The sequence below is a fragment of the Tachysurus vachellii genome, chromosome 12, assembly GCF_030014155.1.
Source record: "Tachysurus vachellii isolate PV-2020 chromosome 12, HZAU_Pvac_v1, whole genome shotgun sequence".
NCBI lineage: Eukaryota > Metazoa > Chordata > Actinopteri > Siluriformes > Bagridae > Tachysurus > Tachysurus vachellii.
In genome coordinates, this window is record NC_083471.1 from 13,011,398 (window position 1) to 13,073,971 (window position 62,574).

The 62,574-nt window shown below is 38.3% G+C and overlaps 3 protein-coding genes across 5 annotated transcripts in view; 1 reads left to right on the forward strand and 2 right to left on the reverse strand.

Moving 5' to 3' along the window:
• The window catches only part of ssh1a (slingshot protein phosphatase 1a), a 52,793-nt gene extending 51,778 nt beyond the window's left edge, over window positions 1-1,015 (reverse strand). Inside the window, exon 1 of one of the 2 annotated variants that reach the window (XM_060883247.1) lies at window positions 612-1,015. In XM_060883247.1, the coding sequence (XP_060739230.1) occupies window positions 612-683 (72 nt within the window). In that variant the 5' untranslated portion in view covers window positions 684-1,015. The remainder of the gene's footprint in view (window positions 1-611) is intronic. The other variant, XM_060883250.1, reaches the window with a different exon arrangement.
• An 18,306-nt stretch (window positions 1,016-19,321) lies between these two features.
• On the forward strand, window positions 19,322-34,906 carry LOC132855341 (D-amino-acid oxidase-like). Its single transcript, XM_060884221.1, has 11 exons — window positions 19,322-19,390; window positions 20,879-21,074; window positions 21,768-21,882; window positions 25,434-25,510; window positions 27,449-27,514; window positions 27,777-27,831; window positions 28,818-28,922; window positions 29,038-29,120; window positions 32,395-32,512; window positions 33,330-33,428; window positions 33,917-34,906. Exons 2-11 carry the CDS (start codon window positions 20,881-20,883, stop codon window positions 34,046-34,048), a joined length of 1,044 nt encoding a protein of 347 aa, XP_060740204.1. The 5' UTR covers window positions 19,322-19,390; window positions 20,879-20,880; the 3' UTR covers window positions 34,049-34,906.
• Window positions 34,907-35,055: 149 nt separating this feature from the next.
• On the reverse strand, window positions 35,056-60,653 carry svopa (SV2 related protein a). 2 transcript variants are annotated; one of them, XM_060884217.1, is made up of 16 exons: window positions 60,527-60,653; window positions 50,060-50,220; window positions 48,652-48,737; window positions 46,938-47,036; window positions 45,788-45,859; window positions 44,803-44,927; window positions 42,076-42,139; window positions 40,662-40,787; window positions 40,430-40,558; window positions 40,064-40,137; window positions 39,818-39,894; window positions 39,587-39,691; window positions 39,190-39,301; window positions 38,430-38,511; window positions 37,448-37,537; window positions 35,056-37,139 (listed from the first exon to the last, which is right to left on the reverse strand). In XM_060884217.1, the coding sequence occupies exons 1-16, from the start codon at window positions 60,559-60,561 to the stop codon at window positions 36,918-36,920; spliced, it is 1,659 nt and encodes a 552-aa protein (XP_060740200.1). In that variant the 5' UTR covers window positions 60,562-60,653; the 3' UTR covers window positions 35,056-36,917. The 2 variants fall into 2 exon arrangements, with proteins under 2 accessions (XP_060740200.1, XP_060740201.1); XM_060884218.1 differs by lacking the exons at window positions 50,060-50,220; window positions 60,527-60,653 and adding an exon at window positions 49,209-49,239.
• Between the last annotated feature and the right edge of the window lie 1,921 nt (window positions 60,654-62,574).

Below are 62,574 nucleotides of genomic sequence, written 5' to 3' on the forward strand. Positions count from 1 at the left end.
CAAAATCACGGTTTGCAGTACATTAGGAACATGTGGGTGATTATACGATATTAAATTTTTATTTTTATACATTTTAACGTGCATAAAATAGCATTTTTGTTCCATCATTACCCCTGGCTACTTGAGATGTGAGTGACCGTATAGGACTGACAGGTAAGGGCGCTGTGCTAGTTACCAGCTAGCTCATTCACCATAACATATAATAACGGATTAACACTCAGAAATAAGCATTCTCAGGGTTGTTTTTTTTTATGTTGAAACGTTAAAGGTGGCAGTCAACAAACTGATCCAGGTCATTAATTCAGTGTCATTTTCATTAGAGGAGATTTACGGGTATAACTACGCGTTGTCAATATGTAGACGCTAGCTGACTAGCGATTTGTTAACCAGGAAGAACGAGCTGGAATATAAACACAAGCAGAATGTTATGAGATTGTTGTTAACCCTGTTGCTTTTATAACAAATGTAATGAGCACATGTTGTTAGCGGCAGCCCGGTAAAACGAAACACACACACACATACACACGCGCGCGCGAGCGCGCGTAAGGGCCTCCTACACATCCCCGTGTCCCGTTAAACCCTGCCTTTCCTTTTCCTGTTTCCCGGCTTACCGTCTCGGCATTCGCGGTGCCCGCGCTGGCCGTGCTCGGGGTCGGAGATCGTTGCAGAGTTACCAAAGCCATGCTGTAAAGCCTGTAACAATCCCAAAACGAGTCCAAATCTGTGCAGAAATGTGGCTCAGGTCTTTATCAGTGGGCTAAAATGGCTCCAAGCAGGTCTTGGCATCTCCGGCGGCTGAGATTTGATCACTGCGGCGCTTTACATGAAGCCTCATCTGATTTTGGTCCGAAAGGCAAGCGGTTTAAACCTCCAGTATGGTGGCATTACATTTCTGAAATCTCTGCCTTAGATAATACAAAACGGTATTAAACTGAACTGAAGCTGAGACAGGCTGCTGAATCTGACTCCTACAGAGTGTTCATGATCTCTCTCTCTCTCTCTCTCTCTCTCTCTCTCTCTCGCACGCGCACACACACACACACACACACACACACACACACACACACACACTATACAGCATTAGGACATGTGAGAAAATGCAGACGTGATGGTGATGCTATTGGCTGTCAGAGGTTTACAGCATTAAGGTCACACACTATGCGTAGTAATTTTCCCCTCTAAATGTGCCTAACGCAGATTTGGTATTTGCATAAAATTATATATAATTTTATGCAAATACCAAATCTGCATTAGTTATTATATATTATTATAATATATTATATATATATATTTATATTATTATATATATATATATATATATATATATATATATATATATATATATATATATATATAAAATTATTTTTATTTTATAATTTTATTTATTTACTAATTGTTTTTTGTTTTTTTGCAATGACCGTATCAAGAACAGATGGTGTACAGTTTAAAAGTGGGACTTTTTTATATTCAGTCCTCTTTATTGCATGTGTACAAGGAAATCAAAGCCAGTCATTTCCGCAGTGCAATAGTGCAACACATAACCCCTTGACAGGTGCCACTGTAATATAATGTGAGATAATCAATGCTATTAATATCGCATGTCAATGGTTTGAATATTATGGCCTATCGGTGAATACAAATGATCCAGCAGGGTTAAGCTTACCTTATGTCTTTCACAGATGAAAAAACAAAAAAATAAGGTGTTTGCATCCATGTAGGAAGGATTTTTATAAAATCAAGTGCAATAGCACTAGCAATGGTCATACAATATATAGAATTCTACAAGTAATTGAGGTTGGGGCTGATTTCTTCCTAGACTTATCTAGGAAGTTTATCAGTGGAATTTAAAACCCCAAACCCTCCAGGATTTCATTTGGGCTGGTATTTTTTATTATTTCTTTAAGATGTCCATCCATTTATCCATCCATTTTCTGTACCTTTGATCTCATACACTGTTATGGGTAACCTGGAGCCTATCCCAGGGTCTCAGGCCACAAGACAGGGGTCACCCTGGATGGGGTGCAAACACATCACATGCAGACTCCACACAGGGCAGAGTTGGGAATTGATCCCTCTAATCTGGAAACAAACAATATTAGTGAAGAAATGGATCTCATTCACATCATATGGAAAATCTCACTTGGAAAAACACAGCATGTCATAATTACTGATGAGCAAGTGTAAATAAATATTCTGTTATTTATTCCTTTTCTTTTTGTTGCAGCATAATGGGAAGTTTTTATGTTTATCCCTATATGTGTAAGTCTCATCCAAGATGTATCTGCATTTCTGAGCCTTGTCAGTTTTGCTTGGGTAAATTTCATCCTAATTTTGCTGTGACGTTAACTAATTTGTCTACGGTAACAATGACTGTGCTCTCCATCATGCTACAGACTACAGTTTCTTATGAAAAGTTTAAATAAAAACTCAACTAATGTAACCTCTTGTGGCCAAGTTTTATGTGTTATATGAAGCAGATATCCATTAAATAAACAATACAGTATGTAAGTGCACTATATGCTTGACTTTTATTTTGTATCTTTTTGGGAATGCATTTCCGGGTCATGGTGCTTCATTGGGGTTCAAGTGTATAAATCTCACGCCATTTCCTGTTTTGTCAGTGTGTATGGGAAGAGGGGGGGGAAGTAAGTGGGAAAGCTTACTTTCTGTTGACCGTAAAACTTTATTGGCGTATTTTAATGTGGCTTTCATATAGACTCTAAGACTGTTAGATAGACTGTTTATAAACAGATAGACTGTTTTTAAACAGTCATATAGACTGTTTATGAGTTTGTGGTTTTCGTCAGTCTGTACAACATGTATGTCGTCCATTCAATAAATGTGAATAAGGAACAAGTGGAACGCGTCAGCAATGCTTCTTCCTGCTACTTCGCCTCTCAGCAGTTATAGGTTGCCGCTACATTCAAGTCAACAGAAATTGGCTTGGGAGTGTGGACGCAATTGGAAATGGCTTCCTCTGCTCATCTGTGTTTGAATTACGGAGACTCATCACTACAAATACTTATCGCATGATAACGGCAGTTAAGGTATGTCTGTGATTTCAATTATTGGGAGCTGTGTTTGCTGCTGGTGTGGAAGACGCTGCTGTGTGCTGTTACGTTGGATTGGAATTGGATTGCTTATGAGCTCATGACTGTGGTCTTACTACACAAATTCATTGGTTGTTGCTCTCTGTGCGCAAAGACAGCGCTGTATGGAATTGAGTTCACACCTTTTTTGTGTTGATGAACTCTAATATATGGAGCAAAACGCGGATATCGGCAAGCAAGACGCTGATGGCAGCGAGCCAGGTGGTGAGCCAGCTGATAGCGGCAAACGAGAGCATAAGCTCACGGCTAAGGCCTTCGCGGCAAAAATTGAATCGCTACAAAAGGATAGGAAAACTAAAGTGAATAAAGTGAATCGTATGATTGGATCCATGAAGGAATTGATGAAATGCGATGACAATGCATCTCAATTGAGCTCAATGTTGGAAAATATGCAACTGATTATGTCTGATGCAATTGTGTCACATAAATCTTCACTGTCTCTTGTACCTCCAGATGAAAAAATAAAAAAAAAATGAATGGTTTGATGACATTTGTACCCGTTAACATTATTGCTTATTTCCTGAAGTATATACTCAAGATGCTATGCCTGTAACTATAGCTAATATAGCCACACAGAATGATCTTCAGTCTTGGCCACATTTGTGTCACCTGAACTTACCTGGAATAGACTCTGATGTTGATAGGAGCCAATGTTCCACAGGCATTAGAACCATGGCAGATCATACAAAGTCAGAATAATGGTCCCTATGCAATAAAAACTATGTTTGGCTGGGCAGTTAATGGACCACTCAAAGGAACGGTCATAAATGATGTTGTGGATCGATCTTCTATAATGGTGAATAGGATTTCGGTACTAAAGTTGGAAGAACTGTGGAAGCAACAGTTTAAAGCGGATTTTCTGCTCATGAGACTGCTCATGATGAACAGATTGGATTATCGAGGGAAGATCAACAATTTATGGATTTTGTGTCCCATTCAGCAAAACTCTTTGATGGTCACTATCATATTGGACTGCCATTTAGAAACACTGATTTAATTATGCCAATGAATCGTAAAATTGTGGAGCAGCGTGCTGCACATCTGCAAAGAAGGTTCAATGTGAATCCGATCTTTCATGCAAAAACTTTATGGAAGATGTCATCAGTAAAGGTTATGCAGAAAGAGTACCCATGGTTGAGTTGGAAAGATGTGATGGACATCTCTGGTATATACCACATCATGGTGTATACCATCCTAAAAAACGCAAAATAAGGGTTGTGTTTGATTGTGGAGCTTCTTATCAAGGTACATCTTTGAATAGTAATCTCTTACATGGTCCTGATCTAACTAGTTCACTAGTTAGCGTACTTGAACGATTCAGACTAGAAACTGTTGCCCTGATGGCCGACATTGAGTCTATGTTTCATCAGGTGAAAGTTCACCCGGAAGATCGTGATCTTTTAAGATTTCTTTGGTGGCCTGAAGGTAACACAAACAACAATTTGGAGGAATACAGAATGATGGCACATTTATTTGGAGCTACATCTTCACCAAGCTGCTCAAACTTTGCATTAAGTAAATGTGCAACAGATCAAAAGGACCTATATGACGACAAGACAAAGGATGTTGTGTTTAATAACTTTTATGTGGATTCTTCAGCCTTGTCTCTGTAACCTCTGAATCTGATGCTGCGCACCTGTACAAGAACCTCACTGATGTGTGCCAAAGGAGGATTTCACTTAACTAAGTGGATGAGTAACAGTCGTGCTGTATTAAGTGCTATACCTGAAAGGGACAGAGAGAGCAAGGTAAAGGACCTGGATTTGAATCATGATGCATTACCACTAGAAAGAGCCCTGGGAGTGCAATGGTGTGCTGAGTCAGATGCCTTTCAATTTAAGGTGGTAGTCAGTGATCGACCTTTTACCAGAAGAGGAATTTTTTCCATCGTTAGTTCCATCTATGACCCTCTAGGATTCCTCTCGCCTGTGATTCTATTTGCAAAGATAATCCTACAAGATCTATGCAGAAAAGAAATTGGATGGGACGATGTTATTCCTTTGGAATATATTCAAAGTTGGAGAAAGTGGCTAGATGACCTGCATCATTTGGAAAGTTTCAAGGTCAAAAGATGTTTAAAGCCTGATGGTTTTGGTGAAGTAACATCTGCTCAAATGCATAATTTTTCAGACGCAAGTAAGCAATGATTCGGTGTGGTGTCTTACCTTCTGATTCACAACGCCAATAATTTGACACATTCAACTCTTCTAGCAAGCAAGGCAAGAGTTACGCCATTAAAATCCATTACGATTCCTCGCTTGGAACTTACAGCTGCCACACTTGCTAGTCGCATTAACAACATATGGATGGGAGAGCTTAAGATGCCCTTTCGGGAATCAGTTTTCTGGACAGACAGTACTTCAGTTCTTAAGTACTTACGGAATAAGACCACAAGATTTAAGTGCTTTGTGTCTAACAGAGTGTCAGAAATTCTGAAGAACTCTGACATGTCACAGTGGAAATATTTGAATTCATTGAGTAATCCAGCGGATTTAACATCTAGAGGAGTGAAGGTGGATTCATTCCTACAAAACAGTATATGGCTTTATGGTCCTAGATTTCTTGTCCAGCCGCGGGAAGAGTGGCCAGTAGATCCTACATATAAAGAGGTGATGATGTCTAATGATCCTGAAATTAAAGGAAGTGTTTTGGTAAACCAGATAGAAGTCAAGGAAGAATCTGTCTCCTTATCACACTTCTTTAATTACTTTTCTTCTTGGATGCGACTGAAAAAGGCCGTTGCATGGATTCTTCGCTTGAAGTCAATATTGTTGGATCGTGTCAGAGAGCGGAAACAGTCACAGGCCGTGGATTCATATCAGCAGATGACAACTGTTGATAAAGGAATACAGAAGTATACATCTATTGGACACAAGGACTTGCTTTCATTGGAAGAATTGGAAAAGTCAGAAATGGACATCATACGACTGTGTCAAAAGTGGAAATTTCCAGATGAATTAGCAAGTTTGCAAAATAGTGGAACAGTCACGAGAAATAGTTCTCTCTACAATCTTAATCCCATACTTCAGTCTGGTATTATAAGAGTTGGTGGTCGTCTTGGTAATGCAGAAATTCCTGAAGAAGCTAAACATCCAATTGTACTAAGGATATGCACATTTCTAGCCTGATTTTGCACCACATTCATGAACAAGTTGGACATAGTGGGTGAAACTACATGCTGGCTAGCCTTCGACAACAATATTGGATCACTGGAGCTGCTGTAGCCATAAGGGTTTTATCAAAATGTGTAGTTTGTAGGAGGTTCCATGGAACTGCAGGACATCAACAAATGGCAGATTTACCACCAGATAGAGTTTTACCAGATAAGCCACCCTTTACTCATGTTGGAGTAGATTGTTTTGGTCCCTTTGAGATAAAATGGGGAAGAGTCACCCTAAAACGCTATGGGGTTATCTTTACATGTCTTGCCATTAGAGCTGTTCACATTGAAATGACTGCATCATTAGATACAGATTCATTTATTCATGCATTAAGACGCTTCATTGCACGACGTGGACAAGTGGCTGAAATACGCTCAGATAATGGGACAAACTTTGTTGGAGCTGAACGTGAATTGAGAGAGGCAATACAAAGTTGGAACCAAAATCAGATCAACGACGTTCTTCTTCAAAAGAAGATAAAATGGACTTTCAATCCACCTACTGGTTCACACCATGGAGGAATCTGGAGAGACTTATTCGATCAATAAGGAAAATTCTGAATGCTATCGTTCAAGGTCAGCACTTGGATGAAGAAGGTCTTCTTACATTCTTTTGTGAAGTCGAGTCCATACTTAACAATCAACCTATAACAAGAGCTTCTTCTGATCCTAACGATTTAGAAGTTTTAACACCTAATCATCTTCTCCTGTTGAATACGAATTGGACATTACCTCCTGGAACATTCACTAAAGAGGACTTGTATACACATAGAAGATGGCATCAAGTTCAGTACATGTTAAATCTCTTTTGGAAGAGATGGATAACTGATTACCTACCTCTGCTACAGGAACGACAGAAGTGGATTGTAAAAATGCGCAACTTTCAGTTGGGAGATGTTGTGCTTCTAGTGGACAACAATGCACCAAGGAGCTCCTGGAATATGGGTAGAATTGTGGACACCATAAAGGACAAAAAGGGATTTGTACGACAAGTCAAAATCAAGACTATGTGTTCCCTTTTAACTAGACCAATTACAAAAATTTGTTGTCTTCTTGAAGCGGAGGAACATAAAGAATCTATGGACTAACTTCTTATAGTGACATTTGAGAGCTCTCAACGGAGATATGACATAATTCTTACATTATTGAATCCATTATTGTAGCTATATGGATAAAGTAAACAGACTCTTATTGACTAAAATACTTAATGAGAATTTATGTGCCATACTGCAGTGTAAATGTTTGTATTTATTTTTGATTATATTTGATGATTATTACAGATTTAGTGTGTAATAATCAGGGGCTGGAATGCAAGTGCACTATATGCTTGACTTTTATTTTGTATCTTTTTGGGAATGCATTTCCGGGTCATGGTGCTTCATTGGGGTTCAAGTGTATAAATCTCACTCCATTTCCTGTTTTGTCAGTGTGTATGGGAAGAGGGGGGAAGTAAGTGGGAACGCTTACTTTCTGTTGACCATCCATCCATTTTCTACCGCTTATCCGGGGCCGGGTCGTGGGGGCAGCAGTCTAAGCAGGGACGCCCAGACTTCCCTCTCCCCAGACACTTCCTCCAGCTCTTCCGGGGGAATACCAAGGCGTTCCCAGGCCAGCCGAGAGACATAGTCCCTCCAGCGTGTCCTATGTCTTCCCTGGGGCCTCCTCCCGGTTGGACATGCCTGGCACACCTCCCCAGGGAGGTGTCCAGGAGGCATCCGGAACAGATGCCCGAGCCACCTTAGCTGACTCCTCTCGATGTGGAGGAGCAGCGGCTCTACTCTGAGCTCCTTCCGAGTGACCGAGCTCCTCACCCTATCTCTAAGGGAGTGCCCAGCCACCCTGCGGAGGAAACTCATTTCGGCTGCCTGTATCTGGGATCTTGTCCTTTCGGTCATGACCCAAAGCTCATGACCATAGGTGAGGGTAGGAACGTAGACCGACTGGTAAATAGAGAGCTTCGCCTTGTGGCTCAGCTCTTTCTTCACCACAACAGACCGGTATATCGACCGCATCACTGCAGAAGATACACCGATCCGCCTGTCGATCACACATCCAGAGACTTGAGGTACTCAGGGCGGATCTCATCCACCCCCGGTGCCTTGCCACTGAGGAGCTTCTCAACTACCTCAGTGACCTCAGCTTGGGGGATCGACGAGTCCACAACTGAGCCCTCAGCCTCTGCTTCCTCAGTGGAAGACATGTCGGTGGGGTTGAGGAGAACCTCGAAGTCCGAGGATGTCCCCAGTTGAAGTCAGCAGATTCCTACTCCCACTGTAAACAGTGTGCGCAGGGCACTGCTTCCCCCTCCTGAGGCGCCGGACGGTTTGCCAGAATTTCTTCGAGGCCAACTGATAGTCCTTCTCCATGGCCTCACCGAACTCCTCCCAGACCCGAGTTTTTGCCTCCGCAACCACCCGGGCTGAAGCTCACTTGGCCCTCCGGTACCTATCAGATGCCTCCGGAGTCCCCCGAGCCAACCAAGCTCGATAGAACTCCTTCTTCAGCTTTCAGACCCGAAGGCACAGGGAAACGACCCTCTTGTTCACCGGGGTGAACTCCAACACATGGTTGCTGAGCTGGGGGGCTATGAGCAAGCCCACACCAGCCCGCCGCCTCTCACCATGGGCAACTCCAGAGTAGTAGAGAGTCCAGCCTCTCTCAAGGAGTTGGGTTCCAGACCCCAAGCTATGCGTGGAGGCAAGCCCAACTATCTCTAGTCGGTATCTCTCAACCTCCTGCACCAGCTCAGGCTCCTTCCCCCTCAGCGAGGTGACATTCCATGTCCCTAGAGCCAGATTCCGTGTCCGGGGATTGGGTCGCCGAGGCCCCCGCCTTCAACTGCCACCCAATCCACATTGGCTCCAGGGTGGGGCCCTGGTTGCGCCATACCAGGCGACGTCACGGACCTTGATATGCACTCTCTCATAAGGGGTATTTGAACCGCTCTTTGTCTGGCCCGTCACCCAGGACCTGTTTCCCTTGGGAGACCCTACCAGGGGCAGAAAGCCCCAGACAACATAGCTCCTAGGATCATTCAGGCACGCAAACCCCTCCACTTTCTGTTGACCGTAAAACTTTATTGGCGTATTTTAATGTGGCTTTCATATAGACTCTAACATAATCAGTCAACAATTGTGTCTTTAGTGTTTTGCATCATTGTATGCTTTTTTGTTTATGAGTTTGTGGTTTTTGTCAGTCTGTACAACATGTAGTATGTCCGTACATATATGGCCTGTACAACAGTCTGTATGTCTTCCATTCAATAAATGTGAATAAGGAACAAGTGGAACGCGTCAGCAATGCTTCTTCCTGCTACTTCGCCTCTCAGCGGTTATAGGTTGCCGCTACACAGTATATAGTTAAATAAAGGGATATACAGTATATAGTCAGTGCAAGGTTATCAATATCAATAAAGAAAATCTAACTTTCTAGTGTCGTTAAGTGTTGTAGTTCCACATGATGTGATGTTAGAGTGAATTTTCAATATGCAGCTTGCATAATAACTGAAAGCCACTTAAGTCCAGATTGTTAATCTCAGGTATAGCCTTAGGCGTAAAAAAACAGTTTAAGGTACCACACAGTACTTTATCTTATAGCTCGACAGTGTAAGTGGCCAACTGTGGCAAAACTGGAAGACATTTTAAATTAACTTTCAGTCTTCTAACATTTTACAGAATCTCCTTTAGGTAAAAGTGATGCACTTGGAATACAATGTATTACAATGTAATGCAATATAATGTAATGTTATATGTTATGTTGTGTACAGTATTTCACAAAAGTGAGTACACCCCTCACATTTCGGCAACTATTTTATGATATGATCTTAAGGGACCAAATTATAGAAATAAAAATTGGATATACTTTTAGAGTAGCCACTGTGCTGCATGTATAGCAGTATAGATTTAATGTCCTCTAAAAATAACTTAACATAGCTATTATTGTCTAAAACACTGGCAACAAAAGTGAGTACATGTGAGTACATGTGAACATGTCAAAACTGTGTCCAAAGTGTCAATATTTTGTGTGAGCAGCATTGTTGACAACCACTCTGTTAATCCTCCTTGGTATGGAATTCAACAGAGGTGCATCGGATGTTGCTGATATCCTCTTTCACTCCTCCATAATGACATCACAGAGCTGCTAGATGTTAGACACATAGTGCTTTTCCACCTTGAGGATGCCTCACAGGTCGACCAGTAGGTTTCAGGTGTGGAGACTATATTTGCCCACTCCATCACCTTCGCCTTCAGCTTCCAAAGCAAGAAACAGTCATCTTGGTGCTCCCCAATTCCAGCAGCGCTTATGCAGCCCCAGACCATGATGTTACCACCACCATGCTTGACTGTAGGCAAGGCCCAATTTTCTTGGTACTCCTCACCAGGGCATCGCCGCACATGCTGAACACCATCTGAGCCAAGATGACAGGACCTCGTTCTAGTAATTCATGCTCTTGGACATGTTGTCTTCAGAAAACTGTTTCCATGCAAGGAAGGACCCTTGCAAGGCCTGTTCTGTGTGGAACCCGTCTTGGAAACCTTTGTATGACCCTGGCCACTGTACTGTACTATAACTCAGTTTCAGGGTGTTACCTAGGCCATCTTTGTGGTGAGCAACAATTCTACTTCTCAAATCCTCAGTGTTTTTTGCCATGAGGCGCCATGTTCAACATGCAGTGTTGAAATTATGGAAGAATTGTACTCAAAGCACCAAATTTGAACTGCTTTAATACAAGATACACAAATTCGTATGGTCCTGTTAGGCAGAAAAAGACATGAACATGATGAATAGGACACATGGCTTTATATGGTTAAATAATGTACAGCTGTTATCACTTAGGGTGTACTCATTTTTTTGCCAGCTATTTTGACAATAATGGCTGTATGTTAAGTAACTTTCAGAGGACAGTAAATCGATACCACTTTACAAGTAGCACATTTGTAAGGCGTGGAGGTTTAACTGTTCATGGGTTGATTTCAATAAAGACAATAGACTTGAAATATTACCAGCTAATAACTTTTATTGAGCAGAGGATTAGAACTGGAAAAAAAAAACAACACCTCACTTCGTGCACGAACACACCCTCTCAAGCTCCTCCCCTTCACATTCCATAGTCTTCCTCGAGGACTCAACATCAAAATAAAAGTCCTTGATAGAAAATAACATAAAACAAAAAATGACAGAATACAATGAACGTTAAACAAGCAACCTCACATTAGTTACCCCATGTGAAAAGAAACGTCCACGTTTTCAACATACAGAAAATAACAATGTCATGAATAAACCAGACAAAGCAATGTGCAGATTGTTGGTGCAACACAACCACGATTTTCCATGAACAAAATGGTCTGTGTTCCACATGAGACATTTAAGGACCTCAAAAAAATTAAATAAAATAAAAGAATAAAGCAAAGATTTTTTATTTTTTTTTTTACTTCACAACATAGTCTTTGAACCTTGCAGGCAACCTGACAGGCCTGCGACCTAATGGGCTAGAGTCTAGAACAGCATGTGGAGCAAAGGTAAGACGGCCCACTTTTGAGCTTGCAGTGTCACCAGACTGTGGGACATTAAACTGTCCAGTGTTTTGAGTTAAGTTCAGTAGGGTCTGTCCCAAAAGCAAAGACCTGGCCGAACTCTGATTGGGGACTCCTCCTGTAAAAACGACAGAAGGCAAGTTGTCCTGGGCAGCAAGTGTATTAGAAGTAGAAGTACTAGAGGGTACTTCCTTTTCAACAGGCTGTGCAATGGGAGACAGTGCATCTGATACTGTTCACCCCAGCTGACATGTGGGAGCCAGGTAGGGTTTAAGACGGTTATGATGTACCACTTGTGGTGTCTTTTCAGGAAAACCCTTTGGCTGAATAGCATACAGTACAGAGTAACCACTGTCAGGCTGAACAGTTCGTGTTACAATGTAGGGTCCTTTCCAGTGTGGGGCCAGTTTACATCGGGAATGAGCAGGATCATTCAGCCAAACCATTCTCCCACATTGTACGTGGTGTATTTGGCTTTTTTATCATATTGTGCTTTTTGTTGCACATGAGCATGTTCCTGAGTCTCCTTACGGAACTGGAATGCAAAATGTAATTTCCTGTAGACAGATGTAGCATACTCTGCTGGGGTGCCCGCAGAGGCACTGGAAGATTCAGCAGGACTAGGAAAGAGTAAATGAACAGGCAGTCTGGCTTCACATCCATGAACAAGGAAGAAAGGGGTGTATCCAGTACTGCTGTGCACACTGGTATTGTAGGAGAAGTGGATTGACCTCAACATGGTATCCCATGGTTCTGTTTGCTGATACAGACTTTTACTCAACTGGTCTTTCAATCTTTCGATTAAACCATCTCCCTCAGGATGATAGGGAGAAGTCCTAGTTTTGGTGACACCCAACTTGGAACACAACTCCTTGATTAAATCTGCCTCAAACTGACGGCCTTGATCTGTATGAAGGCATTCAGGAACACCATGCTCTGTAACATACTGCTCAAAAATACAGTGTGCAACTGTTACAGCTCTTTGGTCCTTCATAGGGTACAAATTCACATACTTGGTGAAATAGTCTTGAAGAACAAGGACATATTTATGGCCTGATGGTGTCACAGGAAGCTCTGTAATGTCAGCTGACACCTTTTCGAAAGGACGATTGGCATGAAAAGTCTGTAAAGGAGCTACTTGATGTGGAACTGGCATAGATCTAGACTGGCAGGACACACACTGTTGGCAGTAGTTCTCTATGTCTCTCGCCATGTATGGCCAATAGAAATGCTCCCTGGCCCTTGCTAGTGTCTTTTTATGACCAAGGTGACCTACAGTGGAATGTCCATGTAAAAACTGTAACACCTGGGGGACAGCTTTGCTGGGAATGACTACATGAAGAGTGGGTGATTCTTTTGGTTTGTTACAGGCAAACCGGTAGATTTTCTCATCCTGCAAATGCAGTCTATCAAACTGTCGGCAATATACTTTGAGCTCTGCCGAACCTTTCTTTAGAACCCACGATGGAGGTCTCCTTCCATCCTTTAACCACTCAATCACTGTCCTCAGTGTGACATCATCTTTTTGACACTGTGCAATATCGACTGACAAAGACTGGGAAAGGTCTATGACAGCATGAGCAGTAAGAGGGGCTGTGATTAAAGAAGGTTCTGGCTTGCCTGCCATTGAGAGATCAGAAGTAGGCTGAGGAATGGCATTGCTTTGACTTGGGCGTCTAGACAGAGAGTCTGAATTTGTGTGCTTTGCGCCAGCCCTGTGTTTTATGACCCAATTGTACACATCAAGCTCCAATGCCGAATGGGCCCTGCGTCCTGTTGGATCTCGATCGATAGGCATTTTCTTTAAACCTAACAAGGGGCGATGATCTGTAACAATCACAAAGGGGCACCCTTGCAAGTAGTGTGAGAAATGTCTAACGGACCAAACAATAGCCCATTCTCTGTCAAAGGTGGACCAGTTGCACTCTGGTGCACTTAGCACATGACTGGCATTGGCTACTACCTTTTCAACACCCTGTTGTTGTTGTGCAAGAACGGAGCCAATAGGTGAGATGCATCCGTATATAGAATAAAAGACTTGCTGAAATCAGGGTAAGTGAGGATAGGAGGGGAAGATAGAGCATCCTGAAAATACTGAAAAGTGTCTTCACATTCTTCGCTCCAAATGAATTTGGCATGTTTCCTTGTCAGACTGTGTAAGGGAGCTGCTTTTTCTGCAAAATCTTTGATAAAACGGCGATAGTATGAACAGAGGCCTATAAAAGCTCTAACCTCTGTAGGTGTAGTTGCACGAGGCCAGTTCAACACTTTCTCAGTCACCTTGGGGTCTGGCTGAATGCCATCCTTTGAAACCACATGTCCTAGAAAGAGTACAGATCGCTTGAAAAACTGACATTTTTGAGGATGGAGTTTGAGACCAGCCTGCCGCAATCTACCAAGCACTTCAGAGAGATCGTGGATGTGATCTTGAAAGGTCTTACTGAAGACTATTATGTCATCAAGATATACCAAAGTCTTAGACCAATGGAGGCCACGAAGAACAAGCTCCATCAATCGCTGAAATGTCGGGGGGGCATTAGTAAGGCCCATTGGCGTGACCTTAAAATGATACAGGGAATCACCCGTAGTAAAGGCAGTTTTTTCCTTACTAGCATCATCCATTTGAATCTGCCAATAGCCACTTGACAAATCCAGCGTACTAAAGAGCGCGGCTCCAGATAGGGCATCCAAACTGTCATCCACACGTGGGAGTGGGTGTGCATCTTTGATTGTAATCGAGTGTAAACGTCTGTAATCTATACAAAATCTGTAAGATCCATCCTTCTTACGAACAAGTATCACTGGGGAGGCCCATGGACTATGGCTAGGCTCAATTAAGTCAGCATCAAGAAGTTTCTGTACTTGTTTGTGGATTTCCTCTCGTAGGACAGGAGATGTACGATATGCCCTCTGACGTGCAGGGGACGTAGAGGATGTGTGTATGCTTTGCTTAATCAAATCAGTTCGACCTAGATCAGTAGAGGAAATACTGAAGATATCACAGTTCTCTTGTAGGAGGGAGTGAACTACTTTCACCTCATTGGGAGTAAGAGTGTCTGTACCCATGTGAACATCAGGAATTTTGCACGAAGGGCTTGGCAGGCTAACCTGAGCTACAAGAGCGTCCACAGGCCTATAGAAATCAGAAGGCATGTTACGCACAGAGTAGAACTGACCTAAATGGGCCTGTTTGGGCAGCTCAATGTCTTGGTGTGTAGGATTAAGTAGATGTGAGCCCGTTTTCAACATTAGAGAAGCTACGAGCAACAGCTAAATCTTTGTCAAATGACACATTTCGTTCTAGGATACCTTGAAAACCATGGAGCTGACTACCTGTCTCAGATACACATGCTACCGAGGCAGGAACAACAATCTCTGTCAAGGGTGGGACTGAGACCTGTGAGAGCAAGAACACATTACAGCAAAAAGGCAATGCTTGGGAGGAACTGAGAAGAGAAATTTTTTCATTCTCGAACATGAAATCCCCAGAGGCTGTGTCAATTGAGGCACCATGTGTTTTGAAAAAGTCCCACCCAAGAAGGGCGTCCTGTCTAGAGTCTCTAACAACATACATGTCCATACTGAAAACGTGTGACCCAAGGCGTAATGTGACAGTTAATGAACCTAAAATGTTTAATTGATGTCCTGTAAGTGTGTGTGCCACCTGGAAACTTTTCAGTATGGGCCGATGTTTCAGTGCAGGGATGCGTTGACGCAAGGCCTCACTAATGAGTGACAAACCAGCACCCGGGTCAAGGAAAACACTGACTTCTTGGTCCTCGATGAGTCCTTTTATGTATGGGGTCCAAACTGTGGAGTCCTCAGGTGTGACTGTGTTGTCGCTATGGGCCACTGACATTTGAACTGAAGATTGGCCCCCACCTCCAGCTACCATTCGTTTCCCGAACGGTGATGTTCAGTGAAATGTACATGCCATGAATGGGGTCATTGTGGACTTGGAGAGCGATGTCTGTAATACTGCTCACCCCTCCATCGATCTCTGTTTCCCCCTGGGCTGCTGTCATCCTTCGAATTATGCCTATAGCTGGGTTGAGGTGTCACTGTGTCAACATATGCAGCATATCCACGCCGAGGGCTAAAGCGGGTATCTCTACTCTCATAGAATATGGGTCTGTCATAGCCGTGCTGCTGATGATAACTTGACCTGGGGCTCCCTTGTGGTCTGCGGTGGCTGATACTGGAACGTACAGGAGATCGTCCTCTGAAGTATGGCTCATCAGATGCAGTGAAATGCTGATAGCGAGACGATGGCATATGGTGACCATCTTTAGCTCTCTCAAGTGAAGGTGATCTCCGACGATGGACGAAGTGGTGTTCAGGTGATGAGACAGCACTGCTGTGATGAGACTGAGGCTGTGTCAGCATAGAAACTATGGACTGAAGTTTGTCTACTTTCAGATGGAGGTCACTGAGCTGCGCTGCAAGCATATTGGCAGACTCAGTTGTGAGGCTGTGTACCACGGCAGGCTGAGGTGCAGAGGATGTCGGCAGAGGAGAAGGCTCAGTGGCTGTGGAACGTGCCCTCTCACACGTACCAGCTACTTTAATTGCATCATCAATTGTAGCAACACCAAACTCGTACAGCTTAGTTTGCAATGCAGGTTCCAGTCCAGCTATAAAACGTCACAAAATTTCACCTTTAATGGCAGATTGTCCATAATCTGGAAAAGCTTGGTGAACAAGGTGGGTCAGTTCAGCAGCATACACTTCTAATGGCTCATTACTCAGACGTGGTCTGGCATTCAAGTACGTTTTAAAAGTTCTTAGTAACTGTTTTTGGTCAAAAACCGTAGCCATTTTGCCACATGTACGGTCATAATCAGATTTTATGTCATCTGACAAACTATCCCAATAACTGAATGCAGCACCTGCCAATCTTGAAGGAAGTACTTTGGCCAGCTGAGGTTTGTCCATACCTGAGGTCTCGCAGCATACTTGAAAATGACGAGCCCATTGAGAAAAGCTTTCACTGCCATCCCCAGTGAAGTCTGGAGGTAAAACAGCTCTGAAATGCACCTGTGGAGTTATTACATTGTCTTACGCCATGTTTGAAAAAAAGTGCTGCCAATGCAGCGTTGTACCAGTTCAGTCCAGTCTTTTGTTGATAAAGATTATTTTATAAGTCTCAGTGCTTTCTCGTTCTGTTTTTGGGCTATGTGCAGTTGCTGAAGTCCGCCACAGGAGGGATTAACGCGCACAGTTTCAGAAAATGTGAGCGCCGTCAAATCCTGGCAAAGAGCCAACTTCGAACCGCCGATTAGCAGGCATTTTACTCTCTTTCACCAAAATAAAACGAAATAAGCAAATAACTAAACATGGAAATAAAACTCACACGATGGTGAAAACAATAAAGCTGCCCTAAAGTTATAAATGTAGTCCGGCAGAATACAGTCCATGTAATTGAAATTACGCTGCACGGTAAGCAAAAAGCGTTTCAGTCAGAAATAACCCGTACAACAACCGATCCAGCATATATGAATAGGCAGCGATTAGCATATATTTTCGTCTCCGTCACTCTACCAATACAATAGCAACTTCTCCAAAGATACCGAAAACCACCACCGCTGCCACCAATTAATATGTAAGGCGTGGAGGTTTAACTGTTCATGGGTTGATTTCAATAAAGACGATGGACTTGAAATCTTACCAGCTAATAACTTTTATTGAGCAGAGGATTAGAACTGGAAAAAAAAAAAAAAACAACACCTCACTTCGCGCCCGAACACACCCTCTCAAGCTCCTCCCCTTCACAGTCCATCCTCTTCCTCGAGGACTCAACATCAAAATAAAAGTCCTTGATAGAAAATAACGTAAAACAAAAAACGATAGAATACAATGAACGTTAAACAAGCAACCTCACACATTGATTAAAATATATCCAAATTTCATTTCTATAGTATTGTCTCATGAGAAGATGGTTGCTGAAATGTGAGGGGTGTATTCACTTTTGTGAGATACCGTATAATGTTAGCAATGTAAACAATCAAAAAATGAGCTAAAGAAAAGAATAGTAATAAATATATAGAGTATAGAATGTGTGTAAATCTATTAATATATTAACATTTTGAGGTTAAATGCAGATGCTCATTGTGAATGAAAAAGTTTTAAAAATATATGGAGTGTGCAAGTAAGGTGCAAATAGAAATACATTTGATAGGTATAATATATAATCTATAATGCCTACCTTTCTGCTCACATTCCTTACCGATTTAGTATGAAATAATGGTATGGAAATAGGAGGCAAATCATTTAAAATTAAAAACACTACATTTGAGCTCGCAACCAAATTGACTGTAGAAAACCCTGTACATACTTTCAATTAACTGAATATAGAGGCGATATAATAAGGGTACTTGACTTTTATTGATATGGCTGTATGCATTTGTGCTGAAAGGTGAAATTCATTTTCATCTTCAGCTTATTAGCAAAAACTACACCAAAATCCGGTATTTGTAGCTATTCATGGTTCTCCTTCCCCTTGATAAAAGCCTCAGTTCTGGCTGAAAAAAGCAGCCCTAAAGCATGATGCTACCACCACCATGCTTCACTGTGGATACATCATACTTTTAATTTTTTGCTGGTCTCTTGGCTTTTATAAATTTTAACATCCTGCTTATGGTTCTCCATTTCCTCTAACTGCTGATGTTCAATGGTAAATCTAATATTTTGGAAAATGATTTTATACTGCTGTCATGATCTAATCCATACATGCTTTGTAATCTCTTTGCAGCCTTCAGCAGTCGGATTTAAACTTATTTGAGGTTAATCAGAATCTCCAAGCTAACTGCTGTATGTTAATTACTTTTTAACATGAGACTGAATGTTCTGGACACAGCTTTCTGAACACAGCTACATACCCAATTATAAAAAGGTGTGCTCACCAGGTTATTGTATAAGTATTGTATATGTTTTTTCCTAAATTGTTTCTGTTAATTTTATATCTTAATTTTTATATGTTGCAATTTCATATCAAGGGTAAAAACAGTTCAAATATGATTTATTTATTTATTTATTTATTTTTACTTTACAAACCTTTTAACAGGGGTGTGTAGGATCTGATGTATTTTCCACTTTGTACTGTTTTCTGGTGACAGTAGAGTACAGTAGAGTACTTATAACACTTATAACCTCTCTAAGAGCTACAAGATAGATCTACAGTCTTTGGCATAAAACAAATGAAGAACAAAAGGACAAAAAACAAATATTCAGTATAGTTTAGTTCAATATTTTCCTGTTCATATTAAATATTTGTCCCACTTAAACTTTTTAAGACAACAGGCTTATTAAAAATCTCTTCTGCTGCAATATCATATCAATCATAAGTTCATAAACTTAATATGTAAAATGGGAACATGTAATTTTAAAACAAAATAAATCTCCAGGCAGCCAGTTCTATCCATTCTCTGTATTGGAGAATGGGAATAAAGGCTATTGGATTGTAGTGAATTTGGTTTAGAGATTGGAGCTCTTGAACGCTGCACGGTGTTACTGTTTACGGTCTTGTGTAACACTGCTGCTGCTGCTTGTTAGTTTGCTGACTGAACTTAAAGCAAGACCAAGCTCGGGTAAGTCAAAATGTTAACACAAATGTTCAGTATTTGGATTTATGCTCTGCACATTTCGAGTAAAATAATATGCTGTCTTAAGAAACCATGTCATTTTACAATGTTGGTTTTGTTAAATAGTTTTAATATTCAGCAGAAAACAAGGTGTTTGCAAACTATCAAAGTCACCAGAACTAGCATGCAAATCAAGTTGACTTTTTTTAATATATATATATATATATATATATATATATATATATATATATATAATTTATTTATTTTTTTTATGATTTTTTTGCAACAGTATCATCAGCTGTAGCATATGGTGTTTTAAAAGTCAGGTTTCATATAATTTATGTATTTATTAATTTATTTATGTATATAAAGCAGGTTTTTTGGTGTTGTGAGTGAATTCACACAAAACACAATTGTAACAAGCTGTGACTTTTGTGATGTCTTTGTCAGATACAATTCTCTTGTAGAGATGGGATTAACTCAATATAGACTATGTATAGTAGTAGATCTTTTGTATTTGTGTGAGTTATAACAATACACAAGGCACGGTGAGTGTTACTGGGCAATATAATAAGTAATAAAAGCACAATAGTTCAAGGACCATTTAACATACAGTACAGCTGGAGTAATAAAACTAACCAGCCATGTGGAAATCATGCTGACTACTGGTAATCTCTATCCCCAATGTTAGGGGGAAAAAAAACTATTTTTTTGTTTCATGTTATTAACAGATGCATAGAATTTTGGAGAATTGATACTAAATCAATAACCATTGTTTTTATACAGCAATAAAGTGGGTATTGCCTGCCTTTTGCCAAGCTTAGTCAGTGAGACAGCTGGTATAGTCAGTGAGACAGCTGGTAAAGTCAGTGAGACAGCTGGTAAAGTCAGTGAGAGAGCTGGTATAGTCAGTGAGACAGCTGGTATAGTCACTGAGACAGCTGGTATAGTCAGTGAGGCAGCTGGTATAGTCAGTGAGAGAGCTGGTATAGTCAGTGAGAGAGCTGGTATAGTCAGTGAGACAGCTGGTATAGTCAGTGAGACAGCTGGTATAGTCACTGAGACAGCTGGTATAGTCAGTGAGGCAGCTGGTATAGTCAGTGAGACAGCTGGTAAAGTCAGTGAGACAGCTGGTATAGTCAGTGAGACAGCTGGTAAAGGCACTGAGATAGCTGGTATAGTCACTGAGATAGTTGGTAAAGGCACTGTGATAGCTGGTAAAGGCACTGTGATAGCTGGTAAAGGCACTGTGATAGCTGGTAAAGGCACTGAGATACTGTAGCTGGTATAGTCACTGAGATAGCTGGTATAGTCACTGAGACAGCTGGTAAAACCTTGATTTCCACTGCTGCTTTTGCTAGTTATCCCTTGCGGCCTTCTCACCATGCAGATCTCCTGTTCCGAATAGATGGCGAGATTTAGCTCCCTCAGCCAGGTCACTTTGCCTGCTGCATATTCCTCTAATATCTTTGGTGTAATATTGTCTCTTTACAGCCATGCGTGTAGCGGTAATCGGAGCTGGGGTCATTGGTCTTTCTACAGCTCAGAGCATTTATGAGCATTACCATGACAAAGTCAGTCCCTTGAATATAGATGTCTATGCAGATGTCTTTACTCCTTTGACCACCAGCGATGGAGCAGCAGGACTCTGGCAGCCATACCTCTATGATAAAGGCAATGTCCAAGAAACGTAAGGGCAGAGATAAGTGGATTTCATTCAAATTCCAATCCCAGGGGGCCAAACATACAACTACTGCTTAGTTATAAATCTAATTACCTTATTAGAAGCAAAAAAGCTCATTTATACATAATTTTTGTCTTGAACATGGGTACATCATAGAAGTGAAATTGAGAGTCAATTGAGAAGCCAATTGATGTGGCTTGGATTCACATTCTACATGGTTAAATAACCCAAAAAGTGTCTTTTACATTTGTAGGAATTGACATTTTTAATGCAATTACCAAATCATTTATTTATTTAATTTATTTTTAATCTGTGGTCTGTGTTCTTGGAACCATTTTACATCATTGCAAATTTTCTTTTAAATTTTAGTGCATCCATATTTAAAAAAAAACATTGCTACACTACTTCTGTGATTTTGGGTTATAGCTTATACTGAATATATTGTTTTGCTATTTCTCCCAATGTCAAGCAAATTACTGAATAATTTGGGTATACAGATGAAAATATTTCCAATAAGGAACCAGTAAGGAAAAGTTCTTGTAGTCAAAGCATACATACATTTAAGCATAATTCATGAAAAGCAATGACATACTTTGTGCTCATGTGGTATGTAAAAAAAGTCTGCATTGATTGAGACTGTTTGAGTAGTTATGAATGATGCAGCAGCTTCATGTCTCTTTCATTCCTTTTTTTTTTCAGAAAATGGAACAAAGAAACATTTGATTACCTTCTGAGTTTCCTTGGCTCTCCTGAATCTATTGAAATGGGCATATTCCTGCAGTCGGGATACAACCTTTGCACCCGACATGCCCCGGTAAATCTTTCTCTTTTTTTGTGAGATATACAGTAGTTCCATTATAAGAAAGATTATGTTAAATCACAGCATGGGGATTATAATGATACATGTTTTTTTCCTGGTGGATACACAGTATAGTATATACTTTTTTGTTTTTAACATACTCTGAAATGAAACAAATGTTATCATTTTAGCTGTAGAATGGTAGCTTTAATTTCATTAGGTACCAATATATGAGTGGACCAAAATGAATGTTACAAACTATGTTTACTGCCAAGATAAAATACGCTGTAATTGATACATTTATTTAGTGGCAATATGTAAATTTCTTGTAAAAGGTTTGAGCAGAAGGTTTTTCTTGATTTTTACTTTCTTTGCTAATCAAACCACAACACACAAATCATTTAATGAAACCAAATTGGAAGAGGCATGTTGTCATAGGAAAATAATCAACAAAGAGATGATGGGATCTTTACCACAACTAGTAGATCATTTTTCACAGCAATTGCGCCAGTATTTTAAATTCATTAATAAATTACCTGCTATAGATTTTATCTGTTCATAGTTACTTCTTTCTCTACGGAAGCGTATTGCATTCACTTGAGTAAAAAAAAAATCTACTCTGTTTTTCTGAATTAACAACTTAATTATCTCAAAATTATGAGAGAATTTTTCAGGAAAAAATTTTTTTTGCTCTTTCTTAATTAACGACTTAATTATCTCAAAATTATGAGAGAATTTTTCAGGAAAAAAATTTTTTTTGCTCTGTTTTCTGGATTAACGACTTAATTATCTCAAAATTATGAGAATTTTTCATGAATAAAAAGTTTTTTGCTCTGTTTTTCTGAATTAACGACTTAATGTGGATTGCATGGAAGTAAACATGTCCCGCCTTTCAAGTTTAATCCGGTTTTATTTTACTTTGGGTTTGAGACATTGGGAGATACTGCTGTCTTTAAGTAATATAAATGGTATTGTTATTAGTGCGTCAACTTTGCGCAGACACCTCAAGACTTTGCGCCTGTTCAGACGAAAAGAACATTCTGATCTGCTTGACATTGCTCTGTTTCTCTAGGATCAGTTGAACCGATATGGTATGCTTCACGGTAGCCGTATCACCATTCGTGAAAACCCGTTGATTGCACCATTGATGCAGATCCCATATGGTTTGAGTTTATCATATGAATCAACATGCCATAAAAAGTTCGGGCCTGGATTATGATACAAACGTCGCCGAAGACGATTCCGGCGCCTCAGTTGCACTCCATACAGTACAGGGGATACAGTATTTTCAACAATTCAAGAGCCTGATTGTCTCTTGTGTCACCACATAGCCAGCCTGAATGCATTTCAGATGCATCATCTTATATCCGTGAAGCATACCATATCGGTTCAACTTATTAAACTTGAAAAGCGGGACATGTTTACTTCCATGCAATCCACATTAAGTCGTTAATTCAGAAAAACAGAGCAAAAAACTTTTTATTCATGAAAAATTATCTCATAATTTTGAGATAATTAAGTCGTTATTTCAGAAAAACAGTAGATTTTTTTTTTACTCAGGTGAATGCGATATGCTTCCGTACTTCTCTTACTTTTAGACAATAAAACAAAAGAAGCACAGCTTGAAACAGGAAAGATGATCCTTTTGCACTTTATCCTTTGACTGTTGAAAAGAGTTGTTCATAAATGTTAAATGTCTCCTATTTCAACCATAAGCCAAATGTCAAAGAGTATTCAAAATATTTTATTTATGCATATATACAAAATATTCATTTTACATATACAGTACAGTATACTGTCCAAACCTTTTACTAGAAATGCTGTTTTACAGATGAGCAGTTAGTTTTCCCCCACAGTTTAAAGTTGGAAAACCTTTCTCTCATTTCTCAATAAGACTTTGTCCCAAACTGCATTAGGCCTACTTTTAAAATTAACGTTTAACTAGAGTTAACCTGACATTCCTGAGTTCCTGGTCCTGAGTTTACTAGCCAGTTTACAACATATGAACATTTTAAGGTCATATTGCTGTGGCAGGTGCCTGACCTCACTAATGCACTTGTAGTTGAACGAACACAAATCACCAGAGGCAAATTACAAAATCCTGTAGAAATCTTTAAGCATTCCCAAAAGACTGGAGAGTGATATAGCAGTAAAGGAGGGACCAGGCCTGTATTATTGTCCATGGCTTTGAAAAGGGATGTTCAAGGACAGATATGAATGCGATAGTTAGGGGTCCACAAACTTTTGGCTATATGGTGAACATCATATCAAACCTTATCATTACATTACTACAGTTTGTACAAATGCAAATATTGAGTTCAATTAAAAAAGTAAAAAGCAGAATAAGTCAATATTTTACAAACATCAAGTTAACAACTATATTTTAATTCAAATCACATACAGTTCCACTTTCATCCTTTGACCCATGCACTGAGGAAGAACATTTTTCTACAATTCAGTGCTTTGGCTGGTTAAATTTTTTTTCAATTCCATTCCAATTTCATTTTTTACAGTTTATAACAAAGCAGCTTTCCCAAAATCCAAATGTAGATTTAGTTCCAAAAAGAACAAATAAGAGGTGATGGTGGAAAAGAAAAAACTCCATGAGCCAATAAGATGATAAAGAAATCTTGAGATAAACAAGACTGTGAAATGGGACAATTCAACCTGTTCCACGTGACATAAGATAATGGGATTATACTGTACAGTTAATCATTACAGGATATGTACAGGTGTTGAACTGTAAAGACAAATGTGTTAAAAGGATATTAAGTATAAGCATATTGTAAATACGGATGAGCAGTCTGTTTTCCAATAGTTATTCAGTACAAATCTACAGTATCTAATTTTCCCCCAATGAAATAAACTTTTTTCCAGAGAGGCAGTTTTGAGGATATAGATGTGGGACTCCAGTTGCTTATAAAATTGTGGGTCACCCCTTTGTGTTTTCAGAGCACTAAATAGTGTTATTTAAATTCAGTCTGTTGTCTGCTGTTTTCCTATATACAAATGAGTATATACAGAAAACAATTCACATATAGCACCACTGACACTTCCTCACCTAAATTAGCCCCATAACACCAGCTAGCACTTTTTTGGTATCTGGAATTTCTTTGGCTAAATCATGCAACATGCCTAATTACTTTTTATTAGTGTAATGCAAATTTGTATTAAATGGGTTTGGCCATAACTATGAGTTTGCTTTACTTATTTCTTTTAAAATATTTATTTAAAATCCCATTAACACAGATATTATTTTGTTTCCCAGCCCTGATGCACACCACCAGTCCTTTTAAGAAAACTCCTTTCTGTTAGTTTAAAAAATATTACCTGGTTACATTCCTAATGTGTGTGTATATATACTATACAGATTAATGCACATTTTTATGAATACAGCTGTTAAACTATTAAAATTTAAGCTGATTCACTACTTAATTTTAATTGTACTGTAAAATTATATTACAGTTACTTAGATTCTACACTGTCCCACATTTCACTGGCCCTACATCTCAGAAGTGGGTTCTAATTTGAGGAAAATTATTATAATGTTGTCTCTTTCTCTGCAGGAGCCATCATTTAGAGACATTGTGTTGGGTTTTCGGGAACTCACCCATCGTGAGCTTGATATGTTTCCAGGATACAGGTACACACAGTTACAGTAAATCAACAGCAATAAACTAAAATTAGCAGTGTTTTAAAGCATTATGATAAAAGGCAAATATGTTTAAAATGTATTACTGGAATCTGGATAATCATTTAGATCACACCTTCCTCATGCTAAAGATTTATCTTTGTTTGTGACTGTTTCTGTAAATTGTGTTTTTCAATGAGTGTTACAGCTGAGATTTTGACTGTGGCTTGATTGTTAGTTCCAGGTGGGTTGGTTTGAGTATTTCTATAACTGTAACTGCTATTATTTCTGTAAAGGCAGTTTTTCAGACAGAATTGCCTTGTTGTTGCCTTGCTAAAAGAAAGGCTGCAACAAGACCGCATGTCACACCTTGAGTTGGATGGGCTACAACAGCAGACCACCTTAGGTTCCACTTGTCAACCAAGAACTGAATGTTGAAGCCACAATGGGAACAGACTCACCAAAACTGGACAGTTAAACGTGACAAACGTGACCTGGATTTAATGAATCTTGATTACTGCTCACACAGATGGTAAGGTCAGAATTTGGGACCAACAATATGAATCCATGGACCAAACTTGCTTTGAGTCAGCTGTCCAGGATGGTGAAGGTGCTGTACTGTTGTGGGAAGATTACTTGTGGAATGTGGCAGACTGGGAGATTCGCAGCACTTTCCAACATCTTGTGGAATTCATGCCATAAGGGAGGTCCTACCCTATATTTCTGAAGTGTTTCTAATAAAGGGCTCAGTGAGAGAATATTCAATTCAATTCAAGTTTATTTGCATAGCGTTTTTTACAATAGACATTGTCTCAAAGCAGCTTTACAGAACATAAACATAGAATAGAAGGTAAACATAAGAAGTATAAAGAATTAATATAATAAAAATGCAAGATATATATAGTTCACAGTATGTATGTATATACAGTATGTATGTATGTATATGTATTTATCCCCAATGAGCAAGTCTGAAGTGACTCAGGCAGCAGTGGCATGGAAAAACTCCCTTAAATTGGTAAGAAAGAAACCTTGAGAGGAACCAGACTCAAAGGGGTGACACTAGAGGGTGTGATTACAAATATACAGTCAAACAAATGCTGTATTGGTGTAAGGATCACATGGAGTTCAGATCTCCTCTTGAATACCCATCATAGATGTTGCATTCAAGTACATCCTGGGCCAAAAACATTCCTATTACCATTACACCACCTCAACCAGGCTCAACTCTTGACACAAGGCAAGTTGGGCCAGTGGGTTAATGCTGTTGGCACCAAATCTTGACTGTATAGATTCAGTCTGGCAATTGCTGACTTCTGACTTCTCTCATCAACAAGGCTTTTTCATCCACAGAACTCTTGCTCACTGGATGTTTTTATTTATTTTATTTAAGTCTGTTTTTGCATGAAGATAAAAATAATATATTGTAGCTATATATTTATATTATTTTAATTTTGTTATTAGGATTCTAAGCAATATAGATTTGAAACAACTTTCAACAACTGTGTTTAGGGAGTTTCATGATCTGCACAGGAAGAGGAAATAAGACATTAATGAAATGAGACTTGATCACTTTTGGGTTTTATATTTACAAAGATTTCCCATTCATCAAACTTTGTTCACCTTGACAGCTTAGAAAAGTAATAAAAATGTACAAATTTATAAAAAAGTATTTTTATTTTGCATGTACACATGATGCTTAAAATTGTACTCTGTAGAGCTGTTCAGGTTTCTAGATAATTACTTATGGTGGCAAACCTGTGGCTGTTATATTACTCTGTAAGTCAGTTACTGGATATTATTACCAGCTTTACTTGTTACTTTACTACTTTACTATAATTATACACATTAATATTTTTATTCACTCAGCTTTTGAGCATTAAATTTTAATGAATTTAGCTGCATCTGTTCCCCTTGGTAAAGCTTCAATGTTACTGTGTTTTCCCATTTAAGCTTGGGTTGGTTTAACACTTCTATAATGCTGGAAGGGAAGACGTATCTGCCCTGGCTCATGAACTGGTGAGAGTTCAGGCTTTATCTCAGTGCTATTCAAACTATATTTATCCTATTAAAGTTTATTTGTCCCCTTGGTAATGTTTTACCAGGCTGGCACCAATGTTCACTTTTTATTTACCTAGTAAAATATAAGCAACAAGTTAATAAATAAGAAATAAAATGTGATGAAGTGATCATTGTGACTGGATCTTAACAAAAAGGCAGAGACAAGAAAACAAGGATAAATGTTTTTAGACTTTAAGAGCAGTTATTGTCCTTTATTCAGGTTGACCAAAAGAGGAGTGAAGTTTTACCACAGAAAGATCCATTCATTCCAAGAGGTCAGGCAAAAAATTTTTTTATTAACATGTGTATGCCAGATGCTTAAAATAATTTAAATTGTTGCCATTTTATGTATTCAAGAACGAAAATTCATTTTCACATGAGGATGGTGCAGCACATAACAGTACACAAGTCTACAAGACCACATTAAGTGAATGTACACAACAGTGTGAGAGAAATGCACAACACAATAGCTACATAGCATGGGCTGTAAACTATAAATTATTGGTACGGTAATAGCAGTAGGTTTAGATAAAGAGTCTTATGTTGCTTTGTATAGTGTAGGCCTATAGGGGTATTTTGTCATACTGGGCTAAGTATTAGACTAGGGAGGGGAGGTTTGGTCTCGTTAGTCTCCATTGAGCCTTCTTGGCTTGGTGGAGGGTGTTCAGGTGAGGTCCTCTGTCATGTGTACACCAATACATTTGAATCTTTTGACTCCACACCTGTGCTGTTGTTGTACAGTGGTGAGTGGTCCACTCGAGTTCTCCTCATTTTTCATCAATTTAGTCTTATCAACATTAATAGATAGGTTGTTGTCTAGACACCATTCTGCACCTGGTTCAAGTCCTCTCTGTCCAGTATGTGACTTGCTGATGAGGCTCACAACTGCAGTGTAATTAGCCAGTATAATGATTGGTTTATAGTACAGTCATGAGTAATCTGTGCACACAGCCCTGGGGTGTACTGGTGTTCAGTTTGGTGGTGCTGGATGTGGAGTTGTTAATTTGTAGAGTGTAGGCTCAGACCCAGTAGGTGCAGATTTCTTATGAGTATTAACAGCTTTTTGTGTAAAGTACTATATTTAACATACTTGTCTAGCAAAAATAGTTTTTATCAAAAATTAATATTATGCTATTCATCAGTGCATTATTCAGGTGCCATTTGCCTGAAATGTAATTCGAAAAAATTATTACTATTTCAGGAAATTAAACAATTAATGGTTCTGGGCTCAGACATTATTAACATTTGTCATACCTTTTAGCTGGCAGAGAGTGGAGCAGACGTTATTATTAACTGCTCAGGTGTACGATCAGGTGACCTCCAACCTGATCCTGAGCTGACTCCAGGCCGAGGACAGATCATCAAGGTCAGAGGTTAAAGAATGAGTAGTTACTCATGACTATGAGTATCTACTGTATGTATGTAGGCCTGGGTACCATGATTTAATAAATGTGGGTCTATCTGCCTTTCTGCTTTATTAGGTGGATGCTCCTTGGATAAAACACTTTATTCTGACACACAATTTCACATCAGGAGTTTACAGTTCACCGTACATCATTCCAGGGTGAGTGTTCATGCTGGCTTAATAAGACTAAAGGACTAGAATTAGATCTTTTGCATAATAATTGCCATATTAAATACATTCATTTAATAACTTCACGTTTCCCATGATTGTTCACACATTTCTTTGCACGATCATGTGCTAGTGTTAGTTGTCTAAGTTGTTTCTGTCATAACAAAATTTCCTATAAATGTTCATTGGCAAAACAGCAAAAACAAATAAAATTGTTAGATGACAGTGTATTTTATGTATCAGTTAAATCTGAGCATATTTGCTCTTTGCAATTCTAATGCATCCTGAGTCAATATTTGCTAAATACATCTACTAATTAATGCTTTTAAAATTTGAGACTTGTCACTTTGCTAGAGTTCAATAAAAATACTCATGTAAACAAATTGTGTATTTTTATCTGATGCCTAACTAAAAACAATAGAAGAAATAGAAGAAAATGTGTATCTTATTCTTGCCCAGGACTCGTTATAACAGTGGGCAGTATTTAGGGTTCACTCACTCACTCATCTTCTACCGCTTATCCGAACTAACTCGGGTCACGGGGAGCCTGTGCCTATCTCAGGTGTCATAGGGCATCAAGGCAGGATACACCCTGGACGGAGTGCCAACCCATCGCAGGGCACACACACACACACTCTCATTCACTCACACAATCACACACTACGGACAATTTTCCAGAGATGCCAATCAACCTACCATGCATGTCTTTGGACCGGGGGAGGAAACCGGAGTACCCGGAGGAAACCCCCGAGGCACGGCGAGAACATGAAAACTCCACACACACAAGGCGGAGGCGGGAATCGAACCCCCAACCCTGGAGGTGTGAGGCGAACGTGCTAACCACTAAGCCACCGTGCCCCCAGTATTTAGAGTTGAGTTACTAAAACATTGAGGCATCTAAATAGTAAGTGTTGTTAAAAAGTTACATGAGAATTACAGACATGGAGTGGAGTTTAAGAAAAAAATGCTTCTGTTAATTACACACGACTGTGAAATTGAGCAACAAGATATAGGCTTCAGCAAAGTCCAATATTAAAATAAATGCCTCTTAGTGCTGTTGTAAAAGCTTGTGAATAATGAGTGGAAGCCATATTGTTAAATCAAATTTGTATTTCACTAGTACTAGTGTAAAAATTAGTTTTTACTCATTCATAAAAACCTGATAGTCTGATCTGACCCGGTAAAAGTTCTTTAAATTTTTTTGCTTTGGCAGTGACATCAAAATTATCTTTTTTCTAAATCTTTTGCAGTATCAGTATCCTTTAGAACCTTTGTTTGATATTTCAGCTGTCTGAAATTCACAGAAAACAATATGTTCTCAGAGCATGATTAAGAGATTTACATTTACATTTACAGCATTTGGCAGATGCCCTTATCCAGAGCGACATACATAAGTGCTTAAATCTCTAACATTGAATACATTAATGCTGGCTCACTAAGTTACATACTTAAGATACCATGAGTTTAAAACATTTGTTCAAAGTTACAATGAAAAAGTGTCAAAGGTGTGTTTTTTTTTTTTTGTTTTGTTTTTTTTTATTTTTTTTAATGCGAAAGATAAGGAAAGAAGTGCTAGTTGAAGTGTTTCCTGAATAAGTAGGTCTTCAACTGCCGCTTGAAAATATCCAGTGACTCAGCTGTCCGGACCTCTAGGGGAAGTTCATTCCACCACCTTGGTGCCAGTACAGAGAAGAGTCTTGTAGTATACTTGCCTCTTACCCTGAGAGATGGTGGAACCAGTCGAGCAGTGCTGGTAGATCGGAGGGTGTGGGGTGCAGTGCGAGGAGTGATGAGGGCTTTGAGGTAAGAGGGAGCTGGTCCATTTTTGGCTTTGTAGGCCAGCATCAGTGTTTTGAATCTGATGCGTGCAGCTACCGGAAGCCAGTGGAGGGATCGCAGCAGCGGGGTGGTATGCGAGAACTTTGGCAGGTTGAAAACAAGCCGGGCAGCTGCATTTTGGATCATTTGCAGAGGACGGATTGCATTCATAGGTAGACCTGCCAGCAGTGCATTGCAGTAATCCAGTCTAGAAATGACAAGAGACTGAACAAGTACCTGAGCAGCCTGTGTGGACAGAAATGGCCGAATCCTTCTAATGTTGTAGAGAAGAAACCGACATGAGCGAGTCACATTAGCAACATGAGAGGAAAAGGACAGTTGATTGTCCATGGTTACCCCAAGGTTGCGAGCTGTGGCTGAAGGGGAGATCAGATCGTTGTGCAAGGATATAGCAAGATCATGAACTGGGGATGAATCACCTGGGATGAAGAGCAGCTCAGTTTTGCTAGGATTAAGCTTTAACTGATGAGCTGTCATCCATGATGAAATTTCTGCCAGACATGCTGAGATCCGGTCAGAAGCTGTGGCATCTGCGGGTGGGAAAGAGAAGATAAGTTGTGTATCATCAGCATAGCAGTGGTAAGAGAACCCATGTGAGGAAATAACTTCACCAAGAGAGTGAGTATACAGGGAGAAAAGAAGAGGACCAAGTACTGAGCCTTGTGGGATGCCAGTGGCGAGTCTGCGTGGAGCAGATGTCACTCCCCTCCATGTTACCTGATATGAGCGTCCTTCCAGGTAGGAAGCGAACCATTCCCAAGCTGATCCGCAAATCCCAAGACTCCTGAGGGTGGCTAAGGAGAGTCTTATGGTTGACTGTATCAAACGCTGCTGAAAGGTCAATGAGGATAAGGACGGATGAGAGTTTGGCTGATCTAGCAGCATGTAGTTTCTCAGAGACATCTAAAAGGGCTGTCTCTGTGGAATGAGCTGCTTTAAAGCTCATTTGATGATGGAGTAAGCTCACAAGAGATGATGGAGTAAGTGAACATTTGTAAATCAGATGGCGTTACTGGTTTAAAAACTGTACTGCTGCACTGAAGGCTCTTAACTGGTTGACTGAGAGAAGATATCTTGATACTAGATATCTTGTTACTTCATCTGTTCCTCTTTGTCTTTGTTGCTGTATGAGATCAGACTTCAGTGATTTTTTTTTTATCGGAGATTATATTTTTGTTTGTTAGTTTGCTTGTTTGTTTTTTTTAAGTTCATGATCTGTCATTTATTATATGAGCAGAAATGGAACAGTTTTTATTATGGTTACACACACAGCTGTGTGCAGTATTTTGTGTGAACCTTAGGTTTAGACACCTGATCAAACTGCATTGTACTTGGACCCACAAGTATAATACTTTCTGTATTGAAAAAACGTCCTTCTGACCCAGTGTTACACTGATCTGAATATATGCCTGTTCTACTTTTTCAGGAGTCGCCTAGTGACTGTTGGGGGAATTTTCCAAGTGGGAAACTGGAGTGAGCAGAACAATTCTATTGACCACAAATTCATTTGGGAAAGAGCCTGTGCCCTGGAGCCCAGCTTAAAAGTAAGAGAATTATAGTATGTTCTAGTCAGTTCATCCATCACAATCCAATCATATCTAATCGAATCATATATATACATCTAGGGTTTCAACAACTAATCAACAAATTTGACACAATTCAAAAATAAAAATAGCAGACTGTAAATTTTATTATTGATTAGTTGGTATGTCTTATGAATCACATCATGCCATTTTTATAGCAAAATTAACAAAGTTATTTGAATAAATCTTAAGTGGCTAAATATTTTTTTATGTTTATAACAGCTACATCATTTCATATTCTTAACATATCCAGTATCTTTTAAATATATGTTATCCGTCATCACATTCAAGTTGCCGTCTTGCTTTTGGGTCCCATGGAATCCCAAAAACATGATTGCAGGCATTTTTAACTATACTGTAGGTATCAACCCCAAAGTTCTTGAGACAATTTCATAGACAAGTTTATTTTGGAATTTTTCCCATTCCATGCGTTTTATTTCATGGAGTTGTGGTGTTTTCTATAGTTAAGTTAATCTGTTAAGGGTAAGTTTTTGTTTGTTTGTTTGTTTTAAGTGGATTAGAAATTGCCTAACTTTTTAAAAGAAATTTCCTGTCTCCTGATGCACCTGATATTGTTAAATATACGAAGTGAACAAGAATGTTCTTCATGAAATATCTTGCTTCCAAACTCTCTGTAAAATCTTTCCAGATTTTTGATGAACTCAAATATTCGTTCAGATCTAGTCAAACTTGCATTATGACCTACTCTCAACTTTGTTTCAAATAGTTGGATTGGTACGTGCATATTTGTGCATACTGTATTTGTTTGCCTTGTCAGCATGCGCGCATAGTTGAGGACTGGACAGGTCTCAGACCTGTACGCAGTAAAGTCAGGCTGGAGAGAGAGACCATGGGTTACAGACCCAGCATGATCGAGGTGAGCTTTTATAGCACAAACATACAGTAACTGAGCTGCAAGGCAGAAATTGTGAAATCTAATTGGATTTATTTCAGGCTGTTCTGGTAAAACTTCATGATTAAATGTCTGTTTTTGGGCAATGGTTTGAGACATAACCCTACTAATTTTTGTCATCAGAAATATGTTATAAGTTATAAGAGTAACTAACCTGGCTCACTGAAATTCCACAACATTTAGTAAATATATCTATAAATTGATAGAATATAGGATGTTCATTAATAAATTCAAAGGTAGTTGTTGGCAAACTGCTATGAGGAATAAAACACTTTGAAACATTCTGTAATAAAAAAACAAGATGTGAGTAAAATTCATAAGTATTAACAAATTATTTTGTTCAGTAAACATTCTAAGTTCCAATATTTTAGAATTTAAGTTTTACTTAAATAAGCCACACAATCTAAACTTGATAATGCACATTGTTTTTTTTTTCTTATATGCACTACCAGGTAATCCATAACTATGGTCATGGGGGCTACGGACTGACGATCCATCGTGGCTGTGCTGAAGAAGCTGCCCGTCTTTTCGGTGAAATCTTGCAGCAGCAAGCTAAAGCAAGCCAAGCCAAATCCCGACTCTAATTCACCAGCTTTATAAGATGTAACTTGCCTGTTCTGAGTTGTTAATCCGTATACAGGTCTATTAGTCACACTGCTAGTGAAAACTTTGCAAATGATTCACTTTGCAATCTAAATCAGCATACAGAAATAGATTCTAAAGGTCTAATCCTACAGATTTTAACATGACACTATTTTAATAATATGGCTCAGTTTAATATGCCAGTCTTCAGTTAGTCATAATATGAAATGCATGACTAAATGAGACAAATCAATCAAGCAGTCCAATGATGCAATAAATATAATTACAAACACGAAGTTCTTTCATTTGAAATATAGTTTATTGTAGATACACATGGATAAAGTGTGGAGTAGGATATCTGCACGCACAGACACTAAATTCAGCACTAAATAGCTGATGGGTTTCCATCATGTATGTATGCAATCATTTCAACAAGATGAGTAAAACCGATCATTAATAAATCATGAATTCACTCACTGTACAGCTAAAAAAATCAAACTAAAAACTTTAGTTACATCTGTGATTAACCCAAATTCCTGTTAAAAAATACAGTACAATATACTGACAATAGATAACAAGAAAGCTAAAGATGAATTTTAATGATGTTGAGATGAACTGAATGAATTTAAAATAATATTTTGTGAAATTTGTTTTAAAAACTTTTCATCCCATGTATTCCATCAAAGAAAAGCCAAGTTTGATGTCCAACATTTATGACTGTTAATGAATAAAATAGAATTTAATGTTACTCATATGTATTTGTATGATGTGTGTTTGGAGGCCTTAAATTTACCCTGCCAGTTTCAATTATTTCATTTATTATAGACAAATATAAATAAAAATTCAAACTTTCCTTACAATCATGGGCAGTGTAATAAATAACTACATTCAAGAAATAAAGGCTTTTGATATGCTCAAGCTTAATAAGCAAGGAATGTGTTCATATCCAAGTGATGGCAAGTGCTGTTTGGCTAAACACCCGGACTCACTAAATGCCTGCAAATGGCATTTAGAGATGTGCTGCTGTGACATGGTGGTTAAAAATAACAGCTTTGCTGTGCACAACAAATTTTCAATTTACTATTGGTGGTGAATGGGGTATGGGCCCTCCAGCTGAGAGTATGTGTGATTAAAATGTATCATTTATGCAGATTTGTGCTGCAAAGCTTGGTTTTGTAATAAAATAAACTCCCCACTATTCCACTGTTTCTGTTCCAAAAGCTTTTTACTTTAATTATTCCTGACACTAATCCCTTGCTTTGCACTGCTGCTAAACTCCATAAAGGTTAGTTTACTAGTTTGGATGTCCATCAAATTGCGGACGCCCCTTGAAACAAGAAGTAATGCACTTGTATATCCACACACGGCCACCCAAAAGCACCCTCGCTGTAGAGGTGAATATTCTTATTATGTTTTAGTTATTTGGACTGCAAATAGAGCCAACATATTTCCTCTTAATGGACAAGTGCTAAATATACAATTTTATCTCCTGACTCAATTCTAATCAGTCAGCTAATTTGTTTGGTGTCTCAAAATTTCTGTGTTAAAAATTTAGGAAGCTTACATAACGGTTTAGCACTGTGCAAATATTTTGGTTCTGTAATGCATGGTATTAAAATAAACTCTACAAATCAACCCATTTTATGATACAAATCATTTCTAATGTACAATTCTGCTGTCAGACTTATTGCAGGTGCTGCGGAATAAAGTGATTGAGCTTCAAGATGGCTGGTTAACAGGTTTTTTTTTTTTTAATAAAGTGTAGTCATTTTTGTTTAACAATGAATGTTTGCTGTTCGAAGGAAATTTGAGCAATCCTATCTGGTCCTGGAGTTACAAAAAATCTGCACCGTCTTAGTGAATTCCTTTTTGATAACTAGTTCTATGCAAAAGAGTGTATTATGGCTTCTGAGGCCAGAGTATAACATGTGCGTTCCATACCCAAGTCATTGTTAACCTTGAAAAAAATCCTACCTGAAACTGCTCTGTTGAGTATTGGTACATCCTTTAATAGCATAATTTGAAACACAGATGTATTGTTTGGCACATTTTGCACTGATTACTTTATTTACTTTATATTAATAGGCTAGGCTACATTAAGGCTACATGACTGAAAAAAAGCAGTTCAAAATGTTTTTGCACAGTGCAAAATGCTAGAAGCTTCTATTCTTTAGAAGCAATATACAGACACCAAACACTGCTAATTGCCCAACATTTTGGCCTAAATCTCATTTTTGCTTTAATTCTTGGTTTATTCTCCCATAAGAGATCTTTAACTCTTTAAAATGAAAAAGGCTAAAAAGGTCAGCAAAGAAAAGTTGCAGAGATCTGTTTGCACAACTTCATGAGCATCATGCTAATCCTAATGGCCAACATTTTTGATTAATATCTGCATGAAGTAGACACTGAATGATGAACCTATCCACAGTGAACATTAGAGCATCTGAGATAATTAACAAAGGTGACTTAGTGTGAGTACAATCATCAGGCAGATATGTATGTGTCTGCTTTCAGTAGCTGGAATACTCACACATCCACTATATGATAAAATAAAATCCAAAAAGCATTTGTCCCACTGAATCACTGACTCGCTGAAACAAGTAGTCTTATGTGACTACATGAATCATATGATTCATAATTCAGACTTTGATGCTTAACCCATTTTCTTCTTCAAAAAAACAAAAACAAATAAAACTTCTCTTTTGCCCCCTCTATCAGTCTCTTGGCCCCATTTTTTAACATACTTTTCTGCTATCATTTCCTTTCTCAGTCTTTTTACTGACTCTTGATTCTCTACTGACCCTCTGTCTATCAACCATTTTCTTCATCTGTCCTTTTTTTGCGCAGCTCACTTTTTTCCCCCATTCTGTCCTACCCTCTGTCCTCCTCTTTCATTGTTTGGGAGGTGGATGAGGAGTTAGAACGAGGGATGTAGTCTCTGCCCTTCATTTCCTGACCCCACTCTCTGTGGCTGGACTCCTGGAGGCCTCGGCCAGTCGTCTCTATGGGTAAAGCACATGAGGCCACAGCGGCAAGGAGGCAGCAGCAACAGTATACTGACAGAGTCAGATACACTGACCACTCCAACATCACCTGAACACACACACACAGTCTCTTAACACAGCCACTTTTTCATTAGTCAGTTTTGCAGATTATCATATTTTAAGATGGACAGATGGTGTTGCTTGATTTAGGAATGGGGCTCTTTAAATGCCCTTTTAAGCATTATAATCACACATTTTATAATTAATTCAAGGCAGTAAATTTCATGTGTTAACTTTTACATTTCAAAAATTGCATTTTACATTTAAAAAATGTTATGCTAACTATTATTGATATCCATTCCTCAGACACTTAGGATCTGTCATCTGACACCAGAATAAGAGATCGTATTAGGGCACCTGAGCCACGAAGGGTGTGATGAGAGCCCCAACACGGGCCATGCCACTGCTTGTGCCCAGACCTAGAGCTCGAGTCGCTGTCGGATATACCTATGGAGAGAGAGAGAGAGAGAGAGAGAGAGAGAGAGTAGAATATTTAAACTATGTAATAAGTAGTAAACTGCAGTATCGATGTATAGTATTTTATATTTCCAAATACACAAACTGTGTGTGTGAAGATTTGGGAAGAAAAAAAATCTGCATGAAAAAAAAGGATAAAGATTTCACCAAAATGTGTTTTTTTACTGATTTATTTTATTTATTTATTTTTTTATTTACTTTAAACCAAGTTGAATTCTATAGTAAAAAGGCAGTTAAAAAGTAAGGTGCTTACAGTAATTGCAGTTTGTAATTTTAGTGTTTGTAAATCAGAAACCAGCTGTCAAAATGTCAGTAACACAGAGAATGCTGAATTTATTGGTCATTATTTTCCCTAAAAAGAGCAAAGAGTAAACAGTTCAACCAACGTACTGTATATCTTGGATATTGAGACCTGGCTGAGAATTCACCCTTCCCTCCCAAAATACAAACCTATAAAATTCCTTGCAGCCATGCTCCAAAATCTAGTGAACAACCTTCACAGAATTATGACTTATAACAGCAAAATGGGGAACCATTGTTGGAACAAGAACAAGAAATAGTCAGGTATCCACATACCTTTGGCCATATAGAGTACAATAAATACATTTCGAGGATTTAGGAAGCAAAAAGGAACAAACTCTGAATTTGTGAGGTTTAAGTGCTACACATTTACACAATTACAATAAATTGATAGAATCTGCAGTTATAAAAGCCAAACTGCACCCTTATTAACCAATATCCATCCCATTTACAGCAGAGCTGAATGACCTCAGTTCATAGTTTAACATCAGAATAAAGCTCAGTAAAATGTTATTGAAGTTTGATAAAGGAAAGAGTGTGCAATATGTATGTGACAAAGTACCTCAGGTGTGTAAACGTAAGCTGCCTGGAAACCTCCAGCAATAAACGCCCTCGCAATAAAGATGAGCACTGTTAAAGACGTCCTGAAAAATGCGTGCACACACACAGAGAATACAAAGCAGAACTCTTTTACAGAACGGCTTTGAGCTGTTGGCACAGTTATACATATATGTGTAATTAGAATAAACATTAAAAATCATTTTAAAATCATTTAAAAATGGTCAGCTTTAGAAATCTAAAAACATTGTAACTTGCTATACTAAAACTAAAATCTTAACTGCTAACATTTCAGTCCAAACCATAAGAATGTGAGAATAAGCTGTCAATGATCCCACTATTGGGTGTCACCCTGAAGAAGATGGGTTCCTTTGGAATCTGGTTCCTCTCAAGCTTCTCTCATCATCATCATCTCAGGCAGTTTTATTAAAATCTATATCTTGCAAAGCTGCTATGTAACAATGCTAAAAGTATATAAAATGTAACTGAATTAGGAAAAAAAAATTTAAACCCTCAGACAGAGGCCACATCTCTTTCACTAGTCATGACACGTTTTGATGCCTTGAATGCATTAATTGTAAATAGCATTTGAGAAACTTTGACCGTCATCCAACTTTTTAAAAAATCCTATATCCTACAAACACAGTTAGCATTTACATTAACATATACAGCCAAAACATTCAAAATTATAATTCACAATATAAGGATCAGCTGAGTAGGAAGAACAGAAAGATAAAAAGAAATAAAAAATTAATCTTATCTACCTGCCCACACAGGCATAGAGTGGCACGATGCAGAGTGAAAAGACGAAGAAACACAGCGCCATGGTCTTTCTCCTCCCCAGCCTATCGATCGCCCACAGAGTCACCAGAAGACCTGAGAGATGTTAACAATGAATGAATCTCCTTCAGTGCTATGTGCACATGACAGTAATATGAGGTTGTGATTTGCTTTTACAGCTGGAGATACTGGTACAGAAAATTTATCTGAATCTTGATATTTATCTGACCAACAAGAATAGTGAATTCCAGAGTGAAATGGTATAAGCCACGAGACTGACTGTATATAATATTGGAATGGATTATTGCCTCTATGATGAGAATCTTTAAGAAAGAAATGATTACAGGGCCATAAATTCCAGCGGTATTTTCCCAAATTTACCTGGAAATTCTGAAAGCGTTGTCCACAGCAGGTCTTTGTAATCATCTGTGTTTAGGTACTTGCACTCCAAATTACAGCTTGGCTCTGTTTTACTGCCGTTAGTCCCTAGGGGTGTGGGTGGGGGGGTGTTTGAATTAATTTAAAAACTTTTATTTTGCTTGATCTGGATTGTTAAGAGCTGAAGAACAATCCTCAACAATGTGTATGAACATTTATGAACGCGGGACTCACGTCCACATGCACCTCCCTCCTGGAAAAGCTCTGTGGTAAGCAGCACAAGGCCATAGTAGGAGAATGCATTAGAGAACCTGAAACAAAGAACAGTTTAAGCTGAAACATTACAACTACATATTCAAATCTACAAACCAAACAATTCTATTGTCAGTGGGGTGTACAATTTTCAGTCAATAACAGGAATTTTCAGCTTTCTGTACTCTAATTACAGTTGTGTTACAATGTGTGTAATGCGTCTCACACCAAATGAACCAGAGAAGAACTGTAGTCCAACGGAAATGAGGCAAGAAGAGATCTTTAATCTTCCCTCTTTCCTCCTGATGAGGAGATAAAGAGAAAAACTCACAAACATCTGCCATACAAAGGGTAAGGACATGTAAATAACTGGCATAAACAAAAAAAAAAGATAAAATATTCTCATGAGAGCAGACTTACTTTTAAACCAAATTTCAGAATAGAATACAACAACAGTATAGAATTAGTAGATCATGGTGGAAGCATAGTATTAATTGTGACAGACCAATGTATAATATAATAAATTAGAATAATTATGACACAGAATTATAGAAATGAAAATAATTGAATAGAATAGAGTCACTTTTTTGCTACCTGCCGTGCCACTATGAGTTTGCCCAGTGGCATGGGGACTTTGTTCTCTTTAGCGATGCGTTTGAGCGTGTTCAGAGCTTTCTCCTGGTTTCCAGACAGAACATCATAGCGAGCACTCTCAGGCAGCCACTAAGATCACACACACACAAAATAAGGTGTCTGCTTATTGCTTATTAAGGTGTCTAAATCTGATGGTGTGTGGTTTGTTTTGCGAGTCTGCAGCAGAACATACAAAGCAGAGGATGGCAAAGATGAAGAGTGGGATTGTGGACAGAGCGAGTAGCCAACGCCATCCCAGTGTCGGCATGACCAAGATCGCCAGCAGCACCTCAAATACTGTGCCCAGAGCCCAGAACACCTAAACACACATTCACACATATACAGGTAAACACTACAAAAAAGATCCACCAGCCTGAGCCATCAATATTTAAGACATCAATTAATAGTAATTGCTATGTATTAGGTGTATTCCTGTTTTATCATTTAAATTTATAAAACTAGATTATAGTTTTCATATAAGATTTTTTTCTGCTAATAAATTTGAATGGGACATAAAATATACAGTGGGGGAAATAATTATTTGAACTCTAAGGTCAGACTGGCTTGGCCACTTCAGGATCTTAATGTTCTCGTTTGTTTCCTTGTCATGCTGGAAGACCAATCTTCAGTGTTCTGGCTGAGACCAGGTTCTTATCCAAGATTCTATGGTACATGGCCCCGTTCATAAGTCCCTGAATGAGGTGAAGTCTTCCTGTACCCTTAGCAAAGAAACAGCCCTAAAGCAGAATGTTTCCACCTCCATGTCTGACAGTGGGGGTGGTGTTCTTGGAGTCATATTCAGCATATCTCTGCCTACAAATATGGCAAATCAAGTTGATGCCAAAGAGCTCAGATCTGGTCTCATCTGACATCCCATTTCTGAAGCCTTTTCTGAAACATTCAGGTTTTCACTGGCAAACTTCAGACAGGCCTGTAAAAGTGTCTTATAAAGCAAGGGGATCTCAATCTCAATCCACAATGGTGATGGTTGTTACCAATGGTTTTCTTGGTGACTGTGGTCCCAGCTCCCTTGAGACCATTAACAAGCTTCTCTTATGTAATTCTGAGCTGATCCCTCACCTTCTCAGAATCATGAGGTGAGATCTTGCTTGGAGCTCCAGAGTGAGGGTGATTGGCTTACCTTGAATTTCTTACATTTTCGAATTATTGTGTGCCTCTTTCTCAGCCCATTCCAGCCTTGTACAGGTCTACAATCTTGTTCCTGATGTTCTTTGACAGCTCTTTGGTTTTGCCCATGGTAGTAGAGAAGTTTGAATAGAAGAGATTGATTCTGTGACGGGTGTCTTTTATACACATAGTGAATTGAGATTGGGAGTACTTTCCTAAAGGGACCGGCCTAATTTGTGTGCCTTGCCGGTCTGTGGGGGTCAGAATTCTTGCTGGTTGGTAGGGGATCAAATACTTACTTGATCAAATATAATTTAGAACCCTTCTTTAATGTTTTTATTTATTTATTTTTTTGTTAAAATAAAACTAGCATAAAAATTCTAGACCGTAATTTTTTTGTAAGGTGGTAAACCTACAAAATCAGCAGGGGATCAAATAATTATTTCCACTGTGTGCATAAAGACAATATAAAATGATACCTCAATGAGCAGAATGCAGGTTGCTCTGGAGCGCATTGGCAGAAACTCTGCATACAGTGTCACTCTGGGAAAAAAAGAAAGAAAAAATAAATCATGATGTTGTAAATAAACTGCACTGCAAAGGTACCAATTGTTGTAGATAAGATCAAAATGTTTTCATATATTTCCTTTTCTACAAAGAGGTCCTCCTTATTACATGTTTAATTTTATAAAGTGTACAAGTGTTTGAAATTTTTTTAATCAGTTTGAAATTTTGATTAAAAATAAATAAAGAGTAAAAAACACGTTAATGTTAGGAATGAAGTTAATAATAGTTCATTTTTTATAGTATAAATAAAAAGATGATTATTTAAATGTCCGATACGCAGTATTTACTACCAGAGGGAAACAGAAACAGAAGCACTAAATGCATAACAAACATAAAATCGTATAATAAATTAAAGATATTGAAAGACAATAACAAATTATGTTTCAAAAGGAAATTCAGATAGAGTTCAGTTTCAGGTATAATGAGGGATTGATCCCAATATTATACCTGATCAATTTGCCGCCATTTTTATACATTATTGAACATATCAACAATTATAGTTCCATTTATTGTTGACTGCAAACAAGTTCCTGGTTATATTTTGTGTTATAGCCGCTAGAAACAGTCCTTCACCAATCTCTCTCATTCCTTTTTACAATGTTCATAATCAAAAATATTTTCTGTGGTAAAATATTAGTAGAAAATACAGACAGAACACAATAACAACAATTTATGCTGAGATTTTACAATTTCATGTGAAAGTACTTACTACAATACCAATAACACCCTATTTGTGTGTGTGTATATATATATATACGTATATATACAGTGATGCCTCGAGATAAGAGTTTAATTTGTTCCGTGACCTTGCTCGTATCTCAAATTGCTCGTATCTCAAAACAATTTTCCTCGTTTAAATAAATTGAAATCCCATTAATCCGTTCCAGCTCGCAAAATTCCACTCCAGTTGTTTTGTTTATGTGTTTTGAATAGGAAAAATGTACAGTACCTGTATTTATAAATGACAAATATTGTATAAAAACATACAGTAATAAAAGAGAAAGTTAAAAAAATAAACTGGTTTTACTTTACGGAAGATGCGCACGGAGGTTGAGGGAGGAGTAAACAGGCGGAGGAGTTAGGAGGAATTACACTTTCACTGTTGTTCACTTACTCGCTACTGTACACTCTTAATGCTACTTTACACTTAAATGGAACTTAACTAAACTTCACTAAAATTAACGAACTTAAATCAAGCATCGCGTTAGTTCTGGCAGGCCATGTCGTCAAGCGTGCATCAGCTGTTAATCAGCTGTCCACGACACGCACAATCCAGTTACGACATCCATATTACCCGATAATTTAAATTCCCATTCATAGAGCTGCTCTAGCGCTTCGCTGCTGCCGCGATCTAAACTCCCTCCTCCAACCCTGACTCCACCATGTGTTCATTGTACCAGTTTACGTCATAAATCTTCACATATTTTTCTCTCTCTCCCTCTCTCTCTAATTATTTAATTATTTATTTATCAATTCATTCATTTATTACTTTCCAAAAATGTGTAAGCCAGCATATCTAATACTAAGCATGATTAGTGGTTCTGTTATACGGGGGTTTATTCTATTTTCTAGTCGCTGCTCTCCGCGCTCTGACCACGCATGCGCACGGACGGGCGCGTGGATTCTTGCCCAGAATAGAACCATACCGCCAACACTGTATGCATATAATCTAATAAATTCTCTTTTGACAAAGTGGTCCTGACAGAACTGAAATTCTCTTAACTTAACTGAACTTAATTGCTACAATTTTTACAATCTTTACATTAATTTTGCTTAATTTTCTTCATCGCTTTTCTCTTCACTTGTTTTTGCTTTTTTTTCACTCTTTCCTCACTAACATTTGCCGGTCGTTTTAATAAAAACCTGTCCGGTCGGCATATCAGATGCGGTGTAGTGGCACAAGTTAAATTTTTTTAACGGATCCAACGCTCAAAACGGATCTGAAAATTACGGTCGGCACCTCATGCAGCGCCTTTGCGACTCTCCATATTTGGAAATGAATGTCTTCCATTTTATCGACCGTCGTTTGTCATGTGCAGTGGAAAGGCGGCTTTAACCGAGTGAGATGTGGGAAGCTGAGGCGGGGAAACAGAGCACACGTGGTTGTTGGGGATCTTTGTTTCGGCGGCGGCAGCTCGGATGCTTGTATCTCAAAAATTTGCTCGTATCTCAAGCCAAAAATTTGGTATACATATATATATATATATATATATATATATATATATATATATATATATATATATATATATATATAGAGAGAGAGAGAGAGAGAGGGAGAAGAGAGAGAGAGAGAGAGAAAAGAGAGAGAGAGAGAGAACATGTACTATAAACCTGTGACTTGCTTTACAGCTGAAGCTACAGTACAGTCAGAGCTGCTATTAAAACATATTTTCTGATGAATGGACAGTGCTGAATAGACAATGGCCTGATGAATGGACAGTGCTTTTCAGAAAACAGTTTTGCTCTAAATTTGGTCATTTTGCCAATTCTCACTCATGAGCTACTTCTACTATCACACATAGATCAACCAGATGGGTTAAATTAAGGGTTAGCATGTGCTTCCTCTGAAATACATAAAGCCAGTCACTGCATTACAACAATCCTGTAAATATGGTGTCCTGACTGTGATGTAAACTTACGACTGAGGAGCTCCTCCAATACCAAAACCAACCAGAGCTCGGAGAAACAAAATCCAGCCATAAATAGGGGCAAATGCACTGAGGATTCCATAGAATAGAGTCCACAGAACACTCATCTTCAGACCCTGAAACACACAGACATGCATACATAGGCATAATTTATGAAAATTGTATTTAATTAGACTCTATTGCAGGTCTCTTGTTCCTCAATCCAGAAAAACACTCAAGTCAGTCAAGATTGCACACTCACATAAACCGCATACTGTTACTAGCAAAGACAATACAGTTAACCAAGTAATTACCAAATACCTCCTCCACATTTGGTCTTTATAAATGGTGTTTGTACATATACACATGTTCTCTAACAAACTCAGGAACAGGGGAATTTACTGTATATTGAGACACATTAATTGCACACAGGTCAACTCTCTTCAGGTAATTATGTACCTAATGATGATAAATGGTTGCAGCAGAACCAATTTATGGATTTCATAGCGACAAAGGCGAATGCTTGTGAAATCAATTAAAAAATGCTTAAATCTATATTTATTTCATAATGGCATATAAGTCAAGAGTCAAGTCAAAAAGCTTTTATAGTCATTTCAACCATATATACAGTAATTGGCAGAGTACATAGTGAAATTAAACAGTTTCTTCAGGACCATGGTGCTACATAGAACAAAAGAGGGGAACATAAGACAGCACCGAGCTACATAAAACAGAGATAAGCTCAAGTAAGTCCATAAGTTAGGGCAGTGGTGGCTCAAGCATGTTTACTTTGACCACATAACAGCTAGGCTGCCAAGCAGGTTGTGACCAACTGTGAAACTGTCCTTCCAGATTTCAGGTCTATGTTAAATTATGACAATGCATAAAATAAATAAAGGCAAGAAGTAATAAAAAACAAAACAATCCAATATAATTTTGACCCAAGACCAGTTGATGCTGATCATTTAAAATTTAGAATTTGTCAATTGTTACTCACTGTTTTTCTCCCATACTTGTCAGATATGTTCCCCCATAACGAAGAGCTGATCATCATGCCAATGAACACCACCTACACCAGAGAAAGAGAGATAAAAATAGTGAACAAAAAGACTGACACATACACAAGACAAAAAGAAAGTCTCTAAAGGGATTAGGAGAGAAACAAAGGAAATGTAGCAAAAACTGAGAAATAATGAAAGAAAATGTATGTGTGAAAATAAAATAAAGTAAAAGAACATACAGAAAGAGCAAAGATGAGGGAGGAATATAGGAAATAAACAAAAGAAATACAGAAGATGAAGAGGCTATAAAATGTCAGAAAAAAGATTCCTTTTCCAACTATTATGTTGAATTGCAACAGTACTGGTTTCGCTCTACATGAAACTACAAAAAAGAAAAGAAAGAATAAAAATAAAAAGTAAAAAAAATAAAAAAAATCTCCCCAAACCATGTGGAATAATGTGTTATGGTCTGATGAAACCAAAGTTTAACTTTTTGCCCATAAAAAACACAGCACATCATTAAAAGAACACCATCCCCATACTGAAACATGGAGGTAGCAGCATCATGCTTCAAGGCTACTTTTCTTCAGCTGGACATAGCTTAAAACAATAAAGAATTGCACAGGATACCAGTCAATATTGGCAGAAAAAGCTTCTGTTAAAGCATTTAAGATGAAGAGAAATTTCACTTTCACAAGATGAAGGTTTTGGAATGGCCCAGCCAGAGGCCAGATCTAAATCAAATAGAAAATCTGTCTGGTGACGTGAAGAGGGCTATGCACAGGAGATACCCAAACAATTTGACAGTTAACATGCTTTTGAGGGAAGAATGGCAAAACAGTCAAGATATGCCAAAGTGATCAAAATTTACCCAAAAAAGATTGAATGTTGTGATAAAATCTGAAGGTGTTTCAATTAAGTATTGATTTAGATTTGTGCACACTTAAGAAAAATGTACACTAACCTGGTTGCATATGTTTTTTTCCTTATAAAAATCACTTTGTTTTTTTACTTTAATATATTTTGCAATTTCACATTAAAGGTGGAAAAAGTTCTGACATGATCACCCCGTCAAAAAAACATGCCATTTCAACAGGGATGTGTAGACTTTTTATATTTATTGAAGATAACAAAACACCACATCACCGAAGTAAGCAGAGCCACCTCCCAGTTGGGGAGCCTCCATTCACAGTGTAGCTGAGGAGCCAAGATACTGAGTATCATCATCTCCATGGCATCTGCCATCTACAGATAAAAAAAAACAACAAAAAAACAAACACGCAACACAAACACTTGCAGATGCTGTGGGTGAAAATTACAGATAATCAGCAGGATTACTAAATATGCAAACCATCTCGTCTGGCACTGACAACCATGTCACAGACATCCCTGAGGAGATATTTCTCATTCTGATTGATGTGAATATTAACAGCTGTTGAAATGTATCTGCATGACTATATGCTGCTGCACCATAACTGGCTTTTTGCCTAATGACATGAAGGAATTGGGATACAAATGTTTCTATTAAAGCTGTACATTCTAAACTTAGATCTATTTACAATTCCACCACTCAGCAGGCCTGCATTACCACCTTCACTGGAGGTCCAGAAAATACTCACCACCATGATTATGTATTATGTGTTAAATGAACTGACAAAGGGGGGCATGGTGGCTTAGTGGTTAGCACGTTCGCCTCACACCTCCAGGGTCGGGGTTCTATTCCTGCCTCCACCTTGTGTGTGTGGAGTTTGCATGTTCTCCCCGTGCCTCGGGGGTTTCCTCCTGGTGCTCCGGTTTCCTCCCCCGGTCCAAAGACATGCATGGTAGGTTGATTGGCATCTCTGGAAAATTGTCCCTAGTGTGTGATTGCGTGAGTGTGTGTGTGTGTGTGCCCTGCGATGGGTTCGCACTCCGTCCAGGGTGTATCCTGCCTTGATGCCCAATGACGTCTGAGATAGGCACAGGCTCCCCGTGACCCGAGGTAGTTCAGATAAGCGGTAGAAAATGAATGAATGAACTGACAAATAAAATCATAACTACACTGTGACAGGGATACTATTGCAATATTATTTTTACCCTTGACCTTACAGAAGTGTCAAACTAGAGGAGTGAATTAATATCGATAGCAGTCCAATAAATTATAACAAAATAGGGGAATAGGAAATGCCACTGTTGTAGTGGGGTGTATGGTGAAAATGTTTCACTAGGTGAAACGAGGTATGGCTTTTGCAAATACTACTTTGATTTGTGTTTTTATGAATAAAATGAACATTTTAAACTGCAACCACTGTACAGAACCAGTTGGTCAACAGTCTGCTATAATAACACAAGCTGCAAACAAAAAATTCACCATGAACAACTCGCATATTAACATTTAACATATAGAAAAAGTGGCATCAAATGGCTATAATTATTATAAATTCTCAGTGTAAACTTTCATATCAGTTTCTTTTCACTTTTTTTTTTTTTCCTTTTTTTACCCACAAGATGCTTACTGCAGTTTATGGTAGTATGCTAGTAGATCATTAACTGTGCCATATAGCTGGACTGTATTTTGGAACCATGAGTCCAACAAAGTGTTCATTACATTTCAATTTCTTATTAATTTGACAAACATAATTGGAAGGCACCAACAGTGAAACCTGGTTAGTATCCTTTTTGCTTGTAATCGTTTGTCCTCCGTGACATCAGCACAGCATGCAACCACTAACTTAACCAAGAACAGCACCAGCTTGTAATTGCTAAAAAATAGATATTTCATTCCAAATATATTTAATGAGATTCTGTGTAGGGTTTTTGCTTTAAAACACTCTCAGAATTTACAGGACGCATAAAAAATGGTCAAGAAAGCCAACCTTACCCAGGAAAGGCCTGTGAGGACAGAAAGCTTCCACTGAAATTGACCAAAGCCGATGGCCTCCACAGCATCTTCCACCATGAAGGTATCTACAGCCAGATGGAGAGATAATCAGTAAGCCTACATCCAGAAGTATGAAACAATTGTCTGTTGAAATGTTTATATTGCCTTCAATCTTCTATTGAGTTCAATCTTCATCTTTTGATATGGACAATTGGACAATTTACGTTGTGTAATTCATATTGTTTGATTAAAACACTTGTCCTTATCTTCAAAAACACTTATGTCAAACCTTGTGTTCAGACTCTAAGCATGACAATCTGACATCAACCCACAGAATCCTTTTATCTACATACACTTTAAACTTTAGCCTTGTAGCTTTAGTATAAAACTTCAGACACCAAACATATCTTAAATGATTAATATTAACTAGCTGATTACATTTGGATGAGCACATATTCCCATCTGAGAGATTATTAGTCTTCTTTCTATTTAAACTATCGTTATAAACAACAATCTTTGTCAGCAACTTCAGTGATTATATTTAAGATAAACAGAACCTTCTTATTGAGTTTGTTTTTGTCATTTGCTCCTATGGCTCTGATTTGCTGAGGTCCCCTGATTATTATTAGCACCTGTGGGGTGTTTCACTCACCTGTGTCTTGTTTGCTTATAACCACTTATTTACACCTTTGTTTCTTTTTGGGAGGACTTGAATGTGTGAATCGTGTCTTAATCGTGTTCCCTTGTGAGCTTATCTGTTACTCTTGATATTAGTCCTACTGATAATGCTGATCCTGTACTGTGACAGTTTATACTGCTGTAGATGGTTCTATATGGATAACCTACAAATGAACACTTACCAAAGACCAAGTATCACCCATGCATCAATTCATAATCTCACTTGAAGATTGTAGAGTTGTACTTAAGAACTTCTGGTGTAATCATAAAGACTGAATAGACTGAAGTCATCTCAGTAGTCTATTTTACAGTTTGAATGCTTTTATATCAAACATGTTTTTGGCAGTGTTTCTCTTTACTCTTACTGAGTTCTCTCAAGGTTTCTTCCTCATATCATGTCACAAAGTTTTTTCTTGCCAAAGTCACCTTTGGGATGTTAATTACAGCTTTTAAACTACATCTGGATTTCTTTAAAGCTGCTTTGTGTCAGATGTACAAATATTTTCCACAACGTTTGCATATTGAGCTGTGAGCATATTGTACTATGTGACTGGTGGGGCAGTTGTGTATTGTGTGCTTATAACAAGACTACTTTAAGTATAAAATGAGTACAAAAAAAACAGAAAAATTAGAAATAGGTTTCTATAGAAATCTTATGAGAAATACATAATTATAAACACAGAAATGGGGTTTAATTTGTGTTCTTTAATATATAATAGGAGAGGTGTACCATCAGTAGGGTTGGCAAACTCTTGTGGTACTGGAGCTCCATCAGACAGAGCCACAGATCCTGTATCAGTGTTTACGCTTTCGACCTGTACCATCTGATCCCTCGTTCCACACTCATATTCTGAATATGTGCTATCGCCAGTACGCCGAAACTTCACCACACTGCAGGAGAGATTAAGAGACAGAGAGACATATAACTGTTTATTTATAACTTATAACATAACTGACCATTTGTTTAACCTTTAAACAAATGGTCATATTTATTTTCAGGTCAGGTATGTTTGCACAAATTTGACTCACTTGTGTAATGGTGTTTGGTTCAGTAACTCTGGGATTTTGTCACTATTTAGAAAGAATTACTGCAGTGTTCAGTGGCTGATGAGTCATTGCTCCACAGGCAGAATTGAGCTGACCGGACAAAATATAATTCTAAAAAAGTCCTGTTTCATTGGCCATGAGTATCCTGTCTGATCAAACTGTGTTCTAACTTTAAAAACCTGTTCATTTCAATCAATCAATCAATCAAAATTTATTTGTATAGCACTTTCAACACCATAACAATGGACCAAATTGCTTTACATGGTAAAAATCATTATATAAGTCATAAAATGTATAATCATAAAACACATCAAACTAACAATAAAATAAAAGTACAAAAAATACCATACAAAGTAACTCGGGAAAACATACCAATCATAAGCAAAAGCCTTAGAAAAAAGGAAAGTCTTCAATTGTCCTTTAAATCTACCCAAAGAGGGAGCCGATTTCAAATACAACGGTAGCCTGTTCCATAACACAGGAGCTGCCACGGTAAATGCACACTCCTCTGCACATCTCCACTCCTCCTCAACTGTGTTTGCGGAACAGACAACAACATATGATCATTTACTCTCAAAGACCGAGAAGTTTTGTATGGGCTCAACATAGCTTTGATGTAGTCAGGAGCCTGTTGATGTAAGGCCTTATACACAATTATCAGGACCTTATATTCTATCCTATATAACACTGGAAGCCAGTGTAAAGAAATTAACACAGGTGTTACTTGATCTCTCTTCTTAGTGCCAGTTAAAAGCCTAGCAGCTGTATTTTGAACATACTGAAGGAGAGCTATGAGAGATGCATTCAAACCCAGGTACTGTATAGGGCATTACAATAGTCCAATCTCGTAGAAATAAAAGATTCTATTCTAAACAACAGATTATAAATCTTTTCTGGAAAGAATAGATTTCAGCTTGAACAACTTCCTTAACTGATAAAAGGATGATTTCACAACAGCATTTACTTGTCGGTCAAAGCAAATTTCTGTGTCAAAAATGACACCCAGGTTCCTAACATAACCATTTATGCTGGGAGCAAAATTGTCACTCACAAACAGATTTCCCGTAGACTGTTTGTTTCCAAAAACCATAATCTCAGTTTTATTCTCATTTATTTGCAGAAAATTCCTCGCAAACCATACCTCCACTTCATTTAAGCATATGTTGAAGCTGTCCCATGCAGCACGCTTGTCCAAAGAAAAATATAATTGCAAATCATCTGCATAGATGTGGTAATTAATATTGTGGCGTCTAAAAAGATAAAAATTTATATCAAGAGCAAACTGCCAAAGATATATGAAGTAAAGAACCACACATGGTTTGTGCCATTATATTAAACTTATCAGTGCCATATTGTATGATGTGGCCCATTACAAATTGTTTATGGTACCACTGAAAAGCATTAACTCTAAATGCAGGACACAGGGACTCTGTCCATAAATGCTATATAAATGTCTCCTTACAGAAAACTTCACCATGTTAATAATTACCTTTTTTTTTATCTTTAAGAACATTATCCATACAAGTTACAGTGAATTAGATTCTACTAAAGAAATCATGATTAGAATCATCAAATAATACAATCCTGTGGTTTGTCTTGCAGTTGAAACTATTGTCAGAGGTGGTCTTACAGTAAAATTATCAACACTTTCTAAACAATTAGAGTACAACATTCTCCAATAATACCTCACACATAATGGGAAAAATACTTCCACGTTGACAACTGATAGCCACAACCCCAAACTGTTCATTAAGACAAGTTTCTCATGAACTTCAATACACAATTTTCTATTGTATTTTCATTGATGAGATATCTAGCTTGAGAGAATGAGGGGGAGGAAGTGCAATAAAGTACCAAGTCAGAGGGGAAGAGATGTTTGAAGAAGGAGAGGTAGAAAGCCAAAGAAGAGAAAAATTGTAGAGAAGAGATAGAAAATAAAATGAAGAAGTGAGAAATAGAGGGAGAGAGGTGGATAGAAAATAAAATAGACACAAGAAATATAAGACAAACAGGAACCAAGATAAGAGCAAGCGGTGAAAAGATTTTCATAGAGCAAGATTTTCATAGAGTGAAAATAACAGGCCATCAGAGAAGAAAGAGAACAGAACAGAAATAGAGAACAACTTAACTTGACACAACATAAAACATTGCGGCACATGCATGGGCATGGGACTTAAAAATCTTGAATATTTTTGGAAAAACACATATATTGGACTATGAATTTGTTGGGCCAAATATGACACTAATGCTTAAGAGCCACCTTTATTCCAGATACCAGAAGAATCCAGACAGAACCTGGTCCATCCAGGGCCAGATCTCTGCAGCATTGGAGAGCATACATCAGGACTATCATCAGAGATTTCAATGGCTTCAACTGACATAATGACATGATGACATAAGGGCAATGGACAATGAGATGCTGTGATAACATGAATAGAGAATAGAAAGTCCACTGTGACTGCTATCTTCATGATCATTTACCAAGATATCTTTCTTGTCTAATTTGTGTGTGATTGAATATCAACTGTTAACAAATAGCAAATTGTGTGTGATTGACTGAATATAGGTTCTCACAATAGACCATTTTATTTCAATAACCTGAGATGGGAAAGAGAGACTGGGGACTAGGAGGCACATTGCAGAAGCTGTATTGCCTACTCTACCACCTCATTTAGTGCACCTCCCCATGTGTTTGCACTGGGATATTCACACGTTTCATGATGCTTGACATTGTCTTGTTTCTTCCTACACATATCCAATATCCACTATCCAGTGCCTGCACTTTTGACAACAGTGGCACTTATCTTTAGAAATTATCCAGCTTTTGCCCTGAGTTTGTTGACTACTTGCCAGAGCACTGTTTCACAGCATATATGTGCAATTTGTCAGTGGAGTCTCTATCAAAAATGCACAGATGTGCCAAGTAAGCTTTAAAACAGATAACTCTCTATGCAAGTCATGATTTACACCAGCTCACTGACAAACATTAGCCAAAAATCTAATCAATTCCATGCAACAGTAATATTTCTGCAAAATGCTAAGTATACTATTCAATTGACTCATTCTTATTGCGGTGACAAACAACTTTACACCAGAACTCAGTGGAACCTGTTTTTACTCAAAGTCCATTTTCCAAAAAAATATTCTCTCCACTATGCTGGCTCTGTGAGTTTAAATTTGCACAGTTTTGCCTTTTTCCTTCAAGCACAGCATATCTAACATCTGCCATAACCCTTTTAATTGAACATTTTCAAAAGTGCAGGGAGACAACCTCCTTGGGAATACTTAACCATACAATCCTGATTGTTTTTTTTTTTTTTTTGCAACAATTTAAACCATCCTAATCAAAAACTTCACTAAAGACATTAAAACCAGAATACTGATTCATTTTTAAATACAAACATCCACATTTCACATATCATCTCCCCTCATGTCAGAGATATTGGGGTCCAAAAACCAGTCAATATCCGATTTGTGGCTAAGTGGTTAGCACGTTCACCTCACACCTCCAGGGTTGGGGGTTTGATTCCCGCCTCCGCCTTGTGTGTGTGGAGTTTGCATGTTCTCCCTGTGCCTCAGGGGTTTCCTTCGGGTACTTCGGTTTCCTCCCCCGGTCCAAAGAAACGCATGGTAGGTTGATTGGCATCTCTGGAAAAATTGTCCGTTGTGTGTGATTGCGTGAGTGAATGAGAGTGTGTGTGTGCCCTGCGATGGGTTGGCACTCCGTCCAGGGTGTATCCTGCCTTGATGCCCGATGACGCCTGAGATAGGCACATTCTCCCTGTGACCCAAGATTGCTTGGGGGTTTGGATGAAGCGGTAGAGAATGAATGAATGAAATATGTATATAGAAAGAGAAAGACAGCCTGGGTTTTATTTACTGTAACTCTGCACTGTGAAGTGTGAGGAAAATGCTGAGCACTGATCTGAGAGCTGTTAAACAAAGCGAGCGTACTGAGAACTGCCGGTGATCCTAATTACTGTAATCACACCTCTCAGACTTATCACGTACACATAAAGGGCACATGCAGAGACAGGCAGTGTAATTAAGCAGAAGCCTTCATTTAGTAGCTCTAAAACAAAAGCATCTATCACCATCGATCTGAATACAGCACAGAATGAGACTAGTGAAAGAAACAGAGCACACCAGTATACTACATTCCTATTGTACTTTGTCTCAGGCTAATTTCTATTAATATCTAAAATATCTTAAAAATTATGGGAAGGGCTTCATTTTGGGGCAGCAGTGTGGTTCTGACTTAATATTGAAGGTGATTACATTTTTTGCTGATATAGCCAGAACAGATGATTGAAGGGGGTTGGGGGTTTCTCCCCATACTTCAGGGATTTCCTCCCAGAGTGCAAAAACATGTTTAGGGTTAATTGCCATTTCTAAATTGTCCACAGTGTGTGAATGGGTGAGCGAGAGTGTTTGTGCCCTGTGATGAGTCCCCAAGGATTAATTTCCAGGTCCCTTGTCACACTGTGTAAGATATGAAGTTCAGAAAATAGACTGGTTTAAAATAGGCTGGTATAATGGGATTACTTTTTCAAACTTGTTTTACAAAATGTTTTTTCCCCTGTCTGATGCAAACAGATGCATCAAATGCAGCTTTTCTATATACCAAGCCTGCTATTCAGAAGAGACCTGGCATGATTAAAGGCTTAAAAATCAATTTACAGTCACTATCAATTTCTTTTTTAGAAAACACATTAACTTATTAAAAGGTTCCAGAGATTAAGAATTGTGTGTTAAGACTTACTTTCTGAGGTCAATGCAGGTTTTAGATCTTAGGTAGGTCAGATAAAAGGTAATTACATGAATCCATTTTAGTTGTCATGTAAAAGTGTATCTACAACTTGGAGAATCTTGCCAGGTCAGATTACAGAATATTCTATTATATATTACATCAATCATTTGTTTGGAAAAAAACAAATGTTATGTGCTATCAATGTGTTGGGCCACTACCAGCTTCAGTGCTCCCTGACATCGATTGTACAAGTCTCTGAAAGTAGACAAATGAACACCTGTTCTTACAAAGGATTTTCAGTGAACAGCATTGTCTAACTTCACCCCACTTATTGAAGGTTCACATGTTTTACCTATAATAAACTGGTCAACCCTGGGCTCTGAGGCTTCAGTCCATTGTCCAAAAAATATATGCATTTACATGTATTTGCTTTAATAAACTGCCCCTAAGCATGAATTAGGGTATGAATGTGTATGTTGTTTGTTGAATGAATGTATACATGTAGCCCTGCAGTGAATTGGTGTCCCATTTGGTGTGATTTGTGCCCAGTTTTAACAGGACATGCTTCACTACATCCACTACAACCCTGGCCAGCATAAAGCATGTAAAGTGAGTGAGTGTTAGTGATAAATTCTCTCCTAATGTTTTGATTGAACACACTTAGAACTAAATGTTAGGAGCAGTATGACTTTGTTAAATGGTTTGTGATTAATAACTGAATTGCTTTAAAAAGCATATAATATTTTGTAGTAAGGTTGTAGGAAAACTAGTTGCAAAATGGATTTGAACACTAATGAGTACTGTAAAAACACTGGATTGATCAGCTGAAAAATAATTATAGGTTGGTTAAAGACACTTTTTTTCATATATATCTTTGGCCATCTCAACTGCGTTTTTGCATATACAACAAAATAACAAGAAGTCAGTGAGTGGAGGGACAGACTTGGTGAAGAAGCTTGATGGTCACTTGTCTTAAGGTCTTAAGATACAACTTGGTAGTAGGCTTTATTCCATTTTTTACATTTTCATTTCAAAGAAGATTCAATACAGATCAGACATTGCCACATGTAATAAACTAAATAGCTTTAGATATGTGGACACCTGACCAACACCACCATACAGTATGTCATCCTTTCCAAAACTGTTGCCACAAAGTAATAAGAACACAATTGTCTAGAATATCTGTGTATGCTGTAGCCTTAAGATTTCCCTAAAATTATTTTTGGAATACTTTGACTGCATATCAGACCCAAAATAATAAATATTGTCATCCCCACAGCCACATTCCAAAATCTAGAGAAAAGCCTTTCCTAAAGATTGGAGGTTGTTATATCAGTAAGAGGGAGATAAAATCCAAATTTGGTTAAAGGAAAAAAACAGAATAGTTAGCAGCCATCTTGCTATTTACAAAGCACACACATGCACTTCTCCCATTGTTCTGAAAAAATGAAAGCAAAAAATATATGAATTATACAATTAATCAGGGTTAATGCTAAAGTCAAGCTACACCAATACTTTTGAATTAACTGTTATAATAACAATAATTGGGGGGCACGGTGGCTTAGTGGTTAGCACGTTCGCCTCACACCTCCAGGGTCGGGGTTCGATTCCTGCCTCCGCCTTGTGTGTGTGGAGTTTGCATGTTCTCCCCGTGCCTCGGGGGTTTCCTCCGGGTACTTTGGTTTCCTCCCCCGGTCCAAAGACATGCATGGTAGGTTGATTGGCATCTCTGGAAAATTGTCCCTAGTGTGTGATTGCATGAGTGAATGAGAGTGTGTGTGTGCCCTGCGATGGGTTGGCACTCCGTCCAGGGTGTATCCTGCCTTGATGCCCAATGACGCCTGAGATAGGCACAGGCTCCCCGTGACCCGAGGTAGTTCGGATAAGCGGTAGAAAATGAATGAATGAATAACAATAATTTATTGGTCAAACACACTAAGATTGTTGGATGGTTTAGACTGTTTCCTGCCTGAACACCAGGGGGGCATTCTATCAAGCTCTGTTTATGTCTTGTGCCATATGTTTTTGTTTTTGTTTTGTGCTCATGTGTGATTTGCCTTGCCTGATCCCTAATCCATTTCCACCTCTACACACCTTTTCCTTGTGTCTAAATTATTGTCCTCCCTATATACCTGTTGTCTTGTGCTTGTTGCTTGTTGTGCCTCCAGGTTTCTGTTTTTGAAAACTTGCCTAGTCATCCCTAGTGTTTTCCATGTGTTTGTATTTTTCATGTTTTTCTTACTTTTATTTTACTATACCTCTTTCATGTTATCCCTGCATTTGGGTCACACGGATTTTGCTCCATGTAGATACCAGATCCATGACAGAAGCTCTCAGCCCTTTACAGACCCAGCGGGATAGCCTCAAGCCTGGCACCTAACGATTTTTGGAGAAACTATTCTGGACTGATCTTTCTAGGGTTTTTTGGAACCTATCTGGATTTTGGATTACTTTTGTTTCAGTTGACTTCACTCTTCATCTGTTCTTCCACACGTCCTGTTTCCCATGGAAGAAGCCACCTCACTTCTTGCCTGCAAATGATGTCACCAGCCTTATTTGCTTGTTTGTTTCCTCAGAGCCTTGCTACATCGTTCTGCATCTATTCCTGCGGGAGGCGGGGCTTTGCTTCCTGCTTTCTCGTGGAGGACGCTGCCTCACTTTATGTTGCAGGCCTGATCTAACCTTTTGCTTGGCTGTGGATGACTTCGGCTATTCTGTTCTGTTAATGCCTTGTCCCATGTGTCTTTTTGTTTTGTGCTAACGTATGTTTGTCCTGCCCGATCCATAATCTGTTCCTGCCTCTGCACACCTGTTCCTTGTGTCTCAATGATTGTCCTCGCTATAAACACACCTGTTGTCTTGTCTTTGTTGTGTTATAAACACACCTGTTGTCTTGTCTTCGTTTTGTTATGCCTAGTCTGCATTTGGGTCTGATTCCACTCAGTCGAGATACCCAATCCTTGACAAAGATACTGGTAATGAATTTAATTTCTTTGTGTTTTTCATCAATAATACATTTTACAAATATTTTAAATTATTTTCAATAAACTGTGTATTCAGTTTCTCCCAGCCTTCTTACCTAGCGTAAATTCAAGGATCATCCTGAAAAGTATCCTGCTCTTTGGTTATTTACTTGAATCTTACTGCATTGTTGATCCCTAGGAATAGAGACTACAGGCTTTAGTGCTTGCTGATGGACCTGCTAATACTACTGAGAGCTATAGGCAGATTTGAGACTTACCAAAAGCATTTGTTTTCTCACACTCAAAATTAAACACATCAGCTTTAAGCACAGCTTTGTGATTACAAAACATCTTCAGATCGATAATAATAATTTATGACTGTTGTGTGGCTGATGGTCCAGGTACTTAAAGGAAATATTTTATTTTGTCAAGAAGTTCAGATTTTTAGATTTCAGTTGCAGATTTTCAGATCAGTGACCACACACTGCATATTACCTTTTGTAATGACCTGAGATGCTGAGTATCTTATCTGCCATATTGGTGATCTGACCACAAAATGCCCTACCCCTTCTAGGTCAGATAGCATCTGGACACCATGTCAATGTCACAGTTTGAGAGCAGAAATGGTACAATAGCTTCAGCAATATTTTCATTCCTCACTGTTTCATGTAGGAGGCTCTCACTGCATCCAAATGATCTTCATTGCCTGAACACTAAAATTTCTTCTTAACTAGCATTCTTCTTAGCATTGTGGGGAAGTGTGAAAAGGTTTAATTTAGTAGACAGTGTTTGGGGTTAATGAATGAAATATAAGAGTATTCAGTCAGGCATGACATGTTTGTTGTGTGAAATGTGATTCTTCATTCAACTATCAAGTACTGGAAGAATCAAAGATTTTGCTTGGTACTGTAAATCTGGACAAAACTAAAGGCTTTTACAATGGATATAAAAAGTCTAAATACCTCTGTTAAAATAGCAGGTTTTAAATGTAAAAAAATGTTTCTTTACTTAGCAATTGCAATCTGTAAAATAAAGTAAAAATAATAATCATTTTAGGAAAAAATAAATAATTACAAATTAAAATAAAAAAACACTAACATTTAGTTGAGGCATCTTTATATTTTCAACATTTTGTGGTAAGAGTCAATCAGTTTAGCACATCATGACTTAGGTATATTTTGCCATTTATCCTTGAAAAAATATTCAAACTCTCTCAAATCACCTAGGCATCTGCTGTACACAGCCCTCTTCAGATTGCCATCACATGTAGGGAAAAAGTAGTACTTGTTAGAAATGCCTACAATTCGTTTAATGCAGCTTTATGTCCTTTTGACAGCCTCCTTTTACAGTTTTCTCCTGACATTTTTACAGGTGTATGTAGACTTTTATACCATCTGTAGATACATAGTAGAGCAGTTTACAGGCTAATGTAAAGTAAATGTTGACATACCTTGTAGTTTATCTTATGAACATTACAACTGACAGATTTCAAAAGCTTACTTACAATAGAGAAAAATAAAATAATAAAAGATGCCATTTTTAAAAGGATTAAAGTCATCTATGAACTTAATGAAGGTATAAAACATGCATATTTGATGTTGCCTCCCCAGCAACAAAGGAAATATACTGTACAATGAGTTTATTTCTGCACACTATTTGTGTCTTTTTTTAGCTATAATGTTTACAAACATTTACACTCAACTATACATTCAACTGTGAATACAAGAAATATTAATATATCCTCAATTGAGTAGTTAAATTAATAATCCAGGGTAAAGTATTGAGGTGTAATGAGGTGCATTCTCTGGGTCTCTCTGAGTATTACTGGTTCACAGACCTCAGGTATATACCAACATACTAAGCTTAATGCCTTATCAGTTTTTCCACAGATATGTTCTGAAATACTACTGGAGTACTAGTTTAGGAGCGAACTAGCTGGCTAGCTGTCAGTAAGAATATGGGGGCAATAATTTACTGATTGGTTCTGATTACACCCATTAATGAATGCTTGTGTGGCCAAAACAACCTATTTTTATTTTTTTTTTGCTTGACTAGTACAGAAAAGCACAGTTTGTGACACATACAGGCTAGCAACAATCCGACACTGTTTACAGAGCTCTCTCTCTCTCTCTCTCTCTCTCTCTCTCTCTCTCTCTCCCTCTCTCTCTCTCTCTCTCTCTCTCTCTCTCTCTCTCTCTCTCCGACACACACATACACACATCTGCGTGGTTCTGAAGAAATGAAAGCAAACATATATTAACAGAAAACAGCATTAACCATGTTGTACTGAATCATTGACATTAATGGATTCTGTAACCACAGAATTAAAAGAAAACAGAGAATAACTGATAAAAGGGCGAGAAGGCAGTATATCCTGCAGTATGGCCCAGGTTTAAATAAACATAAATGAAAATAAATAAGTGCGCTTTACACTTACGGTAGCTGTCTTAGCTGGAACAGATCATCGTCCATGATGTATATCTCCGCATGTATCTTTCATCTCCGTTACATTGTTGTTGCGCGCCGTGATTTCAGCACCGCGGACAGCAAACGGCTACAGACACACACACACACACACACACACACAGAGAGAGAGCCTGCTGGGGGCGGACCGGTGGATGGGCCGATTGTTGTCTTAGTCGAAGCAGCTCGAAAGCTCGAAAGAAAAACTACGGATGTTTATTACTTCCCCGAGTACGTTTTTTATATACGTCTATAATAAATCTAGCCAATTACGATGTATGCACATTAAAACAAAACAAAAAAGTTTAGACTGTTCAGGCAATATGCCAGGACACCTATAGAAAAAAGTCCAATCAGATTACTTCTTGGGCGGGACAAACCACAGTGTAAATATAACACACGTGAATATTCGTTCATCGTATTTAATCATTTTTATATATCTCAGAAATTTCTTGACTAACGTTTCCTAAAGTGTATATTTTTCACGTCATAAAGCTTGTTTACAGTATCCTGCCTTTCCATAATAATCGGTTCATGTTTGTACATGTAAATCTTTATATAAATAGATGAATTGCCTCACTCTTTCCAAATGTGCAAGCTATCCCTCTTTATACATGCTTTTTAAACATGCTACACGTCTTAAAATTGTCATTATCATAAATCATGCTAATATTAGCAGGAACAAAAATATCATGTGTACTCTACTGTATTGAGTTTCCAATACAACTGACATTGTAATTATTTTTTAAGGAAAAACTGGACAAAGTGTCATCTATAACTCAGTACCTGGATTTTAGAAGAAAATTGTTTTTTGAAGATGTTTGTGAAGCATACACAAACTTTTTGAAGCTGTTTGTGAAGCATAACAGTCTTCTGGAACTTAACCCAAAGGCACTGTCTGTGTGGCCAGACTTTATAACTGATAACAAATGGCCTTCAAACAATAGACAGATACAGTTGATTATCTATGAATGTCAAGTGTTGACTTGCTTACTGTCCTACATTCCTTCCGGGGGATTTGGGTTGTGCCAGTGTAAGGTTATTGTAGTGTATGGTTGTGTGCATGTGTTTCCTTGTAGTTGTAGTGGGTCAGTAGGATTGCATCCAATAAACCCAGCAATTACTACTGCAGCTGGAGAAGATAAGTACTGGTTATTGTATGTTGAGCAGATAAGTTGATGTAAGTCAATTGTGGAATTTTTATTTAATTTTTATTTTTTATTGTTATTTTTTACCTCCTCCCTTGGGTTGGAGGCTGGGCTGGGCCTAAGTGAGTGGCTGGCTGACTCTACAGTAGTGGAGTTTCTCTCCCCTATCTTTGTGCTGTTGCGCACCTATGGTGTTTTCTGGTGTGTATTTTGTGTGTTCACCAGAGGTATGCTGTCTAAGATTTCTTCTTCAATTCTTTTAGAGCAGCCTCTGGCCATCATGGTAAGTTTCAGCCTGTCCCCTGCTTTGGAGACTGGTGTGATAACATTGTATGTGTATATGAATGTGAAATGTCTATGGTTTTGTCGATGTGTTTATTATGTTGCTGTGCTTTTAATATTGTGAGACATTCATTGTGTCTTGTGCTTTGTGATTGTGATTTTTTTTAAATATTTTTGTTAACCCTGTCTCTGCCTGATCAATGGGAATGAACTTGTGTTGCCTATTTTAAGCAAATTTGTACTGCCAAATTTGTTTAAGCCAAATGAATAAACTATTTCTTGGGGCAAAATACCCCAAGTGGCGTAGTCGTCAGGATATTTATCGTAGTGTTGTACTTTTCCTGCTCTTGCCACACAAAAATGAGGCAACCACAGAACAGCGACCAATGTACATCAATGGCTCATCCATGGAGATTATCAAGTGCACCAAATTTTTTGGTGTCCACCTGGCAGAGAGCCTCATCTGGTCCCTCAACCCCAGCTCCATCCAAAGAAAAGCCCAACAGTGTAGAACTCTTCTGAAAGTAGAGAGCTCTACTTAAGGTACTGAAAAAAGCCCATATACCACACCCCACCCTGATCTATTGAGAGC

Coding starts and splice junctions, on each gene's coding strand:
- LOC132855341 (XM_060884221.1), top strand. CDS start 20,881: ATGCGTGTAGCGGTAATCGGAGCTGGGGTCATTGGTCTTTCTACAGCT. Junction 21,883..25,433: donor TTTGCACCCGACATGCCCCG/GTAAATCTTTCT, acceptor CTTTCTCTGCAG/GAGCCATCATTTAGAGACAT. Junction 28,923..29,037: donor GCCGAGGACAGATCATCAAG/GTCAGAGGTTAA, acceptor CTGCTTTATTAG/GTGGATGCTCCTTGGATAAA.
- svopa (XM_060884217.1), bottom strand. CDS start 60,561: ATGGACGATGATCTGTTCCAGCTAAGACAGCTACC. Junction 40,559..40,661: donor TCTTTGCCATCCTCTGCTTT/GTATGTTCTGCT, acceptor GTGTGATCTTAG/TGGCTGCCTGAGAGTGCTCG. Junction 39,302..39,586: donor AACGCTTTCAGAATTTCCAG/GTAAATTTGGGA, acceptor AACATCTCTCAG/GTCTTCTGGTGACTCTGTGG.